The sequence below is a fragment of the Cyclopterus lumpus genome, chromosome 18 (genome assembly GCF_009769545.1).
Source record: "Cyclopterus lumpus isolate fCycLum1 chromosome 18, fCycLum1.pri, whole genome shotgun sequence".
Lineage (NCBI taxonomy): Eukaryota > Metazoa > Chordata > Actinopteri > Perciformes > Cyclopteridae > Cyclopterus > Cyclopterus lumpus.
Genome location: NC_046983.1, coordinates 5,519,208 through 5,589,584, shown reverse-complemented (window position 1 = coordinate 5,589,584; position 70,377 = coordinate 5,519,208). Strand labels below are relative to the sequence as shown.

The 70,377-nt window shown below is 43.2% G+C and overlaps 4 protein-coding genes and 1 long non-coding RNA gene across 10 annotated transcripts in view; 2 read left to right on the top strand and 3 right to left on the bottom strand.

Moving 5' to 3' along the window:
- si:dkey-19b23.8 overlaps positions 1 to 2,934 on the bottom strand; it is a 4,485-nt gene extending 1,551 nt beyond the window's left edge. Inside the window, exons 1-3 of the mRNA XM_034557535.1 lie at positions 2,680 to 2,934; positions 426 to 1,160; positions 1 to 180 (exon numbers count right to left, since the gene is read on the bottom strand). The exon at positions 1 to 180 is cut by the window's left edge and continues 1,551 nt beyond it. Of these exons, the coding sequence (XP_034413426.1) occupies positions 92 to 180; positions 426 to 1,160; positions 2,680 to 2,695 (840 nt within the window). The 5' untranslated portion in view covers positions 2,696 to 2,934 and the 3' untranslated portion in view covers positions 1 to 91. The remainder of the gene's footprint in view (positions 181 to 425; positions 1,161 to 2,679) is intronic.
- Positions 2,935 to 12,634: 9,700 nt separating this feature from the next.
- On the bottom strand, positions 12,635 to 14,946 carry LOC117748191. The gene is made up of 2 exons (XR_004611529.1): positions 14,640 to 14,946; positions 12,635 to 13,352 (listed from the first exon to the last, which is right to left on the bottom strand). It is a non-coding gene; the product is annotated as an uncharacterized LOC117748191 (long non-coding RNA).
- Positions 13,210 to 17,490, top strand: LOC117748190 (diamine acetyltransferase 2-like). Its single transcript, XM_034557835.1, has 6 exons — positions 13,210 to 13,272; positions 13,526 to 13,577; positions 14,520 to 14,603; positions 16,822 to 16,923; positions 17,085 to 17,125; positions 17,252 to 17,490. Exons 1-6 carry the CDS (start codon positions 13,210 to 13,212, stop codon positions 17,417 to 17,419), a joined length of 510 nt encoding a protein of 169 aa, XP_034413726.1. The 3' UTR covers positions 17,420 to 17,490.
- Positions 17,491 to 20,914: 3,424 nt separating this feature from the next.
- On the top strand, positions 20,915 to 28,471 carry tnfsf12 (TNF superfamily member 12). Its single transcript, XM_034556572.1, has 6 exons — positions 20,915 to 21,725; positions 23,096 to 23,177; positions 24,848 to 24,904; positions 25,054 to 25,077; positions 25,177 to 25,304; positions 26,090 to 28,471. Exons 1-6 carry the CDS (start codon positions 21,552 to 21,554, stop codon positions 26,363 to 26,365), a joined length of 741 nt encoding a protein of 246 aa, XP_034412463.1. The 5' UTR covers positions 20,915 to 21,551; the 3' UTR covers positions 26,366 to 28,471.
- Positions 28,472 to 31,430: 2,959 nt separating this feature from the next.
- chd3 (chromodomain helicase DNA binding protein 3) lies at positions 31,431 to 70,099 on the bottom strand. Of its 6 annotated transcripts, XM_034557841.1 has the most exons (42): positions 69,948 to 70,099; positions 69,365 to 69,502; positions 66,659 to 66,786; positions 66,390 to 66,572; positions 66,187 to 66,311; positions 64,290 to 64,546; positions 63,792 to 63,925; positions 63,557 to 63,692; positions 63,208 to 63,389; positions 62,099 to 62,362; positions 61,280 to 61,483; positions 60,958 to 61,181; positions 59,446 to 59,577; positions 59,259 to 59,355; positions 58,633 to 58,824; positions 58,351 to 58,551; positions 57,823 to 57,960; positions 57,324 to 57,445; positions 56,916 to 57,089; positions 56,154 to 56,295; positions 55,708 to 55,839; positions 55,377 to 55,494; positions 54,647 to 54,771; positions 54,323 to 54,554; positions 54,001 to 54,185; positions 53,320 to 53,497; positions 53,030 to 53,116; positions 52,636 to 52,721; positions 52,102 to 52,235; positions 51,869 to 52,013; positions 50,881 to 51,043; positions 50,609 to 50,772; positions 49,934 to 50,129; positions 49,694 to 49,813; positions 49,469 to 49,600; positions 48,638 to 48,746; positions 47,568 to 47,700; positions 44,360 to 44,555; positions 43,533 to 43,696; positions 43,105 to 43,231; positions 42,736 to 42,826; positions 38,439 to 39,810 (listed from the first exon to the last, which is right to left on the bottom strand). In XM_034557841.1, exons 1-42 carry the CDS (start codon positions 69,970 to 69,972, stop codon positions 39,585 to 39,587), a joined length of 6,441 nt encoding a protein of 2,146 aa, XP_034413732.1. In that variant the 5' UTR covers positions 69,973 to 70,099; the 3' UTR covers positions 38,439 to 39,584. The 6 variants fall into 6 exon arrangements, with proteins under 6 accessions (XP_034413736.1, XP_034413737.1, XP_034413732.1 ...); XM_034557845.1 differs by lacking the exons at positions 38,439 to 39,810; positions 69,948 to 70,099 and adding an exon at positions 31,431 to 32,781 and having other exon boundaries at positions 69,365 to 69,899; XM_034557840.1 differs by lacking the exon at positions 69,948 to 70,099 and having other exon boundaries at positions 69,365 to 69,900.
- Positions 70,100 to 70,377: the final 278 nt, after the last annotated feature.

Below are 70,377 nucleotides of genomic sequence, written 5' to 3'. Positions count from 1 at the left end.
TCACTCCCATTAGCGCTGCCATCCTTGAGGTTGTCGTCAGGTTAATGGGGTCCTATGTTCCAAGGGGTTTACGCAAGGCGGGGGGGGGGGTTTAGCTCCAGCTGTCGGCGTCAGATCCTCTTCTCGTGATGGCTTTGAGGGGGCTGTGAGACGCAGAGCTGCCCCTCTTCTTCCAGCGAACTGGAAAGACAAAAAAAAGGGACATATTCGGTGATGAGTCAGATGGAAATGAAAAGTTTAAACATCCAACACTAGTGTGTCAACCTAGAATCTGAAGTGTCCCAGTGAGGGCATTCATTTACTGGGATCTACTCTTCACTAAATGCGCTTGCTGCAGTGGAAATATTATACTGTACGTATTTAAATGCATTTCAATAAACCAACTCATTGGTTCAAATGGACAGGATAGCCGGTGTAAGTCTCACCTTTTCCCAGACTGGCAGGCATCGTGGAGCTCTTGGCGATGGCAGCAGAGTTTGCCGACTCCTCGACGCGCTTTCCCTTCCCCTCCCCCGGCGGCAGCGTGGCCGAGCCGTCCTGCTGCCAGTCGCTCAGCGCCCGCTGGAAAGAATGCGCCAGGCAAGCTGTCATGTCTCGTGCCCGCTCGGCCCGGCTGCACCAGAACACTCGACACTGCAGCTGCTGCCCCTGATGCTTGCATATGTACAGGAAGACGTTGGGCCGGTTGGCATCCGCGGCACAGTACGCAATGTCCTGTAGGTACGTCTTCGTGAGCTGCCGACCCGTGCTCAGTTCCTTGACCTCCACGTACCTTGGCCGCACCACCAGGGCGTGATCCTTGCTCAGCTTCTTCCCGTTGGAGATACCGTCCAGCAAGTGGCCAATGGCGTCCTGGGCCTGCTCTCGATCCAGGGAGAAGATTTTCTCCGTGCCCAAGTAGTGGACCTTGAAGAGGGGGTCGCCGTGGGATAAAGACTCGGTGCGGTCGCGGCGAAAGCGGCGACGCAGCGCAGCGGGGGAGTTCTTAAGCGTCTGCATGAGGTGAAACGTGGTCAGGGACATGGTGCGCTTCAGGCTGGGTTTGGGGGGAATCTTGGCTGAGGGGCTTCCGCCGGAGGTCAGCTGGTCCTCTTCAGGCTCTCTCCCACTCTTCCACCTCTCTTCTATAAAGGGAGCGGAGTTGCATCCACTGCTTTTATCTGAAATAAGGAAGACGAAGATGGTGACGTTAGCGATGAATAATTCAGCGGGACAGGTGCTTAAGCTTTGTTCAGACGTAAATAAAGTGAAAGTGAGGGTAAATCCTTGAAAACGATTGTTTCGACACAGGATTTTGTGAAGTATAAAGCAACTCTTTGTACAAACTCATGCTCCCAACTCTAAAGTGGGAAGAGAAAAAAAAAATCATAAAACATGCAGTCAGCGCAATTCGTACTGCAGCATGGAAAAACCAAAGGCAGGATCAGTTACGAAGGTGACACATGAGGGAGAAACATTCATTAAATATTTACTATCAGGTTAGAATCTGGCTTTGTCCTTCCAGCCGTGTCCCTTAAAAGACACACTGATGAACTACAAAGAAGCCACTATTAAATGATAGGCTACTCACATTGATAATCACAGGTAAATAGCGCTCTTTAAACTTAACCCAATCACAAGCGCCACCATGAACGTCTTGGTGACCTTGCAAACTCAAGTCTTATGCAACGTCCACATCTGGCCTCCCATTGTCTCCCATCCTACACACCCACAGAACTGCCTGTTCTCCATTGTGTCAAGCTTTATTTTTTCCCCTTTCTCTTTTCTTGGCCATTCTTTCAACGTCCTAGCTCCTTCAGAAGTGAGCAAGCAGAGAGAACCACCGACTGTTCTAAGGGGGCGGCCATTGTTAGTCAACCCCACCGTGCAGGAAACAGCTTTGCATCCCCCCCGAAAAATATTTCTCCTCCAAACAATGGCATGCTTTTGAGAGTGTGTCACGGCACACACAAAAAAGAAGAAAAAAAGAGATGCAAGTTGACCTATAGAGCCTCGGCCGATCCACGGCATGCAGTCACGTGTGTGTTACAAACATGTACACAACTTTCACTTAGAAACACACAGTCAGCTACATATTTGCATTCAACCAAGGCTACTGTACAATACTGATTTCCCCTGTCATCAAACACATGTCTCATTAAAAAAACAACCAGACTTTACATCCATAAGGGTTCATCATGTGCATCAAAGTAACTTTATGGAATCTGAATAAATAACTCTGTAGTCACTTTAAACATCATATGGAGACTCGTGCATAACGTTATTCTAAATGTGTTGCATTTATACAAATACAGCCGACAGACAAAGGTTAACTCAGGATACAAGTTAGAATTTAGATTAAACGTTTATGGTTAATCTCAACTAAACATAAATGGATGAAGCAAGAATTTATTGTAATATATATATATTTCTTTAGTTCATTTTTCTCCTTCCATGTATGCCGGATTTACCAACGACGCCCAGTGATTACTTAAACGGCTAAATGAATATGACACCAGCAATAAGCGCGATAACTTTAGCGAGTGGTTCGAGCCCCGGAGTACAACACACCGTCAAAAAGAAGCGACACATTTTAACAATAACAATTAAAACAAGTGCCACAAGTGTTTCATAAACTGTCGTTATATTGTATATATGCTCCATAAATCATCCGGTGTACTCGTCAGAAAAGTGTCTCACCTGGCAACAGTTTCATGCAAACGACGTCCTCGTGCGTCTCAGGTGAACCGCAGAGTTCCGTGATGGTTTTTGTTTTTTTAAACACGCCGGACAGGTAAGAAGTGTGCTATGCCGCACGCGCACGCGTACACGAAACGCCGTTTGAATTACAATGAATATGAAACGACAGCGAGGCAGCGTTCGTAGACGGAGACGGCTTGTGTGCAGACTGAATCATGCTCTCCTCCCTCCTGGTGGTCGCGGACGCTTACGAGTGAATCAGAGCGCTCGTTGGACAACCGCTTAAAAAGGCGAAGGCGCGAGCCCGTCACACACGTGGACGAGCATTTGTGTGCGGCGAGGAGGCTGGTTGGTGTGTGAGGAGTGGAAGAGGCCTTGAGGGGGGGGGTTACAATAGAAGAGACAATCATTACCAAACATGTTATCTTTTACTGGCACTGGTGTTTTTATGAAGATTTATGTTCAAGCTTGTTAGAGTCAACACATCTCTCATCGTGTGACAGTATTATAGGATGTACACTAAGTGAAATACTCAAACCCACAACTCCATAATGGTTTCTTTAAATTTTACACATATTTCCCCAAAAATATCCAGCCTTTTTTTTGGTGGAAAACTCTAATGCTTTCGAGTTAAAAATAAAGTTCTGTGGGTTTGAATAATGTTAGCCTGTTTATGACTTCTGATACTTTATAATGCCAATTAACGTGTTAAAATTAAATGCTCCTAACCGAGTAGGGCAATTAATCCCATTTTAATTGAGAGCTGCAATAAACAATAAATCTGTCGTTTAATTATTTAGTCTATTAAAACGTCTGAAAATAGTGAAAAATGCCCATCAAGCTTTCCCCAAGCTGACATCTTCAAACGTCTTGTTTCATCCCATCAACATTTTCCTAAAAAACTGAGAAATGCTTATATTTGTTGTCATTTATTATCTTAAATTACTAGCTTTGTCTGAATACATTTTAATAAAACGTCGCATATTTAGCATTAACATGATTAATGAAGATGTTTAAAACGTTTTAATGACAAGCCCGCTTTACCGACTGAAAGTTTGACGTTACTTCGCGTACACATGTACGAAACAAGGTGGAATAAACGTCTGAAACCCACTATACCTTTCATTGCCTTCACATTGCGTCACCGCCCGTCTCTAATGGGGATCACTGGCCTCACTGGTTCAGATCTGCTTCAACTGTTTATTCGGGGGTGCATTTTGAACAGTGGCAGAGGGAAAACCTTAAACGGTTCCATGTGTGCATGCGTCTGTGCATCTGCATGTGTGTGTGTGTGTGTGTGTGTGTGTGTGTGTGGGTTGGTGGGTGTGCCTGATGTAGGGAAACAGTAGGGCCCCTGTTTCGCCTGGGTTTGGCCCAACAACAGTTAAGGGCTGAACGTCACACTCCCCTCAGAGCCTGTAAGGACACACTGCAGCTATTCTCGGGGCACCGGTGACATAATGGACCATCTCAGACAGGCACCCTCCCTCCCTACGCATCTCACAACGGGCAACACACACACAGTCAGCATCCGAACCGTAGCATAGCCGGGGGTGCAGCTGCGGCTCTTGACTTTACTGGTTCAATCCCCCTTAAAGCGTTCACTGTTTATCAAACGCAATAACCAATGGGCCTTGGGGGGTTTTCAGCCCTATTTGGTTGTTGTGGCAAAATTGTATTCTGGTAAAGATGCTCTATGAACTATTGGATGGATTGATGTGAAATGTTGTACAGACATCGATGGTCCCCAGAGGATGAATCCTACTAACGTTGGTGATCCCCTGACTTTTCTCCCTGCTCCTAATAAGGTTGATAACTATGGTACAAATAAATATGTGAAATATCTTGACTGGATCAGATGGGTTGCCATAAAATGTAATGGATTTACACTAAATCTTCTACAGATATTTATGGTTCCCAAGCGATGTATCATATTGATTTTGGTGATTCGATGACTTTTCCTACAAGGTGCCACCATAAGGTTGAAACTTTTAGTTTTTTAGTGAAATGTCTCGACAACTAGATGCCATGACCGTCACTACGTCAGCATGTGGCTGGTGTGCGAAGTCTATTGTTAGAATCCATGATGAGCCAATTCAACAATTAGCCACATTATTATCACAGGGTGTGAATGCTAGACACACCCAACGATTCAGAAACTAATTGGCAGCCATTAACAAATGTCTTGACTGCCACTTGTGACTGAAACCAGCCAAGTTTCAAATCCTCTCAGGAGGTTGTTGCAACTCATTGTGACAAAGACAACAGTACAGCAAGAGGGAGGGTGAAGGAAAATGGAAGCAAAAGCAACACCTCGTGACTAGGCACATAGATCCTTGAATAGTCAAAGTCAACACACTTAAGCTGGAAGGAAATTTGGGGATTTCAGGGAACCTTCAAAAGAAAGGAGCAAGTCGTAAAGAGAGCGAGACAGAGAATTAAACATTTGGTGATGAGGTCATCTTTCAATTCAAAGTGCAGACCAGGGGAAGTTACAACAGTCACCATCATATTCACGGGGTTGTGACCTCTGCTCTATTTTGCCATACAGTGTCTTGCGATGTGGAACTGGGATGAAACAATGCTATTGCTGGAAGAAAGGCAAACACATGAAATTTAGGAAGTAGCCTACATTGATACTATAAGCTCCCATCCACCTGTGGTAGAAATGTTTTATGACCAGTTCCCCTTTTCCAAACTGCTGTAAATCAAATATCAATGTGTCTGCAGTGTTCCAGTTATATCTCAGAGTCCCATTCAAGCAAAAAGCACATCACAATCTGTCCCTGGCACCATTACAACCAGTGCTTTAAATGCCATGAACGCCATACATATTAGGATTATTATCAGAGCTCTCAATCACATTGTAGCTACGTTGCTAGGGTGAAAACAAAAGCCATATGTGAGCTGGACTTTGTGTTTAGTGCTAAGTAGCAAATGTTAGCATGCTAACACACTAAACCCAGTCCTTGTTAGCATGTTGACATTAGCGTTTAGCTACTTAAGTGCCACTGTGCTAATAAGTACAGCCTCACAGAGCTGCTACCAAGGCTGTTGTAGTCTTATAGTCTTGAAAATATTTATTGTGTACAAAATTAAATACTGTCACTGAGTCAAAAAATTAAGAAATTAAATTAAAGTCAGAAGTTGCCAGATCAAGGTCCATTTCTATAGTCAAACCATCCAACATATAACAAACATATTAACCTGACAATAGCAACACCATAAGTATAATATTATCACTATTATCCTCATGATCATCATTTAAAGAGAGTCTAATCTCAACATTCATGTTTAGCCAACGGCTGAATCTTTTCAACCTCCTTTCTAGTCACACCAGTGTTTGTTGTTATTTACTTGAATGCCAAACACACCCATGCACTCTGTTCCACCAGAGCGTCTGTACGGGAAGTTGGTTGAGGCGTGGAAATATGAAAACAGGAATGGTAACTGCACATGTATGGGTAACTCTGCACTCTTCTCAATGATGTAATACAACAGAGAAGTAGGAGATGGACAATTTGCTGTTTTTTTGGTCCATATATGGTATGACAAGTGTGTTAAAATGTTCATTTTTTAAGCGTACTTCAACATGTAAAGCAGAATGAATATGCTATAACTGGTGGTATAAAGAATCTAAATTACACGGGAGAATATGTTGATGTGCTTGCAAAACAGTAAGTGAGTGTGATTAATTAATCCCACTTAGCTCGTATGTTTTGTGTTTGAGCCACTCAAGTGACAATAGCTTTCCCTCCAGTGAAAGCGACCATAGTCAGTCATGTAAATCCAAGTCTTTACCCACTCCCCGGCTACACCTCCTGAACAAGTACAACGGGCCTCTGGTTTCACAGAAGGAAATGGCTCGGCTACTCAGATGAAAAGTCGTCGGTGGGGGTTCATTGTATCTGCTGGCCTCAATCGTCAGGTTTTCCTGTTATTTACTTTATTCAAAGGAATCAAATCTGAGGAAATGACTGAAGAAGGAGAAGAACTGGGTGGCTCCTAGGTTTGATAACATTGAAATTAAGTGGGAATTCTTAGTCATAGTCTGAGAGGTTTCACGTCTTTATAGCAGCTTCATTGCCATTTGAAAACCTACACAATCTCACACACATCCAACTTTTCCCCCTGCAGCCCGAGCTTTCATGTCTCGTTACAGTTATGCGTTAAAGGAGAGGCGATTTCCTCAGGATGTTGCTTATGTGCTTCTATGTGTTTGGAGTTTAGATACGCCGCGTGCATTCCACAAGCTGCTGGTTTTGGGGGGGGGGAAATGAAGGGATCTGTGGATCTGACGTGCAGCTCTTTGTTTGTGTAATGTTTGAGGCTGTTGTCGAGGTAAAGCCACAGAGACGACACTGTACTAGCAATAAATAAATCTTGCAGGTAATTATTTCTATTGCTCCTGATTTGCTTAGTTTGTTTTGGTATTTTTTGCCACCACTTTGTCCTCTTAACCATCCATCCCACATGATGTGAATGCTGCATTAGTGCTAATTGGCTAACGTTAGCATGCTAGTATGCTAAACTAAGACGTTGAACATAGTTAATATTGTACATGCTACATTTTAGAATATTAAGGCCTCTCAGAGCTGCTAGCAGGGCTTTAACGTGTTGTTTCTATACGTATTTGAGCCTTTTTGGCTTGGGAACCTCCCATTAGCTACTGATACCAGCAACAACAAACAAACTGGTTTGCTTCAATGTACAAAAAGGTCTATTTCAGGAAGTGCTAATCTGTGTGCTTACCTGTGAGCAACTATGCAAGACAGCTTAACCTGTGCAGAGAATAACTAAGTCTTGTAGGAAAACTACTAGATTCAAAACCATTGAAAAGTTTAAAATGTTTGCAGTGGCAACAGCTTTGAACGTATGTCGGTGTTGTCCGTAAACTCTGTCGACCTCAGTCTTCACCTGCCCTCGAGGCTAAAACAGGACAGTGAATGTATCAAATGCACAGACCTGGGATCAGAAAGGGAAGCTGGAGGTGTCAGTGGTTTAGAAATATGAGGTATTTTCTCATTTGAGTTGTGAGAGTAATTTGTCCCAGTTTGATAACACAGATGGGATCTTTGCCAATAATTTACAGAAAGTGAAGTCGGCCCCTTCCGAGAACATTTAACCAGACAGTGCCATGGATCAGCGCCAGGCTAAAAAAACGCCTGTCTTTTCCTTACAGGAAAGCTTGTGGTCTATTTACCCGAAAATGTGTAACCGTGAAAACCTGAAGTGTTATTGTTTAATTTATTGCTGCATGTCCCCGTCGGCCAAAGTCTCGTGATGAGTGGCCAAGTGACCTGCCTTGGCGGGAATCACGTGACTTGTCTGAGGGAAGTTATGAGCGGCAGGTTGAACCAAAGAAAGTAAAAACAGAAAAACAAAAAGCAGCTTCTGCCAGCCTGACAAGCAGCTGCAGAGGCCCTTATAAGGCATGTTAATGGGCCCGTGTGGAGCACAGGGAATGACAACGCGTCTGCTTTTTTCTCCGCTAGTTATCTTTACATGAGGGTTGCGTCAGTCAATGGATGAGCTAATTTCCTTTCCTTTTTTTTTTCTTTCCTTTAGCAGGCTGAGCTAACTGGTTGGGGTTTAACTGGAATAACAGGAGCAGGCCAGACAGGAGGACGTGTTTATCCCGAGAGGGGATTCCTTAAAAGGTTTACTTTCAAGTTCTAAAGTAATTCTGATAATAACTTTGAAATACGTGATTAATAAAGCCATTTACCGCAGGAAACAGAGATGTTAAAAACACACCCCGAGTGACAGAAGTGGCCCACAACAGGGTCAGAGAAGTCATTGATTTTCATTTTTCAATAAAATGCACTGCTACAATAAGAGTATGGTATGGTAGCAGTCCCTATGCTGGATACTCTCTTATAGATCCCACATGCTTATGTACAGGCTACATGACACAACACTGTAAATGCAGGAGCCGCATGGTGGAAAATGTATTTGTCAAAAAAGAGTGTTGGGTTTTCCAAAAAAAATGGACCGGTTCCTATTTCCTCACAGAGGTCAGTGTGCTCGGTGTGTTCACAGCACCTTTCAGTACTCAAGGAATATGATATTCCACTCCTTTATCAGACTCATAATGGTGAAAGACACTTGGACAAGATACGAAAACTACATTTGTCTTCAATTGTTTAAATAATTTAAATTTGGAGGTGTTGTTGATGATATTATATTATATTTTCACTTTAGATCAAAAGAGGCTGTCTGCGGCCTGTGGACTAAAATGAGTTTGACACCCCTGTCCTATAATAAATCAAAATCTAACTAATTTGGTACGGTAGATAATTATGGAAGGAACCTATTTTGACAGCAAACTCATGTCCAAAAATGGTACCTATGGAAGTTGAGGGTGGGAGATGTCAGCAGTGATTCGTCTTTTGTTTTGACTGTATTTCAGTCCTTTTTTTTGGCACTTTTAGCTCTTTTTAGAAAAATTGATAAATGTGGTGTTGACTGCTTTGTTGTGGAAATACTCTCGAGCCCAGGGACCAATCAGAATCTAGACTAAACAGGAAGAGGAGGTGGCTTCCTGTCCAACCCTGAAGGAGACCTATTCATCCAGCACATAATCTCTATATGGCAGTGTACTGGAACAGCTTTCTCCACAGAGAAACAAAAGTAGCCAGATAAAAATTATGTATTTGAATTAGATATTTAGTAGTTACATCGCAAAACATGTCACACTCTTCTATTCATCAGACAAGCAGCTTTTTTCTCAGAAGACAGACGTGTTTTACTAGATTGTCTATTTTCTGTTTCAATGACGCTAACAGAACTTGGCCGTGACACATAATGACATCTTTTAATAAGAAAATCTAGTCATAGGTGTGAATAATGTCAGTGTTATGCAATAAGGGGTCCATTCATTATTACTGAATAGACGTGACAGGACTTTGGGTATACCCACGCATGCAAGTCTGCATCATAGAAATAATACTGTCTTTAACAACAATACTCCATTGAATGTGTTCCTGAAAGGTCTCTGTAGGAAATAAATTATATTCACGTTGGAGAAAAATATGACTTCATTAATGCTAAAAAGTTACCTCCCCTTGTATACGCTCTAGATTGACAACAGCATTGTAACTACCCAGAATGAATTTCTATATGTATCTAGAGCTCAGCTTGACTTAAAAATCAGAACTCCCATAAACGACACTTTCAATTTTGTACGGATTTTAACAAACAAGATACATTGTGGTAATTTGTGGGCTTCAGAAGCTTTTGTTTCTGTTGCAAAGAGCCGGTCAAGCTGTTTGCATGCAGTCTTTATGCTATGCTAAGCTAATAAAGCTGATCGCTGAAGTCAATCTTCTCATCGCACCCTCAGCACGAAAGTGAGTGAGCTCATAGTTCAAATGTTGAAGTATTGTTATAAAGACTAGATGTGACAGCAACATGTTGGATATTTGAGATGCATATGGCGCATCATCAGCGGTCATAGGATCCTCAGGGGTTTCCAGTGTTTCTCCATCAGACACACTCACTCATGCTTGTGGATTGTGTCCCAATAACACCCCCCCCCCCCCACCCCCAAAGATCACAGAACTCACACAAACGCTGAAAGGGCGCTTTACTTTTATACCGAGCATCATTTTCTCTTAGTTGTTGTAGCATTTGTAAGATGTGAATACAAGCGAGAGGCCCCACTCTCTCTTACTAACAACCCACTGACTAACATCGTCTACAATGTCTCTGCTTCTAGCTGCCTGCGAGTCCTCGAGTGCGTCTGTAAAAACTTACAGGGGTGTCTTACGCACGTCATCAGCAGCTCCGGAGAGGCCCGGCTGATGAAAACGGAGGCAAAGCGCTGGCTTTTCTGCTTGCGTCCTATGAAAGGGGCATTAGTCAGTCTTAAAGAGCCACGCCGTCCTGCTGGAGCTATTTATAGCCACGCAGAAAGCCTTGGTTTTTCAGGAGAAAGCTGGCATTTGAAGGCAGCACAGCCAAATCCCCCTTTACCCTGTTCATTTCCTCCACACCCTCCACTCTGCAGAATGCCGTATACTGTGTAAAATCTCTCGTAAATGTATTTTTAGCCTCCAGATCACCACAGTCCCCCATTTATACGTTGATTTGTTTAGAATGAACACACACAGAACCGGCTTAAGGTCAGACCTTTACGCTCGTTATATCGACGTTAAACATCAACTCTGAGATATTTGACAGCTGAATCCTTCATTAATTATTAGTTCAAACCAGACTTCACAAATGGCTCAACCAGCTGTGGTTTCACTGAGATGCATCACTCGAACACCAAAGGGTCGTGGCTTTGTGGAGAGATAAAACACTGAAACTGCATCAGTAGTTCACAAACAAAAATAAATAAATAACTTGGTCTTTGACTTTTCCTATTTGCAAAATGCAATTCCTGAAGGTTTTTGTTGTTTTTGCGTCAACACAAAGGTTTGACTTGACCACATCTCCTCCGCGTCACAATAAGGGTCTCACAACATGGTTTTGAAGTTCTTTCGGGGCGTCTCCGCGGCCTCCAGGTACAAGATCCACATAACCACAACATCAATATTAATCAACACCAGATTGGAACTTCGCATTTCCTCTTTATCTGTGCTCTCATTAGGCAGATAGGCAAACAAAACCTAAAGAAGATGTGTGGGTGACATACGAGTTTAGTCATCGTTTAGCAGCTGATATCAGAGAATGAGGTCATGAAAGGGGGTATCTTGATAGGACTGCTTCTCTTTTCATAAGAACATTTCATTTCTTCTGTGTGAAACCAGCTGCTTGAGTCAGAGAAACTCATTTCACAGGCTTCCAAGAGGATAGACACGTCATTCCAACCCTTTTCATATCCATTTTATTCAGATATAAACGTAGATCATTGAGACTGATTCATTAATTCATGCGATCATTGTTACCGCTCTCCCCAAGGCGTTCTCAGTTCCTCAAACTAAGCAGCCTGGTTGGTGGGGACTTCCCGTTATGTCTGGGAGAAACATTAATTCACGAGATCATCTTATTTCTGGCGCCGAGGTTCACAGCGTGATGACATGTCCACACATTGCGTCATCGCACTAAATATAACCTCTCCAGTACGCAACACCTTTTGGGAAATTCAGTTGTTTTGTCAATGGTTTCTGGAATAAAACTTTCAAAAATAACTCATGTATGATGTATGTATAAACTTCACACACAAGCGTATTTGATGAAACAGTATATCACAATGTCCCACACAGATATTCTAGAGTATATCAGCGTCATTGTGAATAAAATTAATCTACAGTTTAAGTTTAGAAATGGTAACTTAGACTCTGTGCTCAGCTCGGTTTAGAGCTGAAGCAGCTCCACTCAAGAGTTAGGATGTATGCACTGAAAATGTAATCAGTGGTTAGCATGCCCGTCTTTTAATCAGGGGGTTTGCGGTTCAATCCCCGCCCTAGTCGATGTGTCCTTGAGCAAGACACTTAACCCTGCATTGTTCCCTGTAGCTGTGTCTACAGTGGATGAATGTAACATGATTGTAAGTCGCTTTGGATAAAAAGCGTCAGCTAAATGACATGTAATGTAATAAGAATGATCACAACGTATTTAAGCTTTTGCAATGGAGCAGGTGCACTATATCTGCTACTGATCCCACAAACAGGCATACAGTAATCTGAACTGCAGAGACATAACAAGATTAACAGTCTAAATCCTCGCTTGGGGCCCTCTAGAGGCTTCAGTGGGTATTACGCCATACACAATTATTATTATAACATCATCATGAGGAAATCAAAAGGGGGTTATTGCCTTCAGCATGAATGTCCTCAGCACATTTCAAACTTTAGAAAACGGTGGTCCTCTGTAAAAGATCAGGGGGTCAACAACAACACAAGTAACAAGTTAAAAGGATACTTTAATATAATATATATATAGAGAGAGAGAGAGAGAGAGAGAGAGAAACAATAGTAAAAAAAAAAACGAGATAAAAAACGTAAGATAAGATAAGATATTCCTTTATTAGTCTAGTCCCGCAGTGTGTAAATGTAGAGGAGTACAGCAGCAAGGGGGGTAAAGTACAAGAGAAATAAAAAAATAAAACACAGTAAAGAATCCACAATAACTGAATATGACGTATACGTGTATTTACCACGGTTTACTAATGCTTTAGAAGAAAAAAAAAATCTTTATAGAAAAGTTAATCTCCATTGTGAAGAACAAATAACCAGATGGTTTGAATCCCTCTGGAAAAGGCTGCAAAGCATCTGAACCGACATCTAATCTAATAATTATACTAATTATACTAATTGAGGTCGCATAGTTTTGAAGCGTGTAGGTTTCTGAGGAAATGCACAGTCCCCTCCTTCCTGGGGGAGGGCGCTCTCAGCTCGGCTCTCCGTGTAGCCGGTGACCTCCACAGTCCTTTGCGCACGTTACGCACATCCGTCCGGATCCACAGGAACCAACCGGAGGACCGCCGCACATGTTGTCCGCATCTCATCATCATCATCATCACCACCACCACCATCATCATCGTCTTCTTCTTCTTCTTCATCACCGCCAGACCCACACAACATGGACTTCTCAATCCGCGCCGCCAACGTGGAGGACTGCAAGGACATCGCGCGGATGATCGTGGTGAGCCAGACACGTGCGACATTCAGGAGAGCCCATATGACTCACGCGGACCCACGTCACCTCAAAGACACGACGCGTAGCTAGAATAGGACAATTATCACGTTATTGGATGCACTGCTGCTCACATTGTATGCGCATTAGTTTCAGTGCAAATAAGGACACATGGCTCACTGACGTGTTTCAGGAAACTTTGTGGTACTTCACACGTGTACTGGGCCCAATGAGTGATGTGATGTTTGTATGTTTTTCACAGGAGCTGTCTGAATATGAGAAGGTAGCAGACCAAGTGAAAGTCACACAGAGAGGTAACAGCTGTGCAACATATATAATATTCTCTGCTTTGACTTTTATGATTACATTTGTTTGACCTGCACAGCAAAAAGAGGGGAAATACAGGTCAGACAGTATCCTCGAAGGACAGTTCAATCGTGACCTTTTGAGAAAGATCTCACTATGAAGTCCATTCAGTAGCCGTTCTGGAGCTTTCGATGATGGCACATGATCTTCCTCGGACACAGTTTTCCTAGTTAAAATATAAGAAACTTGACATTTCCATCTTCCCTGGCACTTAGTGTTTCTTGCCTACCTATACAGGTTTGCTCATTTATCCTTCATGAGGAGGAACTAAGATTGTGTGACATGATCAAAAGCTCCAGAAGAGATAATGAATGAATGAACCTATTGGCGAGATATGTGAGATATGTGAGATATGTGGGATATGTGGGCTGCTGTCTGTAAAGACTAAGTTCAATGTAAACTTTAATGCCAACACAAACAATTACTTTCACAGTGAGGTGAAATGCATTTATAAAGCACATTTCAGACACAAAGGCAATTAAAAAATGCTTTACTTAAGCATTATATATATATATATATATATATATATATATATATATATATATGATAATAGTATTTACATTTGTAGAATGATTTGAAAAAAAACAATATATATATATATATATATATATATATATATATATATATATGTATATACGTATATATATAAAATCATCATTCTGCAGATGTAAATACTATATATATATATATATATATATATATATATATATATATATATATATATATAGTAGAATTTCAGTTGATTTAAGAGGTGCAGAAGTATAGGAATGTAATCTGGCAAACAAACATTTAAAGCCTCAACAGTAGTTCCTAACCACATCTTTGTGACATGGGGTATTAAACCCTAATTTCAGGTGAAATGACTTTTAAAAAAAATATTATCTATACAGACTTGGAGCAGGACGGCTTCTCCAAGAACCCGTTCTTCCATGGGATCGTCGCCGAGGTGCCGGAACAGCACAAAACCAAAGACGGTGAGGAAGAAACCATCGATAGCATTGTGTACTTACCGCCTCAAACCGTGCGCATGCGTGCGTGACGGAGTTGTACAGCTCTTCAATTTCATGCAACCTAAACTTAATTAAAAAAACAAGCCTCTCGTGCACAAGAAACATTGTTGTGCAACCACGCCTCTGTTCCCGTGCAGCCTCTCTGATGTAACAGCAGGTAGTTTTATCACCTCTTGCCTGTTTAGTGCATGAACTCACTATTTGGAATGTGGCCAGAAGTCTGACGTGCAGCATTTATTTCCCCGACTATGCAATTTCAACACCGATTAATCCTTTAATTTGAGTTTGAGCCTTCCCCCCTGCGTAAAGTGGCTCCTTTAGAAAGTCTAAACCATGCATCTAGCCAACCCACATGATTGTTTCAAATCGTTTTGCAGATGTAAATACTATTATCATGTCTTGTCCTTCACCCTTAAGATTGCGTAATAAGAGGCCCTAGCTCACAAAGATAAATGTGGACTGCAGTAGGGAAGAAGAAACCCAGATATGTTGTGTTCTCGCATTCTGCTGCAGGAAAACGGCATTGTATTCCAGGTGCCCGGTCGACCACTTCGAGCCGCTTGCCGCTTGGTTTTGAGTTTGAATGAATTGCGTTGGCCAATTGTGGGGTTGTATTTATTCAACTGCACATCACAGCGGTGGTTGTTGCAGACACATCTGGGGGAGAGTGCAGCTTTCTGATACGTTTATTATTAGGAAATCAAGACGAGAGCAATATGTAATATGGGGATACTTCTTAAAGAAACTAAAATGTGTGTGACAGGGTAAAGGTCTCTTAAGGTTCTATATGAACAGCTTTTTACTGATGCGTTTTGAAGCCTCCAATAGTCCAATATACGCACAATCTCTGAGATTGCAACACTCACAAAGCTGTGGTTCCTGCTCTCTATCTTCATTTATTTCTTCTCGAAAGTCATTCTCGCTACACTTAGTTTACTTGATTTATTGTTGATATGCCAAACCTGTCGGCACACGGTTGCTTCTTCAATCAACAACATTTTTTCCAACGGATATGGAGCAACATTATCATTCATTTCAAGTCGCGTCTTTAGGCATCCTGGTGACCTGTAAATCCATTATTCCCTATTTTTTAGCTCTGTTTTTGGTCTCTACCAACTCCTGAGGGAAATATCTGGCTCTTAAGCAGCTAAACGCTCCGCTTCGTTCAATATTTATTAGATGGCCTCGTCTTCTTTGCTGATAACAGCCGCCCCGCGTCTGAAAACAAAGCCCGGTGAGAGCGAAGCAGAACAGGAACGCTGCGGTACGTTAAACCGAAACCATGAGCTGAAGGACATTAAAACGCTCTTGAGAGGAACTGCAGAGTCAGGTGATCATTCTCAGTGGGTGTGTCACTATTTCACACTACATTTAGTAAATGATTGCTTAAATAATGTTGACTACAGCAACTTGGATGATATTACATTAGTAAAAAGTGAGTCAATTAGTCCTTTCAATGACTTCCCTACAGACGTATAAAGATATTGATTTTAAATGCTGATTGAATTATGTCATTAAATATTCTGAATTAGTTTTTCCCAACTTGCCAAATGATGATGCTTTTAGAGTAGAAACATGTAACACTTGTTGTCAGGCAGTTCCCTCATCAGTCTGTATTTATGAGCTATGGTACCTAATATACCGGCTCACTGCTGATGTGGCCTCTCCTTACAAAATGCTTATATAACAAAGCTAACGCACTGCTTTTCCTCACAATACAGTGATGAGAACATTAACAGACGCTCTGCTGCCCAGCTGGGCCTTTTTCTTCCATGACGCCAACCTTTTTTTCCATCCAGTCACCACAGCCCACAGATATCTGACTCCAAAATGAGTTATGATCATCCTAAAAATAACCGCACCAAAACGGAAGAAAAGACAAAAGTCACTGGGAATTTCTACCGGTTAAAAAAGATAGCCGGTTGTTGCCATCCTGAAATTAAGCCGCTATCCACAAGATATGAATGTATGTAATTCCCTGGACAACAAATCCATTATTTAATATCTCTTTTGCCAGTTTATGAAGCTACAAGCATGTAGTGCAAACTGTCTGACGGTGCAATGTCGCTAATTAAGTCGAATATGTTTAATAGAATGAATAAACAAGTTATATGCTGCTTTTTAAAAGTGAATTAATGGAATTCAAATCACCAGTTCCTTCACATATTTTGTTTATTTTCAGGCCACACGAAGATTGGATACGCACTTTACTTCTATTCCTACAGCTCAATGTCAGGCAGAGCCGTGTACATGGAGGATCTGTACGTGATGCCCGACTTCAGAGGTACAGTGCACTGCTATCTGTTATGTGTATTATATCTACTCCATTACTGCTACTTCATAACAATAATGAAGTAAATATAAGGGCTTAGGGTGAAAACATGAATAAAAATATGTCAGTGTGTGCAGGAAATTCTCAAGTAATTCGTGACATCTGTCTTTCAGGGAAGGGCATTGGTAAAGCACTTATGAGCAAGGTAGCTCAGGTGAGTGAACATCAATCCCTAATTTGACTGAATAGTGAGGTGGAAATGCACCCTGCACGTTGAGCCGTGGGCCTTTTTTCAACGCGGGCAGCACTCATGTCTGTCTTCCTGCTCCCCCCCCCGCAGCTGGGCCTCGCCGCCGGCTGCAACCAGCTCAACTTCACCGTCCTGGACTGGAACAAACAATCTCTGGACTTTTACTTCAGCCAGGGCAGCGTGGACGTCACGGCGAGCATGGGCTACCACTGTATGCGCTGCGAAGGGGAGGCGCTGGAGCACCTGGCCCAACCTTAACCCGGCACCTGAGTGCAGGGAGGGAGGGGGAGAGAGAGAGAGAGAGAGAGAGAGAGAGAGAGAGAGAGAGAGAGAGAGAGAGAGAGAGAGAGAGAGAGAGAGAGAGAGAGAGAGAGAGAGAGAGAGAGAGAGAGAGAGAGAGAGAGAGAGAGAGAGAGAGAGAGAGAGAGAGAGAGAGAGAGAGAGAGAGAGAGAGAGAGAGAGAGAGAGAGAGAGAGAGAGACAAGGGGCCCCGTTCCAAAACCTGACCGTGACAATCGTTAAGCCGATTTCTCTAAATGCAGATCATTAGAAAGAATTGGCTGTTTGTTAAGCTCCGCCCCCTCTTAAGTTACCTTTTACTCAGTTTATTAGTATTGCTAGCACAGCACATATTCAGTTTACAATATTAACAATTGCAGACTGTAATATTTTGTTAGCGGTTGGCGAGCATTTGCTTATTAGCTAACGCAACATTTTCAGTATTGTTTTTTTCCTTCTGGGGGGTATTGAATTGTAAAACATTCATGTTTACGTATTTGCTTCAATGTGCAAAATCTACACACAAAAGTACATTTAATGTGTTGTCATCGTGCTATTACATAGTGCATGCCACAAGAATATCAATACGTCCAGTTTAAATAACATCACTTATTTAAACTGGCTTTTGTGTCACTTTGTTCTTCCCAGTGTTTGTAATTTGTGTGTTTTAATTATTATTTTTTGATTGATTTTAACTTAATTTATATTTTTGATAATATTTTATTCTTGTAAGGCCTTTTGTGAATCGTGTTTTATGAATGGTGCTATACTACATCTATTAAGTATTATTATTAGTATAATAGTATTGTTATTATAGACTCCAAGGGAACATGAAGTGATATAGGAACTTTATTGTCTGCAACTTCCCGCGAGAGTTATAAATTATAGAAATTGGTATTCCTTAAAATGTCAAAGACTAAGTTCAACCCTGATTCCTGTCCATTATTTGCAATAAATTGGACTTTGAGGAGTAACTTTGTAAACAAAAGTCAAGAATAGATAATAGTTTGAAATTAATATTTAGGTGTGCAGTGTGTGTGTATAATTACTACACGATGTAACAAAAAAAAAGGGGTTTAACAAATAGACAGTTGGCTTATTACTTAGTAAGTCAAAGATGCAGTTTTAAGTATTGGAACGCGGCCTCTGGGATACATTTCAATAGTACAACCAAGGTACTGAAATCTGTGTTTGGTGTTTTTCCCTTGTGATATGTTTTGACTCCGAGCACCTTTTTTATTTTGGTGTTAAATGGATCAGATAACATAACCTCTTTGTGAAAAGAATGTCAAACATATGAGCACGAGAAAGGTCTGACGGGAGTGTGTGTGTGTGTGTGTGTGTGTGTGTGGGGGGTTGTGGAGGAAGTCTTAACACAATAATCATCTAGGAAATTGTTTTTTTATTTTGCACAAAATTCCACAAAAACCTTATGCATCACGAAGCCGAGACGTACTGTGCATCTTATTGTATGACTGATGGAAAAGAGTGAGTTTTTGGTATCTTATCCCTTTAAATGTATAAAGTATGACAACGGCGACCTAAGAGTCAGTCACCTCTTCCCTCGTCTGATAAGGAGTGCTGTAAAGCTGTTGTGTAGCACAATGTACAGGTATTTGCACTGTTTTCTTAATTTAGGGCCATGGACGCTATTGTATGTACTAAACGATGAAATTGAGCAGGACCGGAATGCAGAAAAATACAACACCCTCTGTGGACAGGTTTCAAAGAAATGTGCCTAATATCAAACATAAAGGATCCATCTGGTGCAATTTAAGAAAATGAAAGTCTGGCACTGGGCTCAGGCCGTGTCTTTGAACCTGTTCTGCTAAAACAAAGGGGAATAATTCTGGTCTGCACTTCTGTTTTATATCCAGTCTAATTTTTAAAAAAAAGAAAATAGTGGGCTTTCTGTATCATTTCCAACAATGTAATGAAAACAGTCTGAGTTGTGGTTTATATTTAGTTTATTTTACATCATTCTAAACAAGTAAGAACCTCTTGTGTGGCTTTTGCTTTTCTTACTTTGTTTACAAAAAAGTATGCAGATTTGTTTAAAATCTTTAGGATATCGGATATTTATGCAGATTGATGTGCAAAATCTACCTTTTAAAGTAAATCGAATGTGCTGTGAAGGAAGAGGGTGAATATTAGGCCCGATTGCTGCTCTCGGAAAGGAAAATTTTGTAGAGAAACGTGTGTGCTCCAGTATACGTTGGACCCAAGGTCTAAAGTTTCTCCTGATGCATTTAATGCTATTGGAGAGTGCATGCTCAAAGAATCAATACAGAGTCAAGGCAACATTAAGAGGTATTTATAACCTTTCTTGGCTGCAACTTCCCTTCAGATTTCCAGCCCCCATCTATAAATTAGCTTTGTTTCCAGCATGGATTCATAGAACAGTGTCAAAGGCCAAGATTAAAGCCTGATTCCTGTCAAATATTGGCAATAAATCTGACTTTGAAAGCAACTTAGAATACAAAAGACATATTTAGTATGCAGGGTGTGTATGTGAGTACTGCAGTGTTGTCAGTTTAACTAAACATTGGTGTGTAACCCAGTCTTCATATGTGAAATCATTTCTAGCAGAGGCATGAATGTTAATGTGTCAAAAGTATCTATCTGCTTTTGTCTTTGAAGGGGTTGAAAATAAAGATGGTTCATATCTGGGTGAAATCCATTTTGGGATTCTCAAGGTGTTTTCACGTGACCGGCAACATGTTTGAAGGGGCCACAAAAAGTACCTCGCTGTTCCAGAAATCCTGATACTTACTTAGCCTATAGAACCTGCATGAGAAATGTATTTCATCTTTCCTGAACCAAGCGTTCTGCTGTATCCTTGTTTCACTGCTCGGTCCAGTTGAAAGAATAAAACCGCAGACCGCAGGTGACGCTGTACAACCCGGCTAATGGATGCTTTTTTTCTTCTTTTATAAAGTAAATTGTAAATTGAAAATGATTCACATATGAAAAAAATAACGACTTCAATTCAAATATATAAATGCATTAGTTTGAGCTTTAAAAAAAGGATTATAAAAAGGTGAAACCATAGGCTGTATGCGATGGCACTTGGCCTATAGGGGGCCTACTAACACCTCCTGTAAAATAAAAATGCTCAAATGAGAATTTAAAATAGAACGTAAATCTCAAACATTGTAAAATAAAATGCACACACACAGTAAATATACAATAAAACATATGCATATGCGCACACGCTTCAAATAAAATTAGGTTAGAAATGAAGAAATGATAACTGTGCGATGCCCAGATGGAAGAAAAGTGTAATATCATAATGTTTGGTGGAATATTATATAATCTTATATATTAGTAATTAATAAATTGTCTATTTGGATCAATATCAGTCGTTGGCTCGGACACTCATGGCGCACTGGATGACCAGCCTCATGGCCACCACTGCCGATACACCACCGCCCCCGTGTGGTCACAAACGGAACTGTTACACGCGTGACTGGCACATATTTCCACGGCATGCCAGTTGATGACAGGGACTCGAGCCGCGGAGGAAGCCCCTCTGCGCCTCGTATGCTTTCACCGACGCTCACCTCGTTGGCTTTTACGGCGGATGCACGCTGGCATCCCATCATCGGGGACTCGCCAAGGGGGGCGCGGAAAGTTCACCTCCAAGTCAGTGCGCGTGCGTGTGTGAGTGAATTCATGTGTGCTCAGTCGGTCTGTCTAATAGAGTGACCCCCCAGCGCGCTGTTTAAAGGGAAGACGAGAGAGCTGAGTCAACGAATCACAAGGCGCAGGATGCAACAGTTGATGTGCGCGAGGAGCACGGCTCTTGTGTTTGGAGGCACGCGGAGGATGGTGGCTCTGAGATCGGATGTTTGGTCGCTTTAAAAAAAAAAAAAAAAAAAAAATCATCTGTCAGATAAAACCCGAGAATTAAGCAAAGGTGTGCCCGTTCCGACAGCAGTGGGTGTTAGTTGCGGACAGCCCGCGCGCCCGCGCCCGCACGCGCGCGCGCGTCTTTCTCGCCGAAATGGCCATTTGGACAGAAACGCATTTGGAGGGACTTCATGCTCTGCTGGAATGAAGTTGAAGTGGATGGTCTGCGGCGGCGAGTAGCAGTGCAGTCTGCGCCAACATGCATCGGATTCTGCAGCGGAGGCGAGTGCGCAAGCTGCGGGTCGTCTGGGCTTCTCTGGCCCTGGTGGCGCTGTCTCTGGCCGCGTGCAGCGCGCTGTTCACGGCGTGGACTTGGCGACAGACGCGGGACCTGTCCCAGTCCTTTAAGATCCTGCAGGACCGTATGGAGCAGGTTCGTGTACCTACTCAAACAACCACACATAGCATGCATATTTTGTCACAACAACAACAACATTAATAATATTTACACAACTATTGCAGACCTTGAAGTGTTTCGTTATGTAACTTTTTTTTTTTTTTTTTACGGGAATCTTCGCAGGGGGGGTATGGAGAAGAAACTAAAAATGCCCCCCCCTCCTCCTCCTCCTCCTCCTCCCCTCCATGCACGTACTCTATTCTATTGCACCCTTTCTCTGCTTGGCACTTTTATTGCTTACCAATAAGTGCAGTCAGGTTTGTGTGGAGCTGCAAGCTTATTGTGTGTGGCCAACCCCTCCGCCATGTTTAATTATTCTGGTGCCATAGTCGTGCTCCAGTTTTATCTCAATTTACTGGAAAGCCTCAACTATTTGGCACGAGAGCACTTCATACCCAACCGACTGCAGCAAGAGGCCCGAGGCACGAACGAGGCCGGGTGACACAGTGTGTGGCACAGTGTAAAGCGCTTTTTTTTTTTTTTTTTTGTTGCAACGTGCACGCGGCCACTTCTCGTGCACGGGGGCAGGAGTTTTTGGCGGTGCGATCTCAATGCACGGTGCGCGTTTTGATACTTCGTGCACTTGCAGCACGTGTTAGATACTCCAGCACGAGGGTTGCATCACAAGGCGAATGGATTTCTCTAAAAGGAGCTAAAATGGAAACTCTTCTGGTTTCAAGTTCACAGTATTTACAAAGGATTTGTATCAGGAGGACAGGTTGGCGGTGTGTCATGTTGACAGACCTGCACACTCACAGACTCACACACACATGCACACACATAGACCCCAAAATTGGACACGTGGAGTGTTGATGCTGGAGCCTTTCCCGAGGGGCCCCATTCTGTCCATTTGACCGTTGGCCAACTCACTGATGAGAGCCAGCGAGTGAACGCCTGGAGAGCGAAGAGCAACTCACTGCCTTCCATTTCCACAGTAGCAGTAAATTTAGACTTTCTCTGAGCCGGCGTTCCTCTTTCTTCATATAGGCCTCCATCAGTCATTCAGTGGGCCCCCAGCCAAGGATTTAACACTTTGCTGGCTTGACACAAAAAAAAGAAAGAAGAAAGAAGGTAATTTCTTTCTCAGAAACGGGAGTAAAGATGTGAGGAATGCGAAGCACTAAAAACATGCATTAGGTGTCGCAACCGGTCTCGGAGGAAGTGGTAGACCTATTCTAAAGCGAGCACGGCAGCAGGGGCAGGATCCTGGAAAAGACGAGCCTGTTTATGTGGCTGGCTGGAGGAGGCCGTCTGTGGCTGCGTGGGATCCGTGCCAGACAAAAGTCATAATAAACTTATTGGACGTTTGTTAATAGTGCGCTTTTTCTCTCTCTCTCTTTCAACAGGTCAATACACAGAGGAAGGCCATTGTTCAGCTCATTCTGGAGAAGAGAGAGCTGCTGGTGGGACAAAGAGTGAAGAGAGACGGTATTGCAAAGCATTTATTGTATTTATTTTTTACTTTCAACACCACCAACATATAAGAAGTGTTGTGCTTTTTAGGCGTCCCCCGAATCACCACAGACACAATACCTACCGACTGTGCTCTGTGGTTTTGGTCCGGGGTAGAACATTTAACACAAACGCTGGCCAGTCTCGGCCCACATGCCACTTTGGTCGGGGCTCGCGGGGCCGCAAGCACAACCCGCTGCTAAAAGTTGACACAGGAAAAAAAAAAAAAAAAAAAAAAAGTAGGCAGCTGGATGACTGTTTCAGAAATTACAGGTCCGACCAGAACGGCCTCGAAGCCCAGAAAACCAGCTGGCGCAAGAGCGAGGCCTTGTTGCACGCTTTTGGGCAATGAAATAAGAATTTTTCTTTTCTTCTCCCCCCCCACCGAGCACACGCCAACGATTTGTTGTGAAAGCGGTGATATTTGATGACCTATCATTGCGGTATTTATAGCCTTCCGCTTGCGTCACCATCACGGGATCGCTCGATTGTTTGCATTGTGTCCGAGAGTGAACCTTCGAGACGCCGGATTCCAAAAAAATTTGACAAAAGGATTCGTTTAGAGGCCCTCGCCAACATATCTATGCATCGTTATCCTCCTATTTTTTTCGTTAGTAAATGATATCGGACTTTGTCTTCCCAAAAAAAAAAAAAAGAACAGCTTTTCCCAGTCAGTGGAAAGTTGACCATCGACGTGCAGCGTTTCAGCAGGACACTGCTGTTATGTTCCCTCCTGATGACTGACAGCCCGAGTCAGGAAACCCGGGCCCGCCTGAGGGCTTTACGCTCGCCCATAGCAAATCCTAAATCTACAGGGTCACCCACCTGTGAGTTATTTTAGCAGGGACTTAATATTCCTGTGTGATGGCGGGGGGGGGGGCCCGGTGTTTGGCTGCTCCGTCTCCCAAACCTAAAGTATGTATTTCCCAGCGCATACGTACAGTATTTGAATTGTATCTGTGAAATCGCTCCCCGTAGGCCGGATTGCAAAAAAGCTAAAATAAACCTTTAGTGAGTAACAAGAGCAGGCATTCTGCAGCTCTGGCCTTTTAGTATTGTATTTTATTTATTGTATTTATCCGAGCAGGGGCCGGAGCCGTTGCTTCACTCTGTTCTTGATCAACTCTTTTGGGTCACAGAGCAGCCAAAGACCTTTTTGACTCTCTTTTTCCGGCACTTCATTTCTCTTATTTAGTGTTCTAAGCTTTGTCTCTCAGGCTACATTTAGTGCTTTCACTTTTCCGCTGTCTATCTTGTTTTCGCCCCCCCACCCCCCTCCCAACACACAGAGCTACACATCCTCCTTCACCCCATCTTTCTTCTTTCTCTGTATTTTCTAGATGACTGCAACCAGCTGGCACTAAGATTAGCCCCCACAGGCAAAAAAAAAAAAAAAGGAGGCACACGCTTTTGACTGAAAATAACAGTTTGAGGAAATATATTGAAGCATGTGACAGGAAATCCTTTGCCCATCTGCTCACCGCGTTTAAAAAAAAAAAAAAAAAGCCATGTTGAATCTAAATGGCTGCAAATTAGCATACCGTGTTATTAGACAGATACAGATGGTAATGGTTGTTTTTATCAAAAAAACCGCAGAAGTATTTTTCTCTGCCATTCATTTTCTGTCTCTCCTTTGCCTTCCGAAGGGGGGGTGCTGCGAGGGAGGAATGGAAATGGAAAGAAAGCGGCGTCTCATTTCGAGAGTAAGTGGCTTGGCAGATCCGTTATAGCCGTCTCGTGTAGCATCTGCTGAAGAGGTTTCAATCATATACCCCTATACGATTGCACTCGTAAAATCTTAATTGACTTTCCCTTTTCTCTCTCTTTCAATGTCTCTTTTACTTTCCACCAGTAACCAAAGTCTCCTCTCAGCAAGGTAAGTCGTAAATATGAGGGATGGGAGACAATCGGTGACATTTCTGTCTGTGGGTTGATTAACCGTGTGTGTGTGTGTGTGTGTGTGTGTGTGTGTCAGTGGGAGAGGGTGGCGTCATTAAGGGTTGGGAGGAGAGGACGTTGAATATGAGTAAAGCGGTGAGGTACAACAAGGAACAAGGCACCTTCACCGTGGAGAAAGCGGGCGTCTACTTCCTGTTCTGCCAGGTGAGGTTGTGCTGGGAGTTGTAGTTCATCAAGGACCCAATGCGCCGACATTGCTCTCGTCATCCTCGTGTTCTCCACATGGCACCGAGTGGCAAAAGCCGACGTTGCTAAATGTCCTCTCGGTCTGATTTGTTGTCTTTGATCGGACACTTTGCTCGTGGAAATCAATAACTTTGCTAATTGTCTGAGATGAGACCATTTCCTCAAATGTAAAGACATTTATTTATTCATCCTTGTGTTATCGGAGGTATTCAGTACCAAACCGTGGCCGCTGGTATCGAACAGTTCATACAAGTGTCACTGAAATGTCTTTTAAAAGTCTTTCATGCCCTTCATTTTTCTTTTAAATCAAAACTATTTAGTAAAACGAGTTTGCTCTTGAATTTGTCTTCCTCGCCTCCTGAGATGAAGTGGTTGAGCAGAGTCTCGGGACGCAAACAACACTTCTACGTTTTCTGACCTCATTAAAAAAAAAAACTGCCTTTTATTTTTGCACAAACATCGGTCATAGTGTACTGGTACACATCCTGTTTCTTTAGAGCGTTGGATATCAGGTTTCGTTTTAATCTCATGTAGCCAGGCCTCGGTCTTGTCAAGTTGACAGAGGTCTGGAGAAAATCTCAGCCAAAGAAAAAACAAAGAAAGAAAGAAAAAATGACGATAGCGAGGCCTTGGATACCCTGAGGCAGTCTATTTAGGTTTTCATCCGAATAGCTGAGAAGAAACCCAGTTCTCCTTGCCGTGTCCGCTAACCTCCCTCGATGGGATGATCTCCGTGTCCTCAGGTGTTGTTCAACGAGGAGCAGTCTCAGTATGTGAAGCTGGATGTGGTGACCAGCGGCCAGAGGCCTCAGAAGCTGCAGTGCATGGAGGGTTACGGGACGACTCCCTCCGCCGGGCCGCACCCTTTCCACTTCCTGAAGCCCTGCCAGGTGTCCGGCCTCCTGCGACTGGACAAAGGCACGGAGCTGCAGGCCATCACGGGCTCGTCCTTCAGACTGCACACCCTGGGCAACCCCTCCGCCTCGCCTCACATCTTCAGCATCTTTAAAGTTAACTGATGAGACTCGTCCGAGAACGACGAAACAAACTTCTCCTTTTCTTCTTCTTTTTTTTTTTTTTAACATATTTTGTCGTATTTTACCCCCCAAAAACATTTGATTTGACAGACGGCTCCGACATTCGTGGAATCTTTTTTTTTTTTTTTTTGTTTCGCCGTGTGCCGTTTTTTTTGGAACATAAAAGACACAGACTTTTGGATTAAAGCCAAGACCCAAAGTGGATAAAAATGCCTCGATCTGCCGAGAGAACAGATGTGCTGGAAGCTGTGCTGTAGATAAAGGGCTTCATATAAAAAAAAAAAGAGAAATACCCGGTATTCATCTTCGCCTTCGTATCGTGTAATAAAATGTGCGTACACTCCCTTTATAAGACTGACTGTAAAGCTGTGCATGCACCTTCCACTTTTATATCACCGGTGCCTCAAGAAGCTGAGAGCACGTCTGCAAGCGTCAGATCTCGACACTATAAACTCTTGATTATTTTATACAATGCAGCGTCTGTGTGTGTGTGTGTGTGTGTGTGTGTGTGTGTGTGAGACGTCGGATGAATCAAGCAGTTCTCATTTATGATGATATTATTATCTTTACAACGAGTGTGAAGTCTTTTCTTTCAACACTTTGTATGTACGTCGCACTAGTTTTTACTTTTTTGAGATTTTAAATAACATGGATGTGAATTTGTGCTCTTTTCTAAAGGTCAAATTTGATTGTGCGTTATTTGTATGTATAGTATTATTGGCTTGCCTTTTGGGGAGTACTTGCAAAGCATGCAGGTTTAAATATAGCCGTCTCTCTTTTCTGCCTTTATCTGTTCGATGGCACAATAACCATCTCCAAGACATATCGTGACTCGTCAGAAAATAGTTAATTTACTAGTAAGAGTCATTCAATGGTATTGGAAAAGTTCTCATGAGTCCAAATCTATTGTAAAAGTTGATATTAAATATTACAGAGATTTTGTTATTGGAAAAAAAACATTGTTTGGGATCAGAAAAAGACTTAATATTGGTGTTATAAATACTGTTAATATAGACCAATAATTTCCTGTCTTGTGAGCATGAAGGCCGTCCTCTACGTGCTCGTACATGCTTTTGCGTATTAGCACTAAACACAAAGTACAGCTGAGGCTAATGGGAATGTTAGTGCTGGTTCAGGTATTAGACCAAAAATATATATATATATTTCAATGTTTTTTGCCCTTCAAAATTGAGTTAGTTTCTTAAAGTCCGAAGTAAAAACAATGTCTTGACCAATGCACAGCTCTGAAAGATCAAACCTGCACCCATAGGTTTGGGGAATGACTCTTTGTCTTATAAAACATGTTGATGAACTCACAGACAATGGATGGAAGATTGACCGTTTAAAAATCCAAATTAAATCCAATATTCATCAAATATAGCATCTTAGAGGCCTTGTAGGACCGTCACTTCTTTATTGTCGGAAAAGAAATTCCTTCCATTCTCTCAAATGCCGCTGCTTTCTGTAATATATCCCGCTACAATACAAACAGTGTGTGTATTTCTAGCAGTGGGTTCAGCACTCCCACTCTTGTTTATAAGTAGTTTTTGTGGACGGACCGCATTGGTTCCTCCTCAGCACTTTACTGCTGCGAGCGTCGTGTTTTTAATTGGAGACGAACATTCACGTTTTTCAAAAAGGAAAAAATGTCAGATTTTGAAATGTAGATGTTATATCCCGTGTGAATTCCTCATTGTTTTCCTCTTCGTCCATTTTGTGTCTCTCACCACCATCACACCCCCATGCACCTCATATTTCCCTGTCAGCAACCATCAGACACGGACGCACACACACACACACACACTCCAGCAGCCGTCTACATTTTCACTTCCTGAATCTAAACCTGAACCACATAGCTGAAGGTCTTTCAGAAAAAAGCATGCACACACACACACACGCGCACGCACACAGTCTTACACACTTCCCTGCCCCGATTCCTATTTTTCTAAATGTCTAAGTGTATTATCACATCGGAAAATCATGTGAAGTCTTGTGAAGAAGCTTTCTGTAAAAGGATGATTTATGCAATCAATGCCTGGGCGATCTTTTTCTTCATGTTGAATAAACTTCCTACAAATTTGTTTCTTGAAAAACAGCTTGTGTGTCTCCCAAAAAATGTGAGCAAAGAAAAGTAATGAGTTGCCAAATTGTTATAAAAAGGGAAAAGATTGGATGGGATGTACAATAAATAGTTAACGTGTAGTGAAAGAAGTTTGTAAGGAGGCTACCTGCCGAGCATCGACAGCAGACCAACGATTAGCAACTAGCTTTGGACGAATACGTCAAAAATAGTGCCACACATACTTTATAACTTCATCAAATTTATCAAACAACCAACTTTGTATCACAGTTTTTACCTGGTCCTGGTGTAATTCCTGGGTGGGCTCCCAACCTTTTTGGGCTTGTGACCCTCTCATCTCAGGTTGTTTGTCTGGCTGTAAGTTGTGAACAATTCAAAAAATATATATATCTTCCATTTCAGATAGATATATTGAGAAAAGTCACACAATTCTCTCTGGGGGGGGGGGGGGGTGTTGGACTCTCTCAGACAAACGTAAATCATAAACACAACATAGTTTGGTTTAATTGTATTTTCAACGATATAATTTAAGTACACTGGCTGTAAAGTTCCTCAACATAAAAACGTCACACCCCAAAACATAAATGTCCGAATGTACAGTACAAAAGAGCATTCGCAGGGAGACGGTCAATATATTATCTCTAATGTACCTGTCGGTGAGTGGGAGTGGTCCTGATCTCCAGACTATCCCACGGTGGCCAATGGGCTCGCCTTTTAGGCGCTTTAATGAAACAGACAGGTGTCAAGCTGCCCGTCAGGATCCAATCTGAATGCTCATATTCACGCGCACTCGCCCCCCCGATGGCACGGCCTTCGGGAGCAATTTGGGGTTCAGTATCTTGCCCTAAAAAAAAAAAAAAGCCACTTGGCCATCGTTCAAACCGCTGTTCCACTGATTAGTGGGACGACTTGCTCTACTTCCTGAGCCACGGCCGCCCCAAAAGGGGCCTCCGGGAATCATAAAGCTGAGATAACATTTAAATAGTGAACCGTGAACCGAGCAGGGTGACTCTTTACTTTCGTCCCTCGTGAATCACGAACCAACCTATACTCAAGGTTGTTGTTATGAGTGTGTGTATTAATACCGTTAGCTAAATTAGAGGGGAAGTTTGATTTGCCTTCATTTATCAACCAAAAGATAAATAAGAGTACTTTTTTTTTTGCTTTATGAATGTTCCATTTTTCAGCCCGTGTCAGTCGACGGGCTTTTCATTCACACTCGGTATCTGAATTAGCTCGATGTTTATAGTTAATAACCTGACGAAACCTTTCACATTAAGTTGAAACATTCACAGTAAATGGGACAGAGAAGAGTTTTAATTCATCATTTCTGGACCAAAGTGGAGCCTTAAGTGTTGTTTCCAATCTGCATTTACATGAGTAAAGTCCACTAAGCTGTCATGGCAAGCAACACAGAGATTAGATGTTGCTGTATATGGCAAGGCGATTAGCTAAGAAACGACGCATGTGCTACTGTGCGACTATATTCAGTTGTACAGAGTAGTACTTACTTTTGTAAAAGTTACTAAATCAGTTCAAATGTACCTGAGTAACCTTTCTGAGAAAATATTGCATTTGCAGCTGTGCATACAATTGATTATCGCTAACTGTCGCATGCAGCATGAATTAAATCTACTTCCTCATAACATGGCTTCTTGAACTTTGACCTTCTAGCCCACATGCTGCTAATTTTGGCATTCTGCATTTGACACACTATATATTGGGGACGTACTAAATCATTTTCTGGCACGCTAAATAGTATGTTAGTATGCATGTTGGAACGCACAGTAATAATTAGCGTGTCCCGATTGAATGCATACTGCATGCGACGGTATACGTACCGCTGCAGTATGTGAGTAAAAAGAAAAAGCATGTGCTTTGGAACGCAGCTTCATTTTACTACTGCGCCGGCCCTTTAAGGGACTTGCACATTATAATAACTCCAATGTAAATATCTTAAAAAGGCAGGAAGTGTATACAACTTCAAGCCATTAGCTTGTAATACGTCCTCTTTGTTATAGAACATCTTTGAATAACACTCGATGGTGCTTGGTTTAAAGTCAGGGAATCACCAAAATTATAAGAATTAATCCTCTAGATTCTAGATTCAAGTTATTCTAGAGTCTAGAATAACTTGAATATCTGTAGCAAATATCATCGCAATCTTTCCAATAGCCTCATAAAACACTCCTCAAAAGAATTACACACACACAGTTCTTTTTTTTATCATTTCATTCAGTTTTATTACAAACAAAAAAAGAAAGAAAGAAAAAAAAAAAAGATGCATCATCATCGACATGTTTCACTGCCACTCATCATTTCATCGGCACCACTACATACAGTGACACAAGATACCTAGAAATTAACACAGAAATAAAAGTGGGAAAAAAAGAACTAAGTGCTTTTACCATTTTAGTTATGGGGTTGCAAAAACGTTTGTATGAAACATAATTTTGTAAAATGGACTATTTCCTGGGACGATCAGCGTAAAATGTCCTGGGTTCATGAGATAAATGAACTCCTACAGTAACTATCTTTTCCTTTTCTTTTTTTTTAAACTTAAAGCAGACTCTGACTAGGATTTACAGGTTGACATCAGGTTCTTAATTCAGTTTGATGATTTTACATTTGTTCAGCTATGTTTAAGGCGTTTTTTAATGATGCGGTATATAAAATGGATTTCCAGCCTTCGATTTTCCAGATAATAACTGTGTATTTTTACTGCGGTAAGATAGTATACATGTTCTTTCTGCCCATAGAAGCATTTAGGGTTACATATGGCCTATTTTTCTATATATGTATATGTCATTTGCAAGCCCCAAATCTAAAAAGTAAGCAAGAAAAACACGTTTTTCTTGTAATATATCTTCTACCTTCTGAAGTTAGCTCAACTTCTTCGCTCGTCTTCACTTATAATTATGGGACAAACACGGCGAAGTGGTGCGTCGGCGCGTCGCACACACACTGTATCGTTTTTTTTTTTTCATCGTTTCTCGTTACAAAAAAATGTCTCTTTTGGTAGAAGCTCTTTCTCAAATAGCGACAGCGAGAACAACGGCAACATCGACGACGACGACAATGCTCATAATCGCGAGAGTAAAAACACAAGAGAACACGAATGAGCTGTTTAAATAAGCAAAGTATATCACAGGATTTTGTAGAAAGAAATAGAAACTTGGGGTGGGGGGGGGGGGGATTGAGAGAGAGGAAGGGAGGAGAGGGAAGGAGGGGCTCATCAATAGGAGAGTTCAAGGTGATGGATGGGTTTTAATAACACTGACTTTCTTATTAAAAGGTAATAAACATTCATATGAGGTTTCTGAAAAATAGCATCATAACCCCCAAAATACCTCAAAGCTCTTTACATAAACTAGAACCCGGGAAGCGGGGTGGGAGAGGGCGGCAAATAAGTAATGTGGTCGAACAAGTCCTGAATATAATTATCATATCTGCGTTTGTTTTCATCTGAACATGTGCCTCTGAAAACCTGGAGCTGCTCGGAGAAGGTTCAGCCTCTTCTGGGAGAATTGGAAACAGTATTAAAACGACTGGAGGCACAGCTTGACGCCAATTCTTTCAAACTTTTTTTTTTCCCCTTTCCACGAGACAGCATTATTGTGATTAGCGCATGCTTCAGGGGGATGGAGTGAGGCGGAAGAAATTATTTTAGTTTTACATGCAGCTTCCTGTCGAGAGGAGGAGGGTTAAATGGTTTATTGTGAGATCTAAAGGTTTCTAGGATTGAGGTTGGTTGAGCGTTGTGTGTGTGTGTGTGTGTGTGTGCGCGTGCGTGTGTGTGTAGATGAGGTTAGAAGCATCCCAAGAGGAGGAGGCCTGTGTGAAGAGGCCCACTTATGAGGAGTATAATGGTTTGAGGCAGACAAGAAAAGGTCACAAGAAGTTATGAAACAATATGAACCGTGTGCACTGTAGTTGTGTGTGCGTGGGTGTGTTTATGCACCGTATGTATGCGTGTGTGATTGTAGTTTTTCGGGGTGTACCAGTCTGCAAAGTTTCAGAATACTGCATGTGTGTAAAGTACAATCACAAGCGGGTCAATGAGTTCACCCTTAGTCAATCAATACGTTTTAATACTGGATGTGTAGTTCAATGTTCTGAACAGCGTTTACCACGATATATATCTGCAACAGATGGTTTTCAGTGAGTGAGTGTGTGTGTGTGTGTGTGTGTGTGTGTGTGTGTGTGTGTGCAGCCTAGTCGTCGATACAGATGACCTCTCCGCTGCGCTGCTCCCGCCGGTTGACGAGCAGCTCTGCCTCCCGCTCCTTCTTCACAGACATGGGAGGCCCGTTCAGCACTGCAGGGGGAGAGAGGGAGACGCCAGAGTCGGAGTTCAGTTCAGTCGGTTCAACATGCAACGTGTCTTCGGCCGCGCTGCTTTCCTCTCGCACAATGAAAAGGGGGAAGATTCTTGCTGACACTGCAATGCACACATGCAACAAAAAACCCCACAAAAACTGCCGTTGAACATCCTTTGGGCAGCGATGGGCTCAGGCAGGCTGGTGAAGACCACTTCTGAACCACGATGAGCCGCAACATGAGAACATGCAACTCCAGAGGGACCCGATTCAGTCTGTGGGACATCTTTTAGATATCAAGGATTTATGTTTACAGTAGATTCAATATGCAGTTTCCTACTACTACTACTACTATTACTACTACTACTACTACTATTACTATTACTATTACTACTACTACTACTACTATTATTACTACTACTACTACTACTATTACTATTACTATTACTACTACTACTACTATTACTACTACTACTATTACTATTACTATTACTACTACTACTACTACTATTACTATTACTACTACTACTACTACTATTATTACTACTACTACTACTACTATTACTATTACTATTACTATTACTAGTATTACTATTACTATTACTACTACTACTACTACTACTATTATTACTACTATTACTATTACTACTACTAGTATTACTATTACTATTACTACTACTACTACTACTACTACTATTACTATTACTACTACTACTACTATTACTATTACTACTACTATTACTACTACTACTACTACTATTATTACTACTACTATTATTACTACTATTACTATTACTACTATTACTACTACTACTACTACTACTACTATTACTACTACTACTACTACTATTATTATTACTACTATTACTATTACTACTACTACTACTACTACTACTACTATTACTATTACTACTACTACTACTACTACTACTACTACTACTACTACTACTACTACTACTACTACTACTACTACTACTACTACTACTATTACTACTACTACTATTACTACTACCACTACTACTACCACTACTACTACTACTACTACTACTACTACTAACTACTACTACTACTATTACTACTACTACTACTACTATTACTACCACCACCACTACCACCACCACCACCACCACCACCACTACTACCACTACTACCACCACTACTACTACTACTACTATTACTATTACTACTACTATTACTACTACTACTATTACTACTACTACTACTACTATTACTACTACTACTATTACTACTACTACTACTACTACTACTACTACTACTACTACCTCCTCCTACTACTACTACTACTACTATTACTACTACTACCTCCTCCTACTAATTCTACTACCACTACCACTACACTACTACTACTCCTACTCCTCCTCCTACTACTACTAGTACTACTACTACTACCACTAGTACTACTACTAGCCTATTTGTTGTGGATGTTTCTTAGGTGCATGTTTCCAAGTAATCCAAGAATAGAGTCAGTTTTAAAGGCGTTGCAGTACGTTAAGTATTTCTAACACCATTACCAGGCAATAGTGTCATTACAGTAAACCAGACCCGTGACTGAGAGGAGGTTAAAAGTGCTCGTCGATCTTCACGTTCTGATTCTTATTGAAAAATTGGTGAAATGATTTGACTGAAAATGAAGGAAAAAACGAAAATACAATTTGTAGCGCAAACGCAACAATTTCTTCTTGCTGCCTTCCCTCTGTTAGGGGGAGGGATCAAGGAGTGAAATGGGAACCTGCCAATCATCTCAGTCTTGTGTATTTATGGTAAAGCCACCACGGTGTCGTAATGAAACTGCATCCAGCCTCACTTATAATACTTTGATCATCTTTATAATGAGCAAACTTGCATAATACAGTTAATCAATATGTCTCATTACATATACAAGTATCATGTTTACAATAATGATAATACCCAGAATGCATAACTGTTAACCTGGAGAAAGTGAGGCCTGCAATGAGTAACACACACACACACACACACACACACACACACACACACACACACACACACACAGACAGGCACATGAGGTCACAGACACACAAGTATGGAAATTAATTTCTCTCTACACGACTGCGCAGCAGGCCAGCGAAGGGATCTGCGGCTCCCACATTTGTGCGCTATCATGAATCTGCTCGGGGGAGTGGAACGGCGAGTTGAGCGCTCCTTTCCAAACAAAGCCAGGAATAGACCAACAGCGCACTTCTCTCATTCGCGCCACGGGGAAAGATATATTGTCGTGACACCCCCGTGCAGATCAAAGCTGCAATAAGTAGTGCATTGAGCTGAAGACGTTTGGGGGGGGGGGGGGTCGAACTATGTGTGCGTCTCTAGAACCAGAGGTGGGGACCACTTGTGGGGAAACTTGTGGCATTTTGCCAGTGGAGGCCAACAAAGGGGAAGAGAAAGAAGAGAGGAGTCAGTGTGTGTATGTGTGTGTGTGTGTGTGTGTGTCCGTCCGTGTGTGTGTGGGCGGACAAAATCTGATAAGAAGCAAAACAAATCGAGGTGAAGACTGGGTGAAAGAGCACGAGGAATTACAGGAGTAGAGCGAGAGAGAGAGAGAAAAAGAAGACCCAGACGTGGAAGAGAGAGAGGGATCGTGAGATGGAAACAAAATAAATGGCAGAGCGCTGTGGAAGGGGGAGAGGACGGGAGAATAGAGCCCGTCCGATGCGTCGCCACGGCCATTAAAACGGCAAGAAAGTGCAGTGCAGAAATGCAGAAGATGTGATGACATACTTTGTCCACCAGAGAGCGCTTATTGGTAAATGTTTCAACTGTAAAACGACCCGTTCGTACACATTGAGTTCATAAATGTTCCAAAAAAAACGAGTAAAAAGGAACCTTGTAAAAAAATGACGTACATTTAATTAAAAGATGCAGTTCACATCCATGCCTTTCCGAAATGTCATCACTTCATCGTTTTATTCTACTCGACATTTTTTTTAAAATAATTAGCATATAAATTATGGAGTCATGGACCATGATTGTGTTTCTTGGAGGTCACGGTGACCTTTAAAGCACCAAATAAAAAATCGGTTAAACTTGAGTTCAGGTGGACGTAGGCGGCAAACTGGAAGCAACTCCCCTCCAGACATTCCTGAGATAACGAGTTCACGAGACGGACGAACATCAAATTATAACGCCTCCGACCAGAAGCAGATTAAAAAAAATGTAATAAATAGGCCAGTATATTTGTTTCAGATCTTTAAAAAATTTAAAAAATCACTTCAGTATTAATTCTTTAAGACTTTCGTGAAATCAAACCCACCTTTTGAGGCTAGTTATTCTTTTTAGTAATAGCCATTCAATGTTGTCACATTCCACTGTTACCTCGTAGTTGACATTGTTAATGGCGTAATCCACCACGGATTCAAATATGTCACCAGATAACAGAATATTCACGTCTATCCAGCCAAACTCCTCCGTCTCTTCCTTCTCACAGAGCGCTCCACTTCTCAGTAGCAGCACACATTGTTTAAAGCACCAACGCATCAGGTCGGCAGTGATATTTGCAGTTACAGTAAAAAAAATAGGATGAATCCAACAGCACCACACCTGGACATTATCTTAAGGAATTCCTAAAACGTTTTCTTCTACTACCCCTGAAACTCTGGGACTTCACTGGATAGAGCAGCTCCAGTCCAGAAAGACAATAAAAAAAAAAACATTCCTGGCCACCGTGTCTCTCCCTGCAGGTCCCGCTACCCTCTGCTCGAAGTGAAGGCGGCCATCTTGGCAGGAAACGCAGGGTTCTCGCTCGCCTGAAAAGCTTTGTGCGAGTGTATCTTTGCCAAGAGCGACCTTCTGTGGTGGTCAGGAACCCCCAAAAAATTCTGCTCAACGGAAACTTGAAAAAGGTAGGCATGAATCAACGTGTTGCGAGAATTTGTAAGTAATCAAACAAGGATTTTACTGGAAAAAAAGATAATTGTCTACGCTCCTCTGTGTGCATGTTAAATGTGTGTTTTAAGACTGGGAATTTCACCTGATGCGAGTATTAAACATCGTCAAGTATTGAATCTTGGTGAGATTCTTAGCCTTGGTCACTGATCAGATATGTTATTGGTTAATGAATGCATTAATTGATCCTTTCTAAGCACTTAAAGGGCAGCGTACCATTGACATATCATCTTGTGGGGTTGATATTCAGCAGACAAGGAGCAACATCGTTGTGTTTGTGACTCTGAGTGCACGTTTTAGCTCGGTTTTGGTCTCCACCAACTCCTGAAGGACTTTTCTGTCCCTTGAGCTGCTAAATGCTCCGCTATGTTCCCCAGCTAGTTGCTACCTTTGTCTGTCAGTGTCTTTGAGGCTGGACAGGTAGGATACAGTGGATCTATTAGAGCTTTGTTCACACAAAGAAAAAACCAAAAAAACAGCTGCCTGCAGCTGGTTAACGACGTTGATGAGACCGGTGCGACTGAACCGAAACAGTAAAATGACCGAAACAATGAGCTGAAAGGTGGTGAAACCTTGAGTTGGGTGATCGTAGTCGTGGGTTTCACACAGCACGCGCCTTTCACATAACATATGAAATTTGTTAATATAAACACATCATTATTCAGTCATAATTCTCCTTATTTACACTGAGACACGTCACTACAGATGCAGCTTCTTAATAAAAAAAAACGCCTCAGCATTGAGCACACACCGGGAGAGCTAATTTGATTGACAGGGACGACAAATGGATTCAAGCGGACAAATTATATAATTACAGTTACCTCGAATTATATAGTTCATCGTAATTAAAACTCCCAATATTGAGCTTTCGGGCTACATTTGTCATTGTCCCAATGTTGCTAATATATCGACCGACATCAATTGCCCCTCTGCGTCCTGAAAGATTGAGAATATTGAAACTTTTCTGATCTAAAACTTAAAAAAACATTAAAAAGAGAAGAGTGCAAGCCAGGCCCACCATCCATCCCATTGGGAAAAAATTGAAGAAAGTCAAATTTGTGTATGGTTGCATTTGTGCATTTGAAAGTAAAATATTGTTTGTGAAACACATTGTTATATTTTAAACAATACCTAGTTACAAAGCCCATTCACACACATACAGCATCCCTCCACCTTCACACAAACAGTACAGCTTTCATTGCAGGCCGCACCACAGCAACACCTCTCTGGTCTTTATGTCCTTTCAGCTTAAAAAGGGAAATACCACTCAATTTTAGCTTAAAAATACTCACACGCCTTAGAAATATTTGGACTGCAAAAACTTATTGTTCACCTCTCTTCCTTCCAGGAACGAGGGCGGAGGAGTTTTCCCTGCTCTTTAGTCTGGGATGTCACACTGAGCTGGAAAAACGATGACACAGTCCAGAGTGTTTTATTTTCTCGGGGATCGGGGGACATTTTCCATCGTGGAATCCATCACGCTGTCACAATAAAGAAGCTCGAGGAACCAAAACGTCTCCTCGAGCTTCAAAGTGAGTCGCTCTCTTTTCTTTCCGACGGCAGATTACAGTATTCAGCTTTGGGAAGACCAGCTCGTAAATACAGATTTTGTATATATATATATATATAGATTTTTTTTTCTTCCTTTGCAGCAATGAGGCTTGTGACATTGTGATAAGTGGAGTGATATTCCCCTTTAAGTGACCCCCCTCCCCCCCCACAAAAAAATGTGCAATAGTAAATATGCTTTTTAATACAGTACATTTCTCAGAGCAACGTTGCTACTGACTGTTGGACAAAGGCAACGTCTACGTTTTTTATATCGACGATTCTTGTTGCTATGCTTGGTTGCACTCAGGAATGCCCGAGCAAAAGTGTTTTATACTTAGAAAACTCTCTTTATTCCCTTCTTTCCTTTTTATTCCGATAGATAATGTATCTAATCTAAAATGAGAGGTCATCCCTTTTCTATTTTGAGTTATAAATTAAGTTCTTTGCAAGGTTTTCAGGTTGTGTGTGAGGTCCACGGTGTGTATAGCTGTATACATATATATATACACATGTATATATATATATATGTATGTGTCTGTCCGTGATACTGAGAAAGAGAGACGGAGGAATCGAGGACTGTGGAGGAATGAGGGAGTACAGGGTCAGAGCGAGGGGACGGGCTTGTTCAGTCCGATGAAGAATTGATCCGGGGGGAAATCTTTAACAGAAGAAGAAGTCTCGGGAAAATCTGTCTGAGGAGTTCTGCATATTTCTCCATTTTGCCCTTCATATCTGAATTCCTGAAAACCCGTGATTGCATTAACATACTGTCCTTTTTTTTCTTTCTTCTTCCACCCTTCAGTCCAGACATCTTTCCCATCAAAGTCGGATTGTTGGGCTTTTTTTCAGCAGCGCATTTTCCCTTTATTGGAGGATTTGTTTGTTCCAGACAGGTCATCTCTCCATTTTTCTGTCTCTCTGCCTCCCCCCTTCCACCCCCCACCATGCATCATTAGTGCTTGATGTCAGAGCCAGCTTTTCACCTCTCCCTTCTTTTCTTGGCCCTCACGCTCTGCAGTTTGATTGCTTTGTTTTCTTTCAAGTGCCGCCGCGTCTTTTCACTTTTCATGTCCTCTCCTTTTTGCCTCCCCGTCTTCATTCGATCCATCCAGTGAGCTTTACTTCTCCCTTTTCTAATCCTCACATTCCAGCAGTGTCAAAGTGCTCTGTCCTTGGGTCCTTTTTGGACTTCTTCCCCAGGCATTCGTCTCTCCTTTTCAGCTTTCACTGTCCCTTTTTTTTCAGTCTCCATTTCTGTTACATTCCTGGACAGTTTTATCCAAATGTCCTCCTTCATGGCTTCTTTGGTCGGCCGTTGCGCGGCAGGTTCTCAACCGTGTTGCTGAGACGGTACTTGACTATGATGCTGTGCACCGTGGACTTGGGCATTCTCAGCTCCTGCCCGATGGCCCCCTCGGACTTGCCGTCCTTCCAAAGGTCCACCACTCGCTGCCGCTGCACCACATCGTGCTCCTTGGTCTTCTGGCAAGCAGCGTTTGGCCCTCCGGCAGCTCCCCAAGCAGCTCCCCCGGTGGCCCCAGCAGCGGCGGCGGCTTCTGTGGGGGCAGACAAGCGGCAGACTGTAGTGGAGACTCGGAGAGGGGGAGCAGGATAATGTCACACTTTACTGGTCCCCGAAGGGAATTCTCTTTTAGTTTGCCTGCCTCCCTTCCATGCAGGGAGGTCAGAGTTCAGGGGGGGAGCTACCGGAGCTGGTGGAGTTTCAGTGTCCTGCTCAAGGACACTTCAGCAGGACGGGCGCTGGCAGTCACGGGGGGCTCGAACCAGTGAGCTCCACTTGCAGGGCAATCTGAATAATTTCTACACCCCCAAAGGATGAAGTTTTGCCTAGAATGTGGGACTCCTTTTAGTGCAGATGAGTAGCTTCCTCATGGCAGTACTGCTGGCTGAAACAGGTTTTCCAAAAATGCAATTCAAGATATTGTGCAAAAGAGATATTGCCATGCGTGAGACGGCACAAAACAATCCTTCATTGGAGCATTTTTCAGTTTACAGAGTGCAGTAAAAGTAGTAGATGTGTAGTTAAAAAAGTGCCACGGCAGACATGCATATTTCTGGATATGTTTTGTGTACTCAAGTGAGGGAGCTTCTCTCGGGAGAGGGCTATTAATGGAGGGAAGCTAGGAGGTCACGAAATCAGAGAATTTTGTTGTTTTAACTCAACAATTTCTGCGGCTCACTTTCTTCCCTCCCCCGTCTGAGTCTAAAAAGGTCAGGAACCAGCGCGACCCCAATCAAGGCCATAAATGTGGCCTCATTTGCTGCATGCTTTGTGCCCTGCCAGAGTCCGGGATGTCTCCGGACGGCACTGGGCTCGGCTCGGCAGCTCGCCGCGAGCAAAGAAACCCACGGGAACAACACAACTCACGCGCAACTATTTCTGAACCGCCGGCGCTAGGCCCCGCCCTCCGCCGGTTCACAAGTCACAACACGGCGTTTACACAACCAAACTCCTTCTGCGGTTTCTGCCCCTCTCAAAATACCTCGTTACAAAGTCCGAATGTTTTCTTGGCACGGCCAGGCACAGAGCATAATGACATTTTCAGAGATAGGCTCTGGCTCGCTCAAATGCAATGCCTTTGACAGATGTCTCAGTGTACAATTACATAAATCAAGATACACCGAGTGAGAGGCCGGCACAGCATGAAGGTTTTTTTTTTTTTAAGGGCAAAGCTATTGGGGAATATCAGGTTCTCCCAGTTATCTCTGCCACATACGCTGCTATCTAAACATCTACGAACACGAACACACTTGCAGAGCGAAGAGTGCGTCTGGTGAGCACATGCTGTTACTAAAACCGATTACAAAAAGAAAATAAATTGTGCGCTGACAGACTGCAAAGCGAGGAGGCCAAAACAGATTCTTTCTTTTTTTTTTTTTTTTTTTTTTTTATGATTTGAACTCTAACGCTTTTTAAAATCAATAAGTAATGAGAGGAATTAGGACTTCACAAAAGGGGAAAGAGAAACATGTTTGAAAAAGGAAACACACCACAGACAGGTTGCGTCGGTGTTGCGCAATGTGTCGTTACTGCTGAGTATTGAGGTTTTGAGGTTGGATATGTTAGGAGATAAAAATGCATTAATATAGCAGTGCAGCACGTTTGTGTTTGATTTTGGTAATGTCTATTACAGGTGTCTGTCTGGCAGCCACATCAGAAAACTCTGCTACAGATGTGTTTTTCCAACATACACTCCTTTCTAGATCTTCGCAGATTTACCAACTTAAGCTGCTCAGGGAGATAAAGTGTCTTCTGAAAGTGCTTTGAACAGCGCTGCTTTAGAAGCCACCCGGTAGTTCCTTTCTCCACATATTAAAGGATTACGTTGAAATTGAAGAGTTCAATAACATTGTACTGGATCACAGAACTATCGCTCGTAGACGTTTTCCTGACAAACCACATTCCCAGAGTAAGTCATTTTTGATTCTCCTCACTGAATGTTTTTCCACTACAACATAACCATATAAAGATGAACATTCCTCAGATGATATCTTTAAATAGAAGAAACATTTTGGACTGGTTTTGCCCATCATCCGTGCAAGTTTGCCAAGTAATCAAGTCCAGATCTCCGAAGCTGGAGTTGTGCTCCTCCGTCAGGGTGTCGTGGATCTCTGCTGGAGCTGATGAGCCCACTGAGGCTACAGAAACCAAGCTTTCCAAAATGCAGATTTATGATACTGCGAGAGATTGTTGATGGTGAAATAGAAAAATTAATAAAAACATGGACAAAGTTGAGGTATCGCTTCCTTTCAGTGATGTGAGACAATAAATATGATGTGCAAACCTCCATGCTTAAATCAATACCCAGTAATGAAGTGAACTTAAAGGAGCATCACAGAGATTTTGTGTTTCACCTCCACAAAGTTGTGAAACTTACAAGAAAAGCATTTTAAAAAAAAATCAAATCATCACAGGCTGAAATATTCCCGTCTTTAAATACCGAGCATGGCTCAAGCTTCAAAACACTGGATCCTACACTTCCCACAATGCAACGCAGTCTTTCATAGAGACCCCTCACCTGCATATAACAATCTACGTGCCCCCGGTTTCTAACGCAGGCCTTCTGTTACAAACTAGTGATCTTCAAGCCCTGATGACATCACTGGGACACCATCTGGGTTATTTCCCCCCTCCAGAGCCACAGAAGACATCACAGTGTTCACAATGCTGACAAGTAAACAGAACTTCCTCTGCAAAAATGGTGGAGTGCCCCTTTAAACATCTTTACTTTGATACATTAGTATTTCCTGCTTGAGCTCGCAAAGTCATTTCCTGTCCAAAATCTTGCCATAATTATCTTCCATCACAAAAAAAGCAGGCAGATTATACAAAGGAATCCTTCACCCACGCAAGGAAGCATAAATCAGGCCGCTCGTTTGCCAACTGTCAGACAGATCAAACAAACTGGTATGCTTGAATAATATTACCTTGAACGCTATAATTACGGATGCCTTAATACCTTTTGATGTTTCTTTTAATCGCCGACTGGAACATCTCCATCTCTCTCTTTCTCACCCACAGAGCAGCTGCACATGCAGGTGAACTCCTAACTGGCCCGTTAAGCAGAATCAAAGTTAGATTAAACGTCTTTTATCCGATTGAGATCTCAAAAACAGAAGAATGCTGGACCTTTACCCGGATTCCTCGGGCATCGTTTAATAACATATTTTGCCCGTGATTCTGTCATTTATTTTCTACATCCTGAGATGCACTCTGGGTGTAAAGCAACACTTGTCTGCACATGTTCCGTTTGTAATGACAGATCCAACTTCTGACAAAGCCAATATTGACAGCAGCAGCGGATGTGAATGGAACTTCAAACACTGACCTGATATGAAGGATCCGGGCGACATGTGACCGTAGTTGGCGCCTCCCATGAGCAGGGCGCTAGGGGGTGCGGGGGTGAAGGGGGCTCCGTAGTTGTGAGGGGTGGCGTAGGGTCCTGAAGGTATGGGCTGCACAGAGGAAGGGACGTTGTTTTTTGTGAATGGAGGATAAGATTTATGAAATTAAAGGCTATAGCAACAGGATAAGTAAGACAAACCACTTTTAAGTTAAAAATCTGCTGACTAAACGGTTGTGGAAAGTCCACAGGTGGGTGACAAGATAATGGGCTCAGCATTTTTATTGGCCGTCCTCCATCTATTCTTTTTCGACTGTCTGCAGGCAGCTCGAGCAGGTTTCATCTTGTGACTGAGGTGGTGAGGGTTTTCTGTGGGTGTTTAAGAGAGTGTGTTTAAAAAGCAGGCTTCTGACCGGAGGCGTGTGCATCTCAGTGCCCTTGCTTGCCAGCCGGCTGAGGATGCTCCTCTCGGACATTTGCAGGCGGGCGGCGATGGGCGGGACTCTGGCCAGCGTGGCCGGTAGCCGGGTCACGTCAGCCTTCATGTCACACAGCAGCTCCTCCAACTGGTTCAACACTGCAGCAACAACCAAAAACATCAACGACAACGACTTCACTTCTCATCCATAACGTTTGCTTCTACTTCCTGCTTCTTTTAAACCTCCCGTTAATCACGCCGTAATTTATTCTATAGAAGTCTCATCGTCACAGAGGTTTGTGGATTTCCATTTCCAAAATAGCACATTTCTCCATCTATTTTTACAAGAGGTTTCACTCTGTCATCACATCCCTGCATATAATTAATCACTGATTAGAGACCTACAGAGTCGCTTTGCAATATGATAAATAAGTTTTCCGAGTTGCGTGCAGAAAGACAGAAACTACAACAGCAGTGCGCTGAGCGTGTTCTCCTTTCGACAGAACAATATAAACATGGACAGACTTGCCAGTGAGGAAATGTTTGGAGCGATCACTTAACAGCGTGTAAGCTTATCTGCTCGGCTTGACTGAAGTCAGCTTCAGGCAGAGTGATATGGTCTCTGCAGGAAGGAAGACTGATTGCACAATAGCGCTGTGGGATGTGTTGATGCGTAAGCTCTCTTTTATTCTACGGCTGCAATTATCTGTTATCTGCCAAGCTTTCCCACTTTCTCAAAATATGCCTGCCTGTCTCTGGCAAAATGTTTTTAACATTTATTAAAACAACTCAAATGATTGGCATCATGCCAACATCCCTGACCTTTGTGCAGGACAGCGTTGGCCGGCTTGTTGCCCGCCAGCGACTCCTTGCTGAGGTGCTGGTGTGACTCCGCGAGGCACTCCATCTCCGTAAAGCGTGCGTTGAGCGCCATGGCCGGGTGGCTGGGGTCCTGGGTCATGTTCAGGTAGGCGGCCCGTCGCAGCTGCTCCTCTATCACCAGCGCCTGCTCCAGCAGCTGGAGGTCAAGAGGTCAAATATGCACGTCAATGGTTTTGTTTGAAGAAATTAACCAGTACCCTTGGCTTTCTCAGTTGTACTGCATGTTCATTGTTTGTCAGATTTTAAGCGCCTTTTGCAATTATATGAGTGCATTTTATTATCTCTGCCGGGAGATCGTCGGCTGCGCGTGTGTGAGTGAGTGTGTGCGTGTGTGTTAGCTTAGCATCTTGTAGAAAAGTAGATTATTAGTGCATTAAACTAGCCATATGTCAAATACTTTTTCTATTGTTTTATTCTATATCTATGTTTATTGTTATGCACTAGTCAAATTCCTTCTACTGTATGTGAAACGTACTTGGCAAATAAACGATTAGGAAACTAAATTAACCCAAAACACGAGCTACTTGATGTATTTTAAAAAACTATCTGCTTCAAAAACACACCAACTAATAATTTAAAGAAATTATGTAAATAAACACATTTTAGATGGAACTCCCCCACATTTCTAATTATAAGAAAACTGAAAAACTAATGCTCCTCACTTTACATTTAAACAAAGGGACAGACAAAAACAATTAATATTAACGAATAAGACATTCAGTAGCAATAGTAATGCAAGCATTTCAAGGGAAATTTCGTACAGTACTTCAGTCATGGGAGTGTGTTCGATGAAAACAAGAGTTGTTAAAGTTTGTTACACAACCAGTTACAGCTAAAAATGTTCAAAGAGGAAATTACGGTGAGAGTTGTCTTTATGGCAGATTCAAATAATTTAGCAAGAGAGATAACGAGTAAAGTAAAAGAGTCAGAGATACAGCAAATGAGGATGTTGTGGGCAGGATCTGAAACATGTGAGCTGCTTAAAAACAGGATGAGAGCTCCTCCAGATATGCAGTGGTCAGCAGTACCGTCGAGCCAATATGTGGGTCTAGGGGCATCTGTCATCCGACAATCAAACGAGCCAGGTGATCAAAGATACTGCGATATGTTACTGCAATAGTCTGTTTGCGTGGAAGTTGGGCTGGCATCAAAAACCCTTCTATCCACGAGGGCTTGTAATGAATTTGCCTCTTTCTTCACTGACAAAATTCGGAAATTCGGACAAGCAGCCAGTGCCTCCATATCCGGTACAAGATGTGTGTTTTCCCTGGGTCCACTTAAAGTCAATTAAAATACCATCACAAAACTTTATCCGGTCAACCATAAAAACCTGGAGGACATTACACAACATCTGAAATCCTTGTCCTGCTGCCATGATATTCTGCCAACAGGCTTTTCAAAAATGTTTTAAATTGCGTTTTTAAGTAAAATTATTGAACTTCTTGGCACTTAACTGTTTTGAGGTCTTCCAGTCAGGGTTTTAACCACACCGCAGCACTGAAACTGCACATGTTGAGATCCTAAGTAAGGTCTATTCAATTACAGACAATGGTAGAATTCCAGCCTCGGTCTTACTGGACATCAGTGCTGCATTTGACACGGTAACACATTACTAGACTGACTGGAAAACTGTGTGGGGCCTCCTGCAACTGTACCAAGCTGGTTTGAATCACACTTGAAGAACAGGGCCTACTTTGTGCCTATAGGTAACTAGCTACACATCTGAGTGGACACATTAGAAATGTGGAGTTCCCCAGGGCTCCATTCTGGGGCCTCTTGGGTTTAACATCTTTAGGATTCTACTGGTTCTGATTATGGAAAACAACTAAATGAGTTACCATAATTATGCAGACGACACACACACATTTACATAACCAAATAACCAGGGGACCATGGTCCAATTCAAGCACTGAGTTAGTGCATTGAACAAATAAACAATTGGATGCTCCAAAATGCTCTTCAATTAAACAAAGGCAAAAGTAAAGAAGTTGTTTTTGGAGCCAAGGAGGAATGTTTAAAGCTTCAATCAGCAATGTTAAAAACCACAGACCAAGCCAGAAAACTTGGTGTAATCGTGGGCTGTGCCTGAAATCACTTAGCACTAAACAATATATACCATCATGCATTGCACTGAAGGAAAAATAGCAGACAGACGAGAGGAAAGAGAGTAGCGCGATTTAGACAAATCCATGAGTTGTGACGTAAAAAATAACTATAACACCAACGGCCGCAAAGTACTTTGTATTTATTTATTTGGAAAAATACCCTTATTGCTACCACACCGACAACGGCAGAGCATACTATCCTTCTATTCTTAACTTATTCTTACTTATAATAAAAGGCTGAGACGTATGCGTTGCATCGCTGCTCACATTCAGCATTTCACAAAGGGGCAACTCAGCAAAATAGCTTGTTTTTTTGTTTTTAATCCCAAATATTGATGACTGTATTTATTATGAATGGTCTACCAGCCAACGTTGATCTGCCAAGTCTTAATTACAGGTCAGCAATAATGTAATAATCAGTGCAGATAAAATAAGAGCTCCCTTGTCAGTCAGTAGAGTTGTGAATGAGTGAATAATCTCACACACAGTCATGGACTCAGACCTGCATTTCAACAGCAACATTAAGAGGATTACTACGTCAGTCTACTCACCTTAAGAATATATCATTAAAGCACTTATGTCTCAGCAGGATTTGGAAAAACTTGTTCATGCATTTATCTCCAGTAGACTCGACTACTGTAACAGCGTCTTTAAAGGTCTCACAAAAAAAGTGATAAGACAGCTGCAGCTGATTCAGAGCGTTGCTGCACGAGTCCAGATCACATCACACCAGTTATGAGGTCTTTTCTCTGTCTTTATCTGCCAAAGAATTTACTTTGAAATACTACTGTTGGTTTATGAAGCACTGACTGGTTTCCGTCCCAAAAAAAAACTAAAAAAACATTTCTGATCTTCTACAGTATGAACCATCCATTTAGGACGGGTCGGCATTCTGTCCACAGTACTCTGACTTCTCTTTTCTTTTATAATAAAAGCTGAATATTTTTCTTTCAGCATCTGCCTTTTATTAAATCAAATAACTCTTAATTTCTTCCTCTTTTGGTGTTTCCTCCTTGTCAAGATGAAGCTATGTCTCGTCTTACCTTGAAGCGTCGAGCCAGGAACTTGTTCTTCATCTCCAGGAAGTTGCCTTTGTTCGCCTGCGATTTGAAAGGCTCATTGACGATGGCGAACTGGGGGTCATTCTGGATGTCCTGCCACCGGGCGTAGCCGTGACTGGCACAGGGGTCAAGGATCACGTAACACTTTTGGGCAAGAGGCAGCGTGAAGCAGCGGTGCACGGTCAAAGTAACTGTGACGCTGAACAGGGGAAGGTTTTCAAACTACTACTGCAATGGAAAAGTTGCGATGCAGAATTAAAGGAGTTCAACATTTTGCTTTCGTAAGTCATTGTCACTGCTCTAATGACTATAGAGCTGTAGCCAGGAGACGAGGGGTTAAAGAAACCGCTAACCGGGCTGTCCAAAGTTGACATTTCTGTTTTTATATGGATGAATTAGTGACCTTTAGGCTCCAGCTTCATACTAAAGATCACTCATGAGAACTCATTTGCTTAATGCTTTCACAAACAGAAATATAAAACGACAGTAATAATCCTCGGTTGGCTATTTTGAACCAGCCAGGCTCGCTGTTTGCCCCCCGACTCCAGTTTTCGTGCCAAGTGAAGCAAAAAACATGAGAGTGAAATCAATCTGACGCTTAGAAAGAAAGCAAATGTTGAGCCAAAAGGTTTGAGCTATTCCTGAAAGCTGTACATTGATTTTTTGAGGGTGATTATCTAGATTGTTTTATCTTCTTAAAATACAAAATTGTTGTACATTGATTTTTGAGGGTGATTACCTAGATTGTTTTATCTTCTTAAAATACAAAATTACAGTTATTTTAGCAACAACAAAAAAAGGTTTCAGCCATTTCACTCCTTTTATTTCAGTCTAACTACGGCTCTCATTACAGAATAATGCATGGCCTTGATTACCATAATAGTGGGAACAACATGAACTAAATGACCCACTTCATTGGCTTCCAGCAGACACAGTTGGCTGTTTACTGAGCTCTGGCTGGCTTGTTGACTTATTACGCAGGGCTTCTGCCGGCTTATAGAAAAATAAACACGTGGGGGGGTCATCGCTCGGGCAACCGCCGTCAAGGATACATCACGATTCCCGCCAGCAGCCAGAAGTCGTGTCGGCGGTGCCAGATCTCGTTCATCTTCCCCGAAGAGATGGCAGCCCGCTCCTCATTCTGCCAGAGAGTGTGCAGCTCTGCAGGGTGAAGCCAACACAATATAAACACGCGGCTGGTCTCAAAAAAAAGCGCTCGGCCAGTTGAAACCTGGCTGCAGGTGTTTCCACGGCACAAAGAGCGTTGATGGGTTAGTGATCAAGGCGGAGATCATTTTGTCTTTCATACAGAAGCTCTGGAAAGCATGGGGAATTTTTTTTTTTTTTGAAATTTAGTCTTAGTCACTTGTTTGGACACGTTAATAAGTTATTTTCACCTTTACTCCCCTCGTCTTTCAGGGACTCTATGGTATCTGAAATTAAGCATCCAGGCCTAAAAAACAAACGCCCTTCCAAGGTGGGATCCCTCGCACCTGAGCAACGGGCTGTTGTCACGTTCATGCTATATATGAGTTACCATAACTACCCGTTTCTTACTTGTACATGGCGTTCTTGTCAAAATGTAGTTTTTACTAAAAGCTCTAAAACAATATTGAAGTGTGCAAATGAGAGATCCATTCAATTTGTTCTCCTTTCAGAAGAACCTGTTCCTGAAGATGTTTGTGCAAGAGAATTATCATTTTGAAGAGTTATCCTGCGCATAACTACCAAATAAAATGCACTTCAATACATGTTGAAGAAGTAAATGTAGATGGTTACAAGAGGAGGAAGAGATGAATGAAGTCCAGTGCCTGACATAGAATCCTAAAATGCATTACGGTTTATAAGCTACCACACGGAGCATCAGGAGAATCGGTACTGACCGGTGAAGCCGCCGTCTGCGATGTTGAACATGAAGCGAGGGCGCTCGACAGGAGGCCTCAGGTTAGCCTTGGGCGCATCCTCTTTGGCTGCTCTGACTTCTCTCCCAGCATCCTTTTCACCTTTGACCTCCTCTGTTGTCGAGAAAGACGACGCGGTTATAATTTTAGCGAATGAATGGTGCTTGTTTATTTAATGGCGGCATGCCGTCAGGCAGTAAAGCGTACCTTTCTTCACGGCAGACACCTCGGCCTTATCGTTGGCGTCCGTCGCTTCAGCTGCTGTCGGCGTCTCTTCCCGCTTTTCTTTTTCTTTTTCCTTCTCCTCCCCCTCCCCCGTCTTTCCTCCTTTTGCAGGAAAACAAACATTACATTAGCAAGGACTTGTAACATTCATCCACAGCAACCCGTTTCATCTGTTTGTGCATGTCGGATTTCATCACAGCGACTGTGTGTTCTGGTTTTTACCCAATTTCTCTTCTTTGACCTCTGCGTCTTGTTTCGTCTCTTCTTTACTCTCCTCCTGTGCTCTTTTCTCCTGTGTCGTGGCGGAAAGAGAGTCTGTTTCTTTCTTCTCCTCCTCTTTCAGGTCGTCGTCCTCTTTGCCTTCGTTTCTTTGACGTGGAGACACATTCTGTGCTGTGTCTTTTGTCAAAGAGGAAAGCTACAGAAAGAAGCACAGTCACTCATTGGGTTGGTCTTATTTAGCAATGTATTCTGATTATAAAGTGTATAGTAGTATATAAAATAGTGGTATAACAGTTTATTGAATAGGCCCCATCAGTGACTAAGTTGTAGCCTTTTTTTGCTAATCATTTCGAATACTTAACATTTTCAAGATGCTGCGGTTTCTTAAAGATATGAAAATACCGCTATGATTCCACTGAAAGACCTAATTTATTGAAGTCTGCGCCCTTTGCTACATAATGAAAATGGACAGTTTGATTTTCAAGCTGTTTCAAATTGAACAGGAAGAAAAAAAACACAGAAAGCACAGGAAAAATGTTGAAAGCAATGGGATTTGTATAGAAATCCACGCACAATATTAGACTTAAAAGAGGCATGAAGCTATTTTTGAATGTCCTGCAAAAACTGAAATCTCTATGACAATGTGAAGAAATGATTTGACCGAATGTGTCCCACCTCTTCGGGGTCTGCAGTCCTGTTGCTGTCCACCTCTTTCCCCTCATCCTTCTCTTTCTCCTTCACTCTCTCTTTATCAGCCTGGGCCTCGCTTTCCTCTTTGTCCTCCTCCTTCTCTCCCTCCTTTCCGTTCTTTTCCAGCTTGTCTGATGGCGCAGGGGTCGCTGCACACAAACACATAACACAACTCCCAACTGTATCTGCTGCACCTTTACATGGAGCGCCCCCTGCTGGAACTGGTAAATGTGACCGCGTACAGTATGTTTGGTTACCTGGCTTGGAGGTGCAAGGCGTGTTGTTATAGCTGGCCTCGGAGGTGGGCGTGGTGGTCTTCACAGCGGGAGAGGAAGCCCTGGAGGAGGACTTGTCTATGAGGACCTCAGGCTTGAGCTCTGGAAGACTCCACCGGCCGTTAATGTGCTCAAACTCTTGGATCTGGAGAAGAAACGCTCGGTAAAATAAAACGCCTCAATTGACCTAACACCACCTTATTTAAACTCAGCACCCACATGCCCTGCTCGCCTGGCAGCGTATCATACACCCTCCCTTGGCATAGATAGCAGATCAGGATGTCAGCACGTTTAAACACGTTAGACTGAAAACTGGATTGAAGATTGTTTGGATAAACTCATGTCTGGCAAACGGAAAACAGCAAGGTAATCATAACATCTTTAAAGACATAATCCTTGATTTCTTCCCTGGAAAAAAGACTTGTTTAGTCGACGTTAATACCTGAAGATTATGTTGTCTTGCAGTTTGTTAAATTAAAGACATCTTAATAACTTCATATGGGGCTGTAGACACCCTGCTGATATGGAGGCGTCGAGTTAAAGGTATAATCCTTTGGAATTTTTAATAAAAGCAAACCCTGTTGTTGGTACTCTTTATAGCTATTCAATGCTTTTACATTCAGTAATTATCTCTCAATATAGCAGCATTCCTGCACTGGATTCTAATTGCCTACCTACACTTGAGGGCTTTACAGGAAATGATGCATGAATGTGTTTTTTATGTCGATTTACACTCTCTGAAACATCATATCAGTTACTACTTACAGGCTGGCTTTTATTGTGGAGCAATCACAGGAAATACAATGGCTTATTTGAGCTGTTTTGGTCAACTTTACTCATGTTACCACGGTAACGACAGGTGTCACAAAAATACAACCAGGACTGAAATCTTAAGGACTTCCAAGTGCCATGGCTGGCTCCTTTCCCCACTCCTGTCTCGACTCAGCGAGGCGAACAGCGCTGCTCTGACCTTCTTCTTGACGAGGGACATGACGCCGATGCGCGTGAGGACCGGCTGGCGGCACAGGCCCTCCCTCGGCACGCCGTCGGCGAACGTCTCCGCTCCGTCGGCCACCGGCTCGCACAAGTGACGCATGAAGAGAGACACGTACGCTCTGGCAAAGAAGGTGTAGGAGTAGTGGAAGAATATGCGGTTACGGGACAGATAGAAATGGGTAAAGACTTTCTTCTGAGTTTCCTTACTTGAACTCTTTCTCCGACTTGCCCCTGAGGTCTCTGACCAGCCACTGAGAGGAGAAAGCGTCCTGGGTCGGCATCCCCCAGCGCATCACCGCGTTCAGGAAAGCCTTCCGCTGGCGTGTGTTGAAGCCCAGCACCTAACGAGATTACAGTATACTTTTCCTGGGCAGTGCAAACAGGTTGAGCCTTTTTTTTTAAAATAAATGTATTGATTATTATTCTGGAGGACCTAAAATGAAAATGTCATGATGAGAAAAACCTAATTTCCCTAATTTTTTTTTTTACTGCCTAATAACGCTCGAGTAAACGTTGAACAATGCAGGCCATTATGAAGCACGTCCATTATTATCAGGAGCTTGGAAGGTAAAGAGTTGTTGGAGATGTATCAGCCTCGCTGCCATCTCCAATTTGAGATTGTTAGACTGTTAGAAAAATATCTACGAGCACACAAGCTCAGTTTAAAACAGATTCCAGTCAAAATATAAATATAAAACGCACAAAATGAAAGCCGAACTGGTTCCAGAGAGTTGTACAAACCTCAAGGTTGCCTCCCACTCTGGCCAGAAGCGGAGGCAGAGGTTTATCCTTCTCATTCCTCAACTGTCGACGGGAATGCCTTCGACCTGCAGGTAAAAGGGGGGGGGGGGGAACAGACACAATGGTGAAAACAGGAGAGGGAGAGTTTTCTTCAAATTAAAATGTCTATTTCGTCAGTAAATCAAGCAAAACAAATCGGAGACTTCTGAAATGCTTTGAGCGATTTCCTCAAAATGTCTGAAGTTCAGGGGGAGGAAGGGGGGTCGGCGGTTTGCATTTTTGGCAATTTGATGCGCCCGACCGTGCCAGGCGACTGTAACAACTAAATCAATTCAACACAGACCTGAGTGTGTGTGTGTGTGTGTGTGTGTGCGTGTATCCGATCTCTCCTCACCTTCGGGCCGATCGTCAAAGTCCTCGTCCTCCTCCTCGGAGCCCACTGAATACTCGGACTGGTTATCTGAAATGTCAGCATGCCACTCTGAAACAGCACATGGTGGTCTGTCAATAGGCCGGGCCCATTCACGTCCACCGTGCAAGTCATAACTCAAACAGGAGACTAGTCATTTCATGGTTGGTTTTGTGAATTAAGGGTTTGATAGAAAACAACTTGCAGGAGATTGTTCCTCTTACTTGATCCTTTCTACAGGTCCGCACAGCGCCGGGTCCAAACCCGCTCCCTACCTTGGTCTTCCTGTGCAGCGTCGTTGTAGTTGACAGGCTTGCGGTTCCTCTTGCCTTTGCCCAGCTTGCTCGTCAGGTCCTCCTGCTGCTGCTCGTAGTGGTGCCGCAGCAGCTTCTCCCAATAATCCGGATCCACGTTCTCCTCCTGCTTGATGATCTCCCGCTCGATCTCCTCGACCTGCAGCGACAGAAAAGGTGAACGCCAGTTTTCGGATGCATGTTCACCGACTACAGATTCTACAGAGGTCACGGAGGCACCGACAGAGGTCGACTTTTTATAACCTTCGATTATTTTTCTGGAACTTTTAAATGTGGCTAAATTGAATTACCGTCACAGTTTCCCCAAAACCCAACCTGACATCTTCAAATTGCCGGTTTTGGCCAACAAACACTCGAAAATATTCTATTCTGTATCAGACAAAATCACCACATTTGAAAAGCACGAGCCAGTGAATTATTGTCCTTTTTCGTTTCAGAAATGTCTCACGCAAAGAATCGATTATCAAAATAGATTTCAGTTTATTAATCAAATAATCCCCATGAAAGCTGTGTGAGGACAGCGTTGCTATAGAGAGTAACTGTAATACAACTTGAGTAAGCTTGAGAAGGTCAGGTGCAGAGATATTATAAATAGTAATAATAAATAATATGGATTCATATTAGTTGTAACATCCCGTTCACCTTATCCTCCTCTCGGACCATGTACTGGGCCACTTTGAAGGAGCTGAGGTACTCGTTCATGTTCTGGACCTCCGAGTCGTCCGTGGCGTCTTGGCTCCGGTCCAGCAGCCTCTCGATGGCCACGTTGTCGTAGTGGATCACGCTGCCCTCGTCGTCGCCTTTGTCCCCCGAACAGTTCTTCATGCCTGCCACAAATGCATTTCACAAATAAAGGTTTGTCAAAATAACTTCTGCAGCTTTGACCCAAACATTAAAGCTCAAAAATTCCCACATTATTATATTTGACTGAAAATCCTAATTTCTCTTGTTGAGTTGTACTCACGTTCTACTTCATCTTTGAAGAGCTCCTCTGTTCCAAACTTGAGGATGTCGTCCAGTTCCTGTTTGCTCATGGAGCCGGCTTTGGATCCCAGGCCCGGCCGCACCACCAGGTGGGTCAGCATCATCTTCCTCTTGGCCACCTGGGTGATGCGCTCCTCCACGCTGGCTCGCGTCACAAAGCGGTAGATCATCACCTTGTTGGCCTGCCCGATTCGGTGGGCTCGACTGAACGCCTGCGCAGAAAGGGAACACACACGCGCCCCGACGTGAAGGTTACGCTGGATTAACTCGTTTCCTCCCATCGGACGCTGCCGGTCTATCGTACCTGGATGTCATTGTGAGGGTTCCAGTCGGAGTCGAAGATGACGACCGTGTCCGCGGTGGCCAAGTTGATGCCCAAACCTCCCGCTCTGGTGGAGAGCAGGAAACAAAACTGACAAGCACCAGGAGCTGCAGGCGGAGACACGGAGAAAGAAACAGCCAGTCGCATTAGTCTTTTTATCTTTCCGGGCGGGATTCCATTTGATGCCACAGACGTTATATTTACGGGGGTCACACAGATTTCACTTCAGTAGACTTTTTGTAAACCCAATCCATTTTGTTATTCATTGCATTCAGGGAGGCTTTTGGTTTGTTTAAAATGGTATCCAGTATTGGGATTCGAAATGTCTTACTCAGCACTCATCCTAAGGCATTATTGTCATTATTCACAATACAACTAAATGACATTTGTAGCCAACATCTGCTCAGCGATATGGACGAGTCCCACATAAAAACAAACTCAGCATGCGACACAGTGCTTTTCATCCTTTAACGGAGTCACAGTTCCCGTCCTACTGCCCGACTCCTTCTACCATCTACTTGCGTTTCAATCTAAACAATGTAACAAAATCCAGCTTGGAGGGCTAAAATCAAGCCCAGCAAGCTTGATTTTCTGGTAGGGAAGGAACTCTTATTTTGAAGAAACAGGAAGTTCAGGAACAAAGCGGGAGTGCAGTTTGTACCAGAGGCATCGTACTGCACCTTTAATGAGTGCACGGCATCCGGTATCTCACCGTTGAAGCGGTCAATGGCCTCCTGTCTCATCGCCCCTGTGACGCTTCCATCGATCCTTTCATACTTGTAACCTTCATGGTCCAGAAAATCTTCTAGTAAATCCAGCATTTTAGTCATCTACGCATTGGAGGGGAGAAAGAACGAGAATGACCAGTCATGCGTTTTCTTTTCCATCTATAATCACCCACAGCTGCCCAGCCTTCTGGAGGTGTCATGGGACGAACATCTGGGAAGGGAAGTGGCCATCTGGCACGTGTGTGTGTGTGTGTGTGTGTGTGTTTGTGTGCGTACTTGCATGCTATATATACGTGTGTCCATGTGAGTGTGTACCTGTGAGAAGATCAGTACTCGGTGCCCGTGATCTTTCAGTTTCCTCAGCATCTTCTGCATCAGCGTCAGTTTCCCAGAGGCCTTCGTGAGGGCTGACCCCTCGTAAGCACCGTTTGGGGTTTTTTGAGCTTCCTATACACACACACACACACACACATAATAAATGACTGTCTGCATCTCATCTGTGATTTTTAACCAGATGTTACATCATGAAAGTACACATAAGACTGGAAAAGCACTACTGAACGCCACCACAGGGCGTCGCTGTTCTGCAATTCAGGAATAAATCAAAGCAAATGTTTTGAAAAGAAGTGAAACGCTAGCAGATAATGGAGGACCGCCATTGTTTTTCTTCTATTATATTTCTACTGAAGCATCATGAGTGGCTACAGAGGGCGTATGTTATTGTCACGGACAACAGTATGTGTGTGTTTGTCTGTTCTCACAATGGAGGCGACGGGGAAGAGGTAGGGGTGGTTGCAGCACTTCTTTAGGTCCATCATGATGTTGAGCAGGGATACCTGGTTTCCTCCACCTTTCGAGTTCAGAGCCTCAAAGTTCTTGGTCAGAATCAGCTTGTAGTATTTCCTGTATTTAAAAACATTGAGACGAATGATGACATCGTGACCTCAGTGACCTACATATTCATCATAAAATCATCTATAACAAGATACATGAGCTAAATGTCCTTCCTTTTTCTTTTCTCCGCCATCAATTGTTACTTTCTAAATAAAATAATCCTTATTTCAATATTACACATTTGATTTTTATTGCAAAATATAAATATAAAAATAGCTATGAATCACTTTCAACCACATTAATCAGTGGCAAATAGGGGATTTATTATTGATTAAATAAATTACATTTTATGTATCTATACCATTTTTAGTGTGGGGCTTGGCAATGTCTATTAAATTCATATTACCCATTTCTAATTGGCGTGCTTAAAAATGCAAACAATAACAGCAATTTGTCAGGACTTTTTGGGGGGGGAAAGTTATTTTAAATGTGTAACGTTTCAGTCACTATTTTTACATAAAGATACATTGAAACATAGTCATTAAAGAAGTGTTGAAACAATGGTAACGTTTTACCTCAATGGCAAAAAAACAACTTCTCATCAACCAAATTAGAAATTTATAAAGTGCTAAAAATCCTCGTGTAGAAAACGTGCAGCTAAATGGGGGGAAATGTGCCGCGTGTCGTACTTCTGCATCGGGCTCAGCTCCACTCTGACGATCAGCTCCGTCTTGGACGGCATGTTCTTGAAGACGTCGGCCTTCAGCCTCCGAAGCATGTGAGGTCCCAGCAGGTCGTGGAGCTTCTTGATCTGGTCCTCCTTGGAGATGTCGGCAAACTCTTCCAGGAAGCCTTCGAGGTTACTGTACAGAGAGATGCACTGGGTGAAGGACCGGGAGTACCGGTGACACTGGGTCATTGGTTCAAATCATGAGTGCTATTATCTGACTGCTTCAATTTAATTATGAATGAAAAGGGAAAGAATGATAGTCTATAGAAGAATGCTCATTTATCATTCGCTCCAGCAGGAAACATCCGTGGTGTGTAGTTGTTTTTAAGTATCTTGTGTGTGTGTGTGTGTGTGTGTGAAGTCCTACTTGAAGCGGTTCGGTGTGAGGAAGTTGAGCAGGTGAAACAGCTCCTCCAGGTTGTTCTGGAGAGGAGTTCCAGTCAGCAGCAGCTTGTGGTCGATCTTATAGTCGTTCAGACGCCTGAAAAACTGCAACGACAATAAAAAACTTGTTAAATTATTTATTCTCATTGTACTATTGTACTAAGTCTACTACTGATTTCAATGTTTTAAGAGACTTATAGATTAATTGTTATAGCATAATAAAGTTCATTTAAATTAAGTAACAAGAACTTGCATTAGAAAAATGCCAAAGATATGTTTAAGCTGCTGTTCACTTAGAAAGTGTTGCCATTACTTATTTTGTCCACCAGAGAGCGCTGACAAGATTATTTTTCAGCTGCCGAAACTTCACACAATTATTTAAAACACCAATTTAAGGGCTCTTTATCAAAGATGTGATGTAATAAATCATATAACAGGACTGATATTTCCATGTGCACACACACACACACACACACACACACCTTGGACTGGTTGTTCTTGAGGCGGTGAGCCTCGTCCACCACCAGACAGGCCCAGTCGATGGACTTGAGCGCCGTCTGGTCGATGGTCACCAACTCGTAGGAGGTCAGCAACACGTGGAATTTGATAGGAGCGTCTCTCTGCAGGAAGATAAGAGGGTACACAGAAGGATGGTGTATGTTATATTAAGATTATTTAATTATGCGTTTCTTTATATTATGATGTGTATAATCTTTAATGCAGGTTTAAATTTGGAAAATTCATTGAAAAAGAGGTACAAAATAATCTTGTTTGTTCCCTTCAGGGCTTACATACAATGCATATCACATTATTTATGAGAATAGTTTCCACTATCAATACAATACAAATGTTACTGGTCACATCTTCACATGTGTGAGTTACATGTTGCCTGGAATCCTATAAAACAATACCATGACAGAATCCTCCAATTACAACACGATTTCACAAAATTGAGATTATCGTTCTCCTATCCGCACCGCCCCTCCTTCCCTCCCTTCCTCCTTCCTCACCCTCAGTTTGAAGGCCTTCTTCCCTCCTTTGACGGCCGTCTCGTCGAAGGAGAACTCGTTCTCTCTGATGATGGCTCGGCTGTCCTTGTCTCCCGTGTACGTCACCACGTAGAAGTCGGGCGCCCACATCTCAAACTCCCTCTCCCAGTTGATGATGGTGGAGAGCGGAGCGCTGACCAGGAACGGACCTTTGGTGTGGCCCTGAGGGGACGGAAGAGGAGGAGCCATTCACGCAGTCCTTCGGTGAACCAAGAGAACAATAGGGCCGTGGGGCTCCAGTACCTCTTTGAAGAGCGAGTAGAGGAAGACGATGGTCTGGATGGTCTTGCCGAGGCCCATCTCGTCTGCCAGGATGGTGTCTGTGCCCTGAGCCCAGGAGAACCGGAGCCAGTTGAGACCCTCCAGCTGGTACAGGTGCAACGTCCCGCCCGTCAATGTGACAAAGTCGGGCTGCTCCTCGTATTTTATCGTCGGCTGGACGGAGAGAAAAAAGAGGGGAAAAGTTCATTCAATTTATTGTAGTTTAAACAGTATGAGAAGTAGTAATATTACAGTATTATATGAGTCACGTTAACGTTTGCATTAATCAATTCAAGGTGGTTATATTAGTTGTGTTCAAAATCCACTCAAACCTTTGAAAATGTATTGTACATTATATTGAGTGGAAAGAATTCCACATAAAGAGAATATGTGCTCAGCCTATATGGAACAGGTAATAAAGCAGTATGCATAAGGATATGCACATTTTAAAGCACAGCCCTCATTTTTTAACAATATGGTTGTCTTTTAAAACCTGGATGACGCTCCAGAGAGTCAAAAACAAAAGTCAAACACTCTTCTGGGACTGAGATCAGCTGTGAAATGCAGACAGAAAGCAAGTCATGACACCAAAACTACAGATGACTCACATCAGTTACCGGAGAGGCAGGAGACTCCTCTTCTCCCTCCTGGTTCTTGCTCCTCATCCTCCTGGGTTTCTCCGGGTCCTCCTTCGTTATCGCATCTCTGTTGGAAAGAAAGTCACGGATGAGTCGAGCTCAGAAGCACACAAACGAGTGATGAGTGTGCACGCGGTCAGAGTTCTCCAGGTCCCACCTGTGTCTCCAGTAGTTGCCTTTGTAAATTGCAAAGTCGGGGATGTCCAGGTCATCTCTCTCCCAGGTGCACTGGTCATAGGTCAGGTCTCTCCACTTGACCAGGTAGTGGTACGTCCCCTTCTTATCCACGCTGCCAGGGAGACACAAGCACAGCCCGGTGTTTGAATGCACTTCAACAGGCCCAGAAACTACATCCCGCCACCTGAAATGCGTTGTTTCTAGATATAAATCAATCACGTTGGCTGAACCCGGGTCGTCTTATAAATCAATAGCAACACACTCAGGAGCTGAAGACGAATTGCTTTGAGGTAATAAAAGGCTGACTTCAGTATTCTTTTCGGCTGGCTGCCGGTAGACGGGCTGCTATGTAATCACTAGGGGCGACTCATCCCCGGGAATGTTCGTCCACTAAAAGTAATAATAATAATAATAAAAAGTTGATTTATATAGCACCTTGGAAAACAGAGTTTATAAAGTGCTGTGACAGTCAAAGCAAAGCAGAAGCAAGGCAATAAAACAAAAACAACTAAACAGTGAGGCCAAACAGAAGCAAGAAACATAGATCAAACAGTACAAAGCAATAACAAATAAATCAATACAATAAATACATTAAAACGCTATAAAAAGCGAAAAGAAACATACGAGCTGTGCTTGTTTCTTTGACGGGATCAGAGGGTTATTATAAATATAGCCTTCTTTACCTTTCGATTGACCCAGTCTACCCAGTTATTGTGTCTCACCAAGAAGTCTCGTTTTGAAATCCCGACAGATGGTTAGACCTCACCTACGTTGTGGAAATGAGCTAAATACTCAAAAATGACATTGGAAATCTCTTGGATTAGACTAAGCTACAGTCTCTGATCTCCAACACAACAAACCGGCAATACCGACGCTCCCCTCTCCAACTCTCACTCACGTTTACACCGTTGTCTTTGGGCAAGTCACATGACACAATAACAAACGAAGTGGAAGTGAAAGAAAACCGTTTTCCGGGCAGCAACCTGTGTGTGTATAAACTTGCACTCTTTCTACTGGCCAGCAGGGGGCGACTCCTCTGGTTGCAAAAAGCAGCCAGATCATATGAAACACTATGAGTTATTTAACCTTCTTCTCCCTTGATTTATTACCTCGACAAACAGGGTAACCGTGAGTCCTAAAGTCCTCTCCGTAATAACGATGTGAGCCGGACAGCTATTAGTGGACATTAATTGATGATGCGGAATTGCCCCAATTGATTACATAGCAGCCCGTTTTGCAGCTGCAGCGTTCTCCCTCAATTCTGGACCAGTTATAAAAAAATAGTTGTCCCCATTAGTCACTGAGACAAGAAGTGGCCATAAGCTCCAAGTTGAAAGAAACCAAAGTTCCCCTTTAAGATCTCCAACATGTTACTTTTAAAGAACTAAACGTAAGTAATGAAATAACATTTGACACACACACACACACACACACACACACACACACACACACACAGAAGACCAGTTACTAGCTGCTCACACACAAACCTCACCTGTAGTTGATGATGCGGTGGATCATCATCCACTCAGGCTTGATGCCATACTTGTAGTACTTTTCTTCCAGTATGGCGTACTGGGGGTCCTTGGCCCTCCTCTTCTCGTTCTTAACCACTCCGTTCTCGTCCTCTGTGCCCGACCCGTAATCCAGGCAGGGGGGCTCGTCCATGTCCGTCTTCCTCTGGTAGTTTCTGTACATCACAGAATGGAAGATCTCAAGCTGGAAGGAGGAAGAGGGAGAGAAAGACGATCATTTGTTTTTTAATCGACTCGATTGGACTTTGCATCCGTCCCCTCCATGAATCCTTTCTCTCTCACCTGCAGCTCAGTGATCCAGGTGCAGTGCCAGTAGGACTGCCCCGTCAACTTGACAAAGAACTCCCTCTCGGCTCTGCCCTTCATGGGCGGCGGCGGGGGGGCGTCGGGTGGGGCGTCGAGAGCGGTGGGAACGGGGATGGGAGGCGGAGGATCGCCCCATCGCCAGTGGAGGATCTTCTGGACTCGCCCTTTGATTGGCAGACACTAGAGGGAGAATACAAGGAATATAAGCAATGTGTGCAGGTTGTTGTTGTTGTTGTTGTTTTTTATCTCCGTAGAGTCAGTTTGGGCTTCGTTGTAGTTTTTTTCATGCCACATAAAAAAAATTGACTTTCTCTAATGTAATTAAAGAGAGACTTTTAAAGGATCCTTGGCAGGCATTATAGTTATTTTGACTTACACTAATACAAATGTTAATCTTTTCATTCTAAGCGTATTATGCATAGAAGAAAATGCTGTGTGTGTGTGTGTGTGTGCATTTAGACTGACAGCACAGGTAGTATAGTGTACTTTAGTTGGGAAAACAGTGTTTAAGTCAAGCATGATGTTGCCTTACACATATATGAATGATGTCAGTCACTTCCAGACAATTGAGGCAGCTTATTAATCAAATACTACCATTGGACCGGCACTCGGCATCAGCTGGTACCCAAAGCCCACTATCAGGGCTGACAGTCAGATCGATAGTGCCAAACAGTCTTCGCCATTTAGACAACAGAGTTGACTATAAGTAGGTGTAAACAATGTACCTCCATCATATACACCAATAAGTGATGCATAACTAGATGCGTGGCGTGACGTAAAACAGGAGCAACTCACCGTGCATCGCGGACACAGCCACTCTCCGTTGGGGATCTCTGGCAGCGGCGGGTTGAGACAGTGGATGTGGTAGGAAGAGGTGCAGGTGTCGCAGCACAACAGTTCACCCCCGTCTTTACACACCCGACAGAACTCCATGTGGTCGTCATCCTCGTCCTCCACCTCGACGGGGACCCCGACCTCCGTTATCACTCTGTCCTCGCTGTCCTCCTCGAAGTCCTCAAAGTCCTCGTCCTTCGCTTCCCACTGGATTCCCTCTTTTTCCTGGGGGGGAAGGAACGGCAGAAAACATCTGAGTGGCTGGCTGACATCAGAATTAACAGTCAAGGTGGAGCCAAGTGAACGTTATGGTGTTTTATTGGCTCTGAATATCGTAAGAACAAGGAGGAGAACTCAGAAGCTCATCAATCTCCAGACTTGCGGGATTCATATGGGCTGAAAACGACCAGATTTGCAACACTGTTCCAGTAGAGAGCTTATTTAGGTATAGCAACATTGTTTATTTAGGTATAGCAACATTGTTTATTTAGGTTTAGCAACATTGTTTATTTAGGTATAGCAACATTGTTTTTTTTAGGTATAGCACCATTGTTTATTTGGGTATAGCAACATTGTTTATTTGAGTATGGCAACATTGTTTATTTAGGTATAGCAACATTGTTTATTTGAGTATGGCAACATTGCCAGCTAGAAGAATAACTTTGGCTAGTTTAATGATAGAAATCTAAAAGGGAAATGAAGTATTAAACTGTGTAAAAGCAGGATGTGAGCCGTTTATTTAGCTTCTTGTATAAATTGCGTTTCACAAACGTACTTCACATACACAAAGACGGCAAATGGTGGCAGCGTTCTGTTTCACGAATGATTCTTGCACCCAAATTGCATATAAAGCTGTGATTTCTAGGAACTGGTGATTAATTTAATACATTAGATTGTGTTTGTCTAAATGCTTTCCACTGAGATTTGTGATGCAGCACCAAAGCCTCATTTCATCTGGTGTTCGGGGGCAAGTAAAAACAAACCACTCCCGAAGATAAACGTGTGAATAAGGGCGCGAAGCAAAATCAATGAATAGAAAGCGGCAACAGTCGTGTTCTTGTTGTACTCACGCAGTGCGGGCAGCTCCACTTGCCCTCGGGGGCCTTGTCCAGCTCAGGCTCGAGGCAGACGAGGTGGTAAGCTCGAGGACAAGTGTCGCACAGGATGATCTCTCCGCCCTGCTGGCACACCTCGCAGTAGTCCTGATGATCCGTCTCGTAGCCGCCCCCCCCCTCCTCCTCTTCCCCTGGGACTGGAGGCACGAGCACAGAAAGACGAAAAACATATATCTGAAAATGTGTCTTATTTAAATAAATGATTGAAAACATGATTTAAAGTAAGCGTGACACTTGCGTCCCACAGGCAATACATAATTTACGACTATATACTGTGCATATAACGGGCAGGTCTAGCTTGTACTTGTGCTTTTCTTCTTCCTTTTGGCCGGCCTCCCTGGCTTGTTCTTCTTGACGCGACCGGAGCTGTCAGAGCGAACGGAGGAGCTGTGGACGCTGGAGTCCTCCTGCTCGGACTCGTCCTCTTCCCCCTCCTCGCTCTGGCGGAGCACGAAGACAAAAGGGGTGAACGTGGAACAGAAGCTGGATCGAAGACATGGCGGAAGGGGGGGGGGGGCACGAGGAAGCTTTGTACTCACTGAGCAACTCTTCTTCCTCTTGGCGCCTATCGGCGATAGTTTGATACGAATGGGTGCCATCTTTTTGGCCTTGGCCACGGCCTTTTTCTTGTCTGGCACTCGAGGACTTTTACTGCGCTTTTTAAAGCCGGGGCCTGGACAGGAAGTATCACATGGAACATTTGCAATAAAAGAAAGACAAATACGTGTGTATGCTGTTTCAACAATGGAGCAGGAGTAAATAAGGTCCGTTTGTCTTTATCTCATATTGTCATGTAAACCAACGTCAAGGCAGCTGTTCACATGACATGTGTTAAAGACGGTTACTGGTGTTGTGTCATGTGCCTCTAACACTGCACACTGTGCTGATGGTCTGGGGTCAGTTTTAACTGGAAACTCTTTTCCCACACCCCAACAATTAAAGTCAGGTGACAAGTGAACAGTGTTACTATATCTGCTGGATTACAAACAGTCCAAACGGACACTGAAGAGATACAGTGAAATTAATATTGCCCTGACCTTTGCCCTCTTTCGTCTTGGCCTTTCTGACTGGTTGCGGCGGTGGCGGCGGAGGCGGAGGCGGCGGGGGTTCAGGCGAGGCGTTCGCTGCAGAGACCTGCTCGGCGACGGCGATCGCGGCCGCTGCAGCGGCCGCCGCAACCGCAGCAGCGTTGCCCTTGAAGGGGTTGTTAGAGCTGAACTCTCTCCACTTGGCCCCCAGGATGGTCATCATCTTCGACATGGGGATCTTAGGATTCTTCTTGGCGATCATCGGCCTGGGGCGGGGGGAGGAGGGGAGAGTTTGAGGATCAATAAAATGCTTTGGAAAGAGAAGCCTCATAAGCAAAACGCAGGAAAGTTTCACCCAATTCTAAGAGCTGTGGCATACCAGGTTTTCTGTATATTGCATTAACTAAAGACGTGGTATTGTTTGCTGAATGTAAATCATATTTAGTCACAGGAATGTTTTATATTTGACTCTAGTTTTCCACTACAGCCAGTTGAAGTAGCCAAATAGCATCCCGACATACACCAGCAGAGGACATTATAGATTACTTCACGTCATCACAGTGAAAGCAGGTATGAGTCAGCCACAGAGGCCGAGGCTGCCGGCACAGCCAGCAGGAATGATGAACACGCAGCTTCCAGGGGGAGGCAGAGACAAGTTGTTTTCAACCCACGCCCCCCTGTATTTGTGTTGATATGCTGCCGGTAGTTCCACCACGGACCGTGTCTGCTGAGCGGTGCTGCCAGCGGAGAGCCACGTGTTTTGTGCACTGCAACAGTACATGTGCACACGCAGGAAATACATGGATTTCAAAAAGGGGCGACCTGAGAGGTAGAACCATGAAACAAGATCCCACTCCACGATTGCGCCCTATGCACAGGAATGCGTGTGAGAGCCGTGGGGATTTAGCAGGAGAAAAACAATGTTCTCTGCCATCATGAATAGTAGTAATACAGTTCTGCAGGAAAACAGAAACATCTAATATCCAAATAGCGGAAACACTTTCCGTTAATTTCTGAAATCCTTCCTTCGGGCTTTAATTTATTTTTGAAATGTTAAAACCGATACTTCAACACAAACTCAGGATTGTGGTGTGTGAGATTGAACAAAACATTACTATAACGTCATCACTGTGCCAAGAGTATGCAGCAAATATAAAAACTCTGTCCACGCCGGGGTTAAATGGGGCCGTGGCGCATAGACTCTTCTATGTTAGCGTCGCCAGGTCATTTTGCACGGACTAATGCCACGAATGTTTTGAGTGCAGCCCCAAATATGATTTTAAATGCTGTGTGGCTACAGGTCTAGCTGGGGAGGAGGGGGACACATCTTTTTTCTTGTATTTATTGTAGAAGAGAAGAGCAAGTTATGTGATTCATAAGATGAAATGCATTTGTCTTCATCGTGATTGTAGGTTCCACTTTATTTACAAACCTAAAGCTGTTCCCTAAAAATAATGCAGTATAAAGTACAATATTTACCTCTGAGATGTAGTGGAGAAGAAGTATGAAGTAGCATGAAATAGAAATACTCAAGTACTTAAAAATGTTAGCCTTCTTAAGCACAGTACTTAAACACATTCAATTACCTTTTTTCCAACACTTGGCCATAAATTGGGACATTTTCTGAATCTACTTAATACTACTAATTGCTAACAACTCATTTTTGTATCAACTTTAATTCAACTATTTGATTCAATCAATATTTTAAAAAATTGAATGATTAAGACTACTTTGTATGTAATGAAGGTGCCAGAGTACATTAAAAAGCTTGTTTATCCCCCTGCTGAAGCCACAGAGCCACGTAACACATCCCAATTGAACACCTGTGTGTACGTATGTGATGTCGGCGTGTCTTGATTTTAACAACAGCAACAAATCTACGCCGTGTGTAAACAACATGCTGCACCTCATGAACTGGCTGAAGGCTTTGTAGTTGGTGAGTTCCCTGTAGTCCTCCTCTGTGAAGGTATGATCAACATCCTCCAGGCCCCACTCCTTCGCCAGCTGCGCTGACGTCTTCTGCTCTATTGGCTGCCGGGAAGAAAACACCAATCAGAACAGAAAGATCGTGGACTCGTCATGGATTAAGCTATTTGTATTATTCTTTACCTTGATGGTTTCCTCTTGGCTGCTGTCCCCATCGACCTTTTTCTTCTTCTTGGTTTTCTTCTCCTTCCTTTCTTTATGTTTCTTCTTTTTCTTTTTCTCTCCGGATCCATAGTCGCTGACGACGCTGTCCGAGTTCTCGCCGTAGTCTCTTTCTCTGTCCGACTCTCTCTCTACATCAGTGCCCTGAAAAGAAGACGAGAGAGGAATATATTAAAACATTAGTATTTTTTTTTTTTAAGTTTTTTTAAAAGTGTAGTCGGCAAGCTTACAATCTTCTTGCGTTTTTTTGCTTTGACCGGTTTGCCCTCTTTGTCTTTCTTCTTTGTGTCCTTCTTTTTCTTCGGTCGCCCTTTCTTTTTGCACGGGGCGTCTCTGTCTGATATCTTGGGCTCTACGTCTGGGACAAAAAAGAAGAGGAGAGACCGGGGTTAAAGAAAGCGTGAAAGAGAGACAGCTATTAGAATCAGATGAGCAGTGAACTTCTCAAACACGTCCTCCCACTCAGCTAATCCCCACTGAACATAATCACACACAACAAAAGCTGCGTGATAGTCACGGTGGCTTCGGCGACCTCTGACCCCGTCTGAATTGTGACACATGCTAAATTAGATACAGTGTGTCTGAGCGATGTAAGTCGATTTGACAGCTGGTGTTGGGGGTTCCATAGCATTGGGATAATTGGTTTATTGGCCATGCAAATGTGTGACCAGCACCCTTTTCTTGTAAACAAAGCAGAAAAGCTTCCATAAATCCTGATGCGTAAAAAAAACAGAATAAAAAAATAAAATCTACTGTTGTTAATATTTAAGTACAAAGAGTAATACAGGCCCTGTCTTGTATAATTAAAGACTCTCAATGCCACAGTGCATAAAACAATGCATCACTAAATCTCTGCATTCACTGCAAATTAAAATACAAGGCCCAGTTGTTCCTATGTGGTGCACGTGCAATATCACGACCACGGGGAAAGCAATTTAACCAGCAATCTGATCTGGTGGGGAGAAAAAGAGTGAGATGGAGGAAATAGCATCCTCTGCTTCGAAAGAGAAAATGCAGCAAAGCATTAAAGCAGAACCAAAATACGGGCTGCGGTCCGGACCAACCAGCCTGTTTGATAGGCTAACGTTATTTTTGTCGGGTTCTTATTGTCTGCCTGCCTTTGTTGGTGAGCGCCCCCACCACCCACTCCTCCTCCTCCTCCTCACTCCCACCCCGTCTAACAACCAACCCCGCTTGTCCGTGCGGCGCGCAGCCGCCGAAGACGCGCCGTGGGCGGCGGCAGCACGCACGCAGGGCTCGGTGATCCAGAGGCCGCCGGCGGGGCGGGCGGTGCGGTGAACTGGAACGACTCCTCCCCCCGCTCCGCTGCTCCCCACACGGGGACCTCGACCACCGCCGCTCAGAGGTCGCGAGGGGGTTGAGGTCCTCGACGGGAGGCTCGACACTCATTTATCTGTCTGGCCCGGCATGGCGGCGGGGTCCGTAGTGGAGCCAATTAACGGACAAAGCCATGGATGATTCCTGTGATATTCAGAGAGGAAATGGCACGCGCGTGTCCCCCCCGAGTCAATTCATATTTCTCCCGTGTGACACCTGCACTTTAAAGCTCCTTCTGTCACATGCAAACCCAAAATATAATGTTGGTTATTGTTTTTTTTCACGAATAAATCTGCGACCTTTAAGGCTGCTGCACTGCTATTTTTCTGACTGTTGCAGTGTGGTTAACCAACCGCTACTTTCTGCACCCTTTACTTTGACTGCAACCCCGTTGCAGCTCCACGGTCACAGAAACTTCCAGAATGTCACGTCGGCATTCAAACCCTCTTTTCTACATGAATGCTAGCTGCAGGGAGGAGCAACAAAACAAAACAAAAAACACCGTGTTATAATGGACATAAATGCATGTAATAAACCTGGCATTCAGCTAATTAGTGGGCTTGGTGCTAAGCTACCAGAGGGAGACGATCAGTCACACCTCTCTGTCCTGTGCGCGTGCAGCAGCAGTGTCCTAGTTGGACCTGTCATAACGACCACGGGGCAAAGGGGGGCAAGTTGCTGTTCACATTATCACATTATCATGTCTGCAAAGCGAAACGCGCCCTCTCCAGATATAGCTGTCATATATATATCTATCTATCTATATATATATATAGATAGATATATATATATGTAGCCTCCGGCCACGGGAGTCCATGTTTTCGGCAGCCTTTCTTGCCGTGAGCTTTCCTTTTTTAACCCTTCAGGGCGACCTTATTTCCTCGCTCACTTCCATGTCACCCCGAGCCCTGGAGCTGTCATAGCGGGATTTGTGTGTAGGGACAAACATGCGGCGACTTTTGTGACGTTGGAGAAGTGAGTTTTGCGAGAGAGAAAGAAAAAAAAGAATCCGCCGAGGCAAGTTGAGTTTAAACTTTTGTCGGGATGTGCTGGAGGAGACGAGGGAGCGGAGTGGGACCAAAATGAGCGTGCGTGTTATACGACAACCACAACGACAGCACACGTCTTTTGCATGTTGTTGTCAAAACTGGAGAGGAGTTTATGTTTCTGTTTTTCAAAGCGCGCTCTCGTCTTCTCTTTTTTTTTAATTCTCCCCTGCCTCTCTTAAAGCTGCAAACATGGCACCTAAATCAACACATAGGTGCAATAACTCGGGGGGTCGGGGTTTGGGTGGGGGTGGGTGGTGTAACGCCGTTTAAGGTGGTGAAACGTGCCTCTTTTTGTTTCCCTTTGGAAGAAAAAAAAAAAAATTCTGCTCTTGTAAGTATATGTTTTTCTATTTTTTTATGCGCGCACCCGAGTCCTCGCTGATCTCTTACTGTACCGTACTGGACCTGCACCGATACACGGGGGCACAAACTGCGGGTCCCGGCCACTTCTAACACGCCCGTTCACCGAAATATTACCTCCAGTAAGTGTGTTTTTATTTCGTGTGCGCGCGCCCCCCCGACTCGTCCGCCAGTTTTTCTTTACAGTACCTGGCGCGGCGGCTGGTGTTGCAGTTTCCCGAGGCGCCGCCGGCGAGTTTATGTCGCTTGCGTTCTGGTCTCCGTCTCCGTCGTCGTCTTCTTCATCAAAATCTCCTCCTTCGGAATTAACCACCATGCCCTCGTCTTCTTCACAGGACCGGAGAGGAGAGGACATTATATTCCCGTCATTGGATCCGTCCTCGTATTCAAAAAAGCGTATTCTTGCCCCGAATGTGTGATATTTATTTAATATTCAAATCGGCACAGAAAAAAGTGGGGGGCGTTTTGAAATATTTTACACTAGGCAGAGCAACAAAGATGGCCGCCCTCTTATATTTATTTTTTAACAACCCCCCCAATAAGAAAAAAAATCCCCTTACATAAAAAATGGCTGACTATATTATTTCAGAACGCACCCCCCTCCTCTTTTCTCTATCTCTCTCCGTCTCTCCTTCTCCCTCTGCAAGCCCCCTCCCTCCTTAAAAACGTACACATTGTTACAAGAGAAAGGGGTGTGTAAGTTACATTGTTACTTGTTTGTTACTTTTCTGACACCCCCCTTCCCCTCCAAGTCCGGATCAGACAGACTTGCCTGGTGTCGGTGTCACTTGCAACATCACACGCAACAACTATCTCTCTGCATTGCAGAGCCCGACACAAATCTATCAAATATGGCCACCTTATATCCTCCGGAGCCCCCACCGTTGTATAAAAAATATTTTGGTGGAGCGGCAGTGTGCGTGTGCGTGTGTGCGTGCGTGTGCGCGAGTGTTGGGGAGGGATTGAGAGAGGGGGGTTGGGAAAATCTGCCGCAGCCATGCCCAGACTTACATCAGATTGTATTGCTTAAAAATTAACTACTTGTGGTGCAGATGGAAACAATTCACAGTATGCAAACTATGTCCCCCCCTTTATGAACCACCATAATAAATAAGGGCCTTATCCACCACTGGTGCAGAGGTTGAAAACAAACACGAGAGATTATATTATTATTATTTGTATTTATTTATTTTTGACTCTCA

What these genes read in the sequence shown, in the direction of transcription:
- tnfsf12 (XM_034556572.1), top strand. Translation starts at nt 21,552, where the DNA reads ATGCATCGGATTCTGCAGCGGAGGCGAGTGCGCAAGCTGCGGGTCGTC. An exon ending in AGCGGCGTCTCATTTCGAGA is followed by an intron (nt 24,905 to 25,053) that starts GTAAGTGGCTTG and finishes ACTTTCCACCAG; the next exon opens with TAACCAAAGTCTCCTCTCAG. An exon ending in CAAAGTCTCCTCTCAGCAAG is followed by an intron (nt 25,078 to 25,176) that starts GTAAGTCGTAAA and finishes TGTGTGTGTCAG; the next exon opens with TGGGAGAGGGTGGCGTCATT.
- LOC117748190 (XM_034557835.1), top strand. Translation starts at nt 13,210, where the DNA reads ATGGACTTCTCAATCCGCGCCGCCAACGTGGAGGACTGCAAGGACATC. An exon ending in ACATCGCGCGGATGATCGTG is followed by an intron (nt 13,273 to 13,525) that starts GTGAGCCAGACA and finishes TGTTTTTCACAG; the next exon opens with GAGCTGTCTGAATATGAGAA. An exon ending in TTATGAGCAAGGTAGCTCAG is followed by an intron (nt 17,126 to 17,251) that starts GTGAGTGAACAT and finishes CCCCCCCCGCAG; the next exon opens with CTGGGCCTCGCCGCCGGCTG.
- chd3 (XM_034557840.1), bottom strand. Translation starts at nt 69,530, where the DNA reads ATGTCCTCTCCTCTCCGGTCCTGTGAAGAAGACGAGGGCATGGTGGTT. An exon ending in CACCGCATCATCAACTACAG is followed by an intron (nt 59,578 to 60,957) that starts GTGAGGTTTGTG and finishes TCTCCCTGGCAG; the next exon opens with CGTGGATAAGAAGGGGACGT. An exon ending in CTTCAAAGATGAAGTAGAAC is followed by an intron (nt 54,186 to 54,322) that starts GTGAGTACAACT and finishes CATTTGTGGCAG; the next exon opens with GCATGAAGAACTGTTCGGGG.